The sequence below is a fragment of the Lagopus muta genome, chromosome 16, assembly GCF_023343835.1.
Source record: "Lagopus muta isolate bLagMut1 chromosome 16, bLagMut1 primary, whole genome shotgun sequence".
Taxonomy (NCBI): Eukaryota; Metazoa; Chordata; class Aves; order Galliformes; family Phasianidae; genus Lagopus; species Lagopus muta.
The window spans coordinates 1836443-1897390 of NC_064448.1; the positions used below are offsets into that span (position 1 = coordinate 1836443).

General features: G+C 41.3%; 3 protein-coding genes and 1 long non-coding RNA gene across 6 annotated transcripts in view; 1 reads left to right on the forward strand and 3 right to left on the reverse strand.

Moving 5' to 3' along the window:
- The window catches only part of CBLN4 (cerebellin 4 precursor), an 8016-nt gene extending 7620 nt beyond the window's left edge, over positions 1-396 (reverse strand). Inside the window, exon 1 of the mRNA XM_048962811.1 lies at positions 1-396. This exon is cut by the window's left edge and continues 1330 nt beyond it. The gene's annotated coding sequence lies outside the window, so the exon portion shown is untranslated.
- A 4128-nt stretch (positions 397-4524) lies between these two features.
- On the reverse strand, positions 4525-45317 carry LOC125701170 (formin-F-like). 3 transcript variants are annotated; one of them, XM_048962808.1, is made up of 18 exons: positions 32164-32398; positions 24906-25010; positions 23456-23542; positions 21397-21570; positions 19985-20133; positions 18687-18863; positions 17659-18085; positions 17307-17469; positions 15602-15713; positions 14172-14262; positions 13725-13811; positions 12811-12963; positions 11357-11486; positions 11202-11234; positions 9397-9500; positions 8500-8583; positions 7686-7779; positions 6429-6539 (listed from the first exon to the last, which is right to left on the reverse strand). In XM_048962808.1, exons 1-17 carry the CDS (start codon positions 32197-32199, stop codon positions 7714-7716), a joined length of 2178 nt encoding a protein of 725 aa, XP_048818765.1. In that variant the 5' UTR covers positions 32200-32398; the 3' UTR covers positions 6429-6539; positions 7686-7713. The 3 variants fall into 3 exon arrangements, with proteins under 3 accessions (XP_048818766.1, XP_048818764.1, XP_048818765.1); XM_048962809.1 differs by lacking the exons at positions 7686-7779; positions 32164-32398 and adding an exon at positions 45221-45317 and having other exon boundaries at positions 4525-6539; XM_048962807.1 differs by lacking the exon at positions 7686-7779 and having other exon boundaries at positions 4525-6539; positions 32164-32397.
- MC3R (melanocortin 3 receptor) lies at positions 39623-42939 on the forward strand. The gene has a single exon (XM_048962810.1). It carries the CDS (start codon positions 40051-40053, stop codon positions 41026-41028), a length of 978 nt encoding a protein of 325 aa, XP_048818767.1. The 5' UTR covers positions 39623-40050; the 3' UTR covers positions 41029-42939.
- Positions 45318-52533: 7216 nt separating the features above from the next.
- On the reverse strand, positions 52534-60265 carry LOC125701255 (uncharacterized). The gene is made up of 3 exons (XR_007380186.1): positions 60135-60265; positions 59932-60046; positions 52534-53203 (listed from the first exon to the last, which is right to left on the reverse strand). It is a non-coding gene; the product is annotated as an uncharacterized LOC125701255 (long non-coding RNA).
- Between the last annotated feature and the right edge of the window lie 683 nt (positions 60266-60948).

Consider the following 60948-nt stretch of genomic DNA (forward strand, 5'->3'; position numbering starts at 1 on the left):
CTGCCAAATTCTGAAAGCCAGACGCAAATTTTAAGGAATCCCTTAGCTCAGACAAGAGTTAAAAAAGAAACTGCACTGTTTTCTAGGAATGCATTGATATCCTTTTCTTCCAGTGACACCAACAGCGATGAAAAGTCAAACTGAGAAGAGGCACTTGCTGCAAACAAGGGAAGGAAATAAGAAAGGAAACAAAGATTTGCATCATAACATTATTTCTTTTGTAGAAGTTGGATCTGCAGATAAAAGGATTTATGCCCACACATAGGAACACCTGTCTGGAGAACCCTTGCAAAGCAGAACTGTGTGAAAACAGCAAGATTCTGCTTCACAATGTTTTGTAGATAAATACATATGTATAAATAATCCCACGCTGTTTCAACATCTCCCCCTTAACATCTCATCCTTACCTTATGCTGCTCCACAGCCTTTCAGCTGTGCACCAATCACAGCTAATATACATATGGCATAGATACACCTTCTGACTGGAATTTTAAACTTTTCACATTGTTGAAAGTTCCATCATTTGCCCAAAACTCAGAATTTTGCAGTCATTTCAGCCAGATTTGTTTCAGCATCTTTTTGCTGTGAACAATGACATCATCTCTATGTCAAATGGGTGCAGGCTGAATCAGATGTTCAGAAGAGGACTTCCCCATCTCCCTGCTTGCAGTTGCATGCACTAAGCCTGTTTGCCATCCCACCCCACTCCCTCGCATGCCATGGGGCTGATTGCACAGCACAGCCCCCCAGCTGAGCACTGCTCACTTCTGTGCTCTTATCCCAGTGCTGTGCACACGTTGCTGTACACACAGGTTACTTCAGCTGTGCGAACACATTAGTAATTAAGCATACAGCCAATTACTGCTAACTGCTCTCCTGCACAGCTGGCCCCAGGACCTGCAGTTAGCTTACTGGTTTGCTGGCTAAATGCAAAACCAGCTCACCTGGATAATGAGCTTAATGGGCCTTAAGAAGATTCAATAATTATTTTATAAAGTTCCCCCCAATTTGAACATTAAGTGTATGGCAACGTATACATGTACATGGCTGGAATGGCTAAAATAAACAAAAGCTTTTGCCCATGAAGTCTTCAGATGCAGAACCAAGCTGGTGTTTTCCTTGCTTCATTTTAATCTATTTCATAGACCTCTGTGTGTGTGTGTGTGTGTGTGTGTGTGTGTGTGTGTGTGTGTGCGCGCTCCATCTCTGGTGCCTTGCTTGGCTTACTAAGCTTCTTCCTTCTGTTCGTCTGTTTCGAACTTTGCTCTCATCACACCATCCCATCTTTGAGTATTTCTTTTTGAAAGGATACCAGGAAAAAATATTTGTCTGCTCCTATTTTTGGTACTTGTTTAATTTCCCTGGCATTCTGTTACAAAATAAGAATGAGAAATAAATAACAGTGCTTTGATGACTGGAAATGGAATTCAGAAATGGTGTGTGAATCTTAGAGGCGATTTAAAAACGAAGTCAGCAGGATGTCCGCCTGTGTGTGGGGGTACAAACGTTCAGCTCTGCTGACAGCATTGGCATTTCAGGTCTTTATTCAGCTTTCTCATCCAGCCAAACCCTCTGTTTGCTCAGTGCTGCAGACCTGAGCACACGCCAGACCTGAGCACAGAGTGCACATCAGGGCTGCAGATGCTCCTGGGCAGGAAATGCTGTCACGTCCAGCTGTTTGTTTCTGCTGCTACTGGATGGAGGTCTGCAAATAATCCACTGAGTCCAATACACTTAGTCCAGATTTACATCAGTAGCTGATACCCTGACAGTTCATTCTACTCCTTCATAGGTCAATTGTTCACAACATCAATATGTTGGTAAATTTCATTGTCAGTCGCAGCTGGGGACAGCCCACAAAGAGCTTGGCTTTTCTTGAGTGAATTGTTACTCAAAATCTATCCAGAACATCTCTTGTTAATTTATATGTATTCCCAAAACATTCATGAAAGAGTTTTTGTGGACTAAGACCAAAAAATGACCTTGTGCACGTACAGACATTTACACCTTTATAGCAGGTACTCAAAGCCCTATAACTCGTAACAAAGTAAATTAAATTCTTGGTTTATTATTACATTTCAGCTCATGTCTAGAAAAGAAAAAAAAAAAAAAAAGACCACCTCATTTTTGTGTTTTTAGCTAAGTTACCTGATACATTTTGTGCAGTTTTAGGAAATAAACAACTTTTGAGGCACTCTGTTGACCTATGCAATGGTCTCAGACTTTCAATTGTGTTTGAATGAAACAAGAAGTGTGCATTTTGCCAAGGTGGAATAAAATCAGATAGGGTCAGCAAATAAGGGAAACAAATAGCCTGGCAGGAAAATTGTTCTTTTTCAGTAGGAGGGAAGAGGAAGGAACTCGGTTTGCTGCCTGCTCTGATCTTCAGAACCTGTTCCCCCAAGCAATGCAGGCACAGAATGCACACGATGGAGTTTGCAAAGGATTCAATGATCTGCTGGCACTCAATTTAGCTTACACTGTTGAACACATATTGTTGATACAGTTTGCCAGCACCGTGTCAGGAAAACCACAGAAAATTAGATAGTGAAGTGGTGTAATTTAGTGCATCTCCTTTGACATCAACAGAAGCTCACAGATTACCTCCCCTCAGCAGAATTTGTCCCAGAGAAATTGCTCACAGAGTGGCTTTCATAGCAAAAGCCAATGAGGGAATAGTTTGCTTTAAAGGATGTGCCTAAGAGAGTGCATTAGGAGTCTGCCGATTGGCTGCACTGCCTGTTTGATCTTCAGAAGGGAGAGATTGTACTGGAAGACTCATGATGATGATGGAAGTCATGGAGAAGGGCTCAGCATTAGGATTTTTAGTGCCATCTATTGAAATGTGCCAACTCGAACAGAAGAGACAAGGCTGTCAAGAACAATAAATATCTCTCTGTGGTAGTGAATGCTTTAAAAAGATACAAGGAAGAAAGTAATGAGTTTATTTCACAGCTGAGGAGTCAAATCCATTGAACTCACCGATTTCTCTCCCTGGACTGTAGATGTCTTTTCCAGGAGACTGTTGTCTTATTTTTTATTTTTTTTTTAACTCTTGTTAAGGAGAAATGAGGCTCCTCAGCTCACGTTCTGTGTTTCTTTTTGTCCTCAGCTGATAACCCATGGAAACTGCTTCCTAGCAGTGTTTTGGGGAAGCAAAATACCCCAAGGACTACAAAAACCATGAGCAGCCACTGTCTCTCTAGGAATGAGCCCCTATGGGTGCACAGCTCTGTCCTGAACAGAAGCAGTGTGAACTCTGCCTTCCATATCAACGGCCTCTCTTTATATAAGCCAATGATTTTTCCACATAAAAAAATACACAAACATCTCTTGAAGTAGTGTCTGTCACTTCCATCTCCCCCTCCAGCCATCACGTTCCACGTGCAGCTCAGCAGCACTCGACTAATTTTGAAAGGCTGTAAGGGGAGAGACTGAAGAAGACAAAAAACAAAACAAAACAAAACAAAAGAAACCAGTAACTTTTCTAAATGTGTAAATTTCATTCCCCAAGATGTCTGTTCTGGTACAGCACAGAGAAGCACTGGTCAGCCCAGCACTCTGCAGCTCCGCAGGGCTGCTCCATTGACAGCAGTACTTCAGCTCGCACAGTGCAGGCGGCACAGGTGGCTTGCGTAGGGCAAGTCCAGTAAATCCAGAATCAAAATGGTTTTGTTTGTTTTTAATTTCCTTAATCAGCTTAATTCCTAACAGCAAAGGAAGACGTCAGATTGTTTTGGATGGCAGGATTCCCAAAAACAAAGTTTAATGTCAGCAGTACTGACAGCAGTAATACCCTAGCAGGGATATTAGCCAGGAAGTATTTACTGCCTGAGAAAAGTTTCTGCTTTGAAAAGAGTCAAGCAAATTTCTATCTATAATACCAAGCAGGACTGCATCCTCCTTCAGATTTCACATTTCATAATATGCCAAAGTAAGCTTGGTGCCTTTGTAGGGCAATAGTTAGCCCAAACTTACAAATACTACAGATCTGGAAGGCAGCTCCTTGTAGGAGTGCTCCATCTGGGTTCACTCCTGGAGCCTCACCTCACACATGGGCGTTTATGGCTGCAGGTTTGCAGGGTACTGCTGTCAGCTGCTAAGGAGGGGTTCCACAGAAATTGTCTGCAGAGACATTTAGAGCTTGTCTATATAAACACCGAGGTGTAACAACTATTGTTCTGTACAAACAAATACCATTAAAACGGAGTGAGAGAGTTGGCTCAAAGAGACCTAGAAAAAAAACACCAATATGATGCAAAATATTATTTGGGGGGGAAAAAGAATGCAGAAGGGAATGAGCTGTATTTGTTTCTTTTTACATATAAATCAGATGAGCTCTGACACTCACAGACACAGAAAAAATGCTCTGTTTGGGAAAATGGAAACGTGTCTCCTCTGTAAGCTCCCATTCCTTGGGAAAGCTTCATGTCCTCTGGAGGGGCAGAGCTTCTTGCCAAGAAGGTATTTGGTCATTAATTTTTCAAATGATTGCTGCAGGATATTCATGCAAAGACACAGATATCAACTACTGTGTAGAATATATTTTTAATTGGAAGAAGCCATGCCAGCTGAGCTATAAAACAAGTACAAGATGTTAGATATAATAAGAGAGAAAAGAGACTGAGGGGAAAAGTGAGTCAGGAGAAAAAAAAGAGAAAACAACTTAGTTAAGATAGACTTCCCAGGACTCCTGAGCTAAAGTAATGGCAGAAAAACATAAAAGTTATCATGGCCATCACGAATGCTGTTCAGGGATGCAGGGATCTGGATACCATGGAAATGGCACTGGTAGGCAGTGTTATCTTACACGATTCACATATAAATGAAGATGGTTCCGATTTTGGAGAGGGAATAACACACATCAGAAACTGCAAGGGTTGTTTATGATGTACACATGTGCTGGAAGAGGAACTGAATTTTCCTCTTCTAGCCAAAAAAGCAGTAATCTTCAGCTCCTGACACATACAGATGCTATAGATCCTGATATACAGACACTGCTGACTTCAGTGCCAGCCAAGTGTCACTATTCCAATGCTGACTTTGTAGAAAACAAGTTTGTTTACTCTAAAACAAAATTTGCCCTCCATTTGCTTCTTTCATTTTTCCGGTTGGCTGGGTGGTTTGGAGGTGTCTATTGAGTCCATTGAGCCTCTTCCTCAATTTTTAAAAATTCCCCTGAGATGAGAGGTGGATTTAAAGCAGATGAATTAAGAAGTGATGCCTGCTGGCATTCACAGGAGGCGCCAGGTTTGTCTCTTAACCAAACACAGCTGGAAGAACAGCTGCATCCTTGCTCATCAGCACACCTGCACAACACCTGGCATCTGGATAGGGAGAAATCTCTCATGGTACTGGAGAGAGCATTCTAATAGAGCAATTTTAGGCTTAGATGCTTCTAAGCATTTCAGATAGGATAGTTCTAATTTCTTGCAGCATTGAAGCCAAGGAGACTGCACAGCATTTCTACCTGTTAGGCTTTCTGTAAAAGCCAAAATGTTGAGAGAATTGGGCAGGCAGATGTAACATAAGCCAGAGAACACACATCACACATTTTATCAATCAATGCTGTAAGACTGGTAGAGAAAAATGCAATGTTTTATCAATGACTTCATAGGACGATTTTCTGCTTTCAATGTTCAACGCATCCCTTTTTGTTTATGCATTCACAGCCTTCCTTTTCTCCCTGTATTTTTTGAGCTGCAAGTAATTATTCTAATTGAAAATATGGAAAAGCCAACAAATGCAACAAAAGTATTTTCAGTTTTGAAAACCATCAATAATTACTTTCACTGTGCATTACTTAGATGCCTCATGTTTTTATTTCACTTCTCTGATATTGTTCTCTTCCTACCAATGCAAATTTCACACACTGATTGGCTTCCACAGTATTTTATGCAAAAAAAAAGCAATGCTTTATTGTACTACTTTGGGGGGAGCCACCTGCCAGGTCCTTTCTCCATTAAATACTGAAGCTGCAGTGCTTTAATGGCTGAAGACAATCAAGATTTTTTGCTAAATGTATTAAATAATAAAAAAAAAGAACTACAGAAAAAGAATAATTAAAAATTAGATCACCATATGTAAATTTATTCACTGTAAGTAACAGCTGAAACTCAGGCAGAAGACTGGATGTCAAAGACAAAAATAAAAAGAAAAATAAAAAACATCAAGAGTGTCTCCTTTCTAAATGTACAGGTATCTGTAGGGGCATACACAGAACAAAGTGAGTCTCATAAGAGACCTGCGATCCCACAGGTCTGAGACCAGTTGCAAAACTACACATCATAAATTGAATATATCTTTAAATCAAAATATACTGCTGTACAAACTGTATGGAATGTGCACCTTGTTAGCAGGGCAACTTTCAAAACAATTAACTTGAATGTAGTTTCCTACACTTCACTCTCCCCTTTTTATGAGTAGTGTTGTCCTTACTGCATGACTTCAGCACAGGCCTTCCTGAACTCACTGATGAATGTAGATATCCATCCAAACAGTTCCTGAGAGTCCAGGTCTTGTGGTTCCCCAAATTTTACCTTTAAATTTAAAAGAGAAATATATTTAAGATTGGTATCATCCAAATAAATTAATCCGTGTCCAAGATTGTAACGTAATGAGAAGAGCAGGAGAAAGGCTGAATACATTCATTATCATTATTGATCAATCAGAAAACTTAGAGCTGGACAAAACGTCCATTAAACTGAGATTCGAAACACCTGAAGCAGAAGTGGCCGTGGGAGTTGTAATTAAATTACTGCAGTAACTGGTTCCTGGTTCTCTGCACAAAGCAGCTTCTCTGGCTGGACTGCAGATCTACCACCAAAGAGCAGAAAACACCTACATTGCCAAGGTTGTTTGCAGTTTTTAGATGAACCCATCCATAAAAGAAAAGAAGCACATTAGGGAAATGGTTTCTATCCACTATGGAATCATGGTGGACGTGATAGCAGCAGATTTAAGCCCAAATGCTTTAATTCTTTGGCATTTTGTTTTGCAAACAAAAAATGTCATGTTTACATTATTACAGATATTTTGAAAGAAAAGTTAATCCACAGAGGAGACACCTTTGCCTGTTCTCTTCTTTTTACCAAAAAAAGCTGAAGAGATTGGAAGACTTTCAAAAGCAACTCGAATATTGGCATCATGTTTGCTCTGCTGCAAAACAAGAGGTGAAAGGCAATCATACTACAAAGTTAATTGCTAGGAGAGGGATTTCTGCATTAATTAAAATCACTTCCATGTGTATTTTCCAGTTCTAGGACATAAAAGTAATTTTAGTCTTAAAATTGTTGCTGAGGTTTAATTCAAAAGGTTTGTCGACATTTCCAAAGACCCTCCTTAATGGTATCAATGAGTTAAAGAACATAACTGCATTTAAAACGGTTTTCTAATTGAGCAGAAGACATAGAGAACGTGCTCCAAAGGTTTCCATGAAAGGTTTAAAAAAGATACCTTATGTTGCTGCAAGTTCTTGTCTTGCCTGTAATAGAGAGCTGCCAGATAACCAGGAGGTACAGCTCTCCCAAGGCTGAGCAGCAGTGTAGTTGTATTTCCACAGGGTTTGGACAGCTATCCATCATTACCTGCACAACTAAGATGCTCTTGGGAGCAAACCCTCTGCTGGGAACTTGGAAACTCACATATAATCCAACCACAAAAACTTGCACATTAACCAGCGATACCTGATTAATGGTTTGGCCTGTTGTGTTCCTAATTGCACCTCCTGGGGGCTCCAGTTCTTGATCCTTGGCACACCTCACACTCACCTATGGCGTACTGTCAATTAAACACCAATTAGAGAAGCATTTCCTGGAGCTAACGACCATCCATGAGAAGTTGATAGCCCACAGCTATTCCACAGGCAGTTACCTCCAATTTATTGTTAATTCCATAGAAGCATCACATGCCAAGGTCATTATTGATTTTATAAGCAGAATATGAAATCACAAAGGTAGGCCTGTGGATTTTGTTTCATGAGCAGTGTGATTTCCATGGCTACATGCAGCCCCTTTCCACATCAGATCCCAGGTGAGCAGGGCCGTTCCTTCCTGGCTCTGTTCAGCTGATGGTCTGGGCTTTGATCACCCATCCTGTTTTATATTTGCTTTACATTTGTGCTGCCTCATAAATATACAAAAGGATCTGCCCAGCAAGAGCATTATTTGGAAGAAATAAATCCATTCAAAGTGAGAGAAAATATATGAAATGCCTACCTTCAGAAAGCAAGGGGAAGTGAGTGAAAAAGCAGCTGGGAGAAAACTTGAGATTCTGAACATCTACTTTTTCACATTTGTACTTTTGGACAATCAACACTTTAAAAAGTGAATTATAAATCCTTAAGACTGAAAAAACAATGTCTTTCAAAACATTCTATCCACATCCACATCGTGTGGACAGTATTACTGCAAGGCACATGGGAGCATGGGAACTTCTGCATTTTTCTTCTTTTCTTAAGAAATTTAGATTTCTTTCACTGCATTTTACTATGAGACGTACCAGCACACTGCTATAAAGCTTCTTCATTTCTTCACATCTTTTTGACAGCTGGGATAGATCCCCTTCATATTTCTGAATCAAATCCTGTAATAAAGTAAAAATTCTTAATTTGGCAAAGGAGTGTAATATTAGAGCAGATATCAAATAGTGAAAATAAAAGAATTTAAGTCAAAATTTTCACATCAGAACAATTTCACGCTTCACAGAAGATAAGCACACATCAAGCACATATATTGCCTTGCAAATATGAAGGCATCAAAGACAAAAAACCAAAACCCATCAGGCACTGCCCAGTATTATTTTAAGCAAGGCAGCTACTCACCTGTTCTCACTGAGTGAAAAACAAAGCCTTAAGCTTCCAAAAAAAATAAAACAATTTCTTAATTGCTACTCCTTTGTATCACGTACATTTCAGATGTATATTTATTCAAGAAGCATATTGAGCAACCAGCACGTCCTCAGCTGCTTTCTGCAGTGCTCCCCTGCCCACCTCACTCTGCCATTAGCATGGGCAGAATCATCTTAGGCCAACCTATAATCACAGGTCAGTCTAGCTCCTGGATGCTGTTTCTCCATGCTATTTTCCCTGCTGTCTGAGGGCAGAAGGAGTTGCTACAAATCCATACATGCTCTGAAATTGCTGTTATTCCAAAGCGCTTATTGCAGCAGACTGGGAAGCTATCTGCTCCTCATCCATTCCAGCCTGTGAAGCAAAAGCAAGAGATACAGAAGCTCTGAAAAGGCATTCCCATGCCTCATCAAATGCTGTCAGAGAGAAATAAAAGTCTGCTTTTCCTCAGATGCTCCCAATCCACTTGTCAGGGCAGGATTCAGCACAAACCAAGGAGGCTACTTGTCTTTTATCTCCAGCCCACGATAAGGTTGGGGTAATGTTACCTTTAGTTCTCTGCAGAACTGTGACTCCTGGGGTGTTGCCTTGGTTGTCCTGGGTTTGATAAGACGCCTGTACTGAGTAACATTTTCCAGTTCCTTTTTTAGAACTAACAAAGGAGAAAGAAAATAAGAAATTTCATGAGCGTGCAGTTGTGTCCAAAGGAATGCAAATGTCTTATTTATAAGAGACATAAAAAGTAGGAGACTCTGGATCTATATAATATGTTCATCTAGGAATATTTAATTTCTGTTTTAAAATAGAAATCCTAAAGGAAGCATGGATTTTGTGGGAAAGAAATAGTATGTGATCACCCCACAAGCAACTGCAGAGTAATGAAGAGGTCAATAGTGTGGTTATGCAGCAACTGTAAATCTGATGTTCCTTAGGCTTTAGGAATTAGCTGTGAAAATAACATTCCTCCAACCTACCTTTTTGTACAGAAAATTCAGGCTTCCATTAAAGATAAAGGAACAAAAATTCTCTTTATAACGAATAAGAAATCTCAGATGGCAGAAAGTCCTACAGCAGATTGCCATCATGAGAGCTTTGGCTGTATGGAACGGGAGGAGAGAACACAGCTTTGGATGCAGTGACTCAGTCCTGAACTGACTCAGGCTGCTCATATACACTCTGCATGAGTCCCAGGACATGTCTTGAACAACATGGTTTGAAAGGCTGGATCAAAAGCATTTTGTCCAATCTCTTTCCCTGTCTGCTCTGGAGAACAGTACTTGGAAGATAAGAGAGTGCTCTACAGTGATCCCATCAGAAATCCAGGAGGAAAGAGGACTGTCAGCCTCCTCCAGGTCTCTTAACTCCTCTCCTTTAATAGCTCAGCTCCCAGCACCTACACCATAGCGCCCATGCCTGTTGCACTACTCAACTGTACCAACGTGGTCTCTGGAGAACACGAGTGACTGAAGGTAAACAGTGATTGTATGTACATATATCTAGTTATTTACATATTCCTAAAAACTCAATTGGTATTTCTCGGAACAAAGTAAAATACTGTCTTTGATAGCCTTGAGTTAGATGCCTGTCTGCTTCCCCAAGCCCAACAAAATGGGAACAAGAGTTTTTCAAGCCAAAAGCTGAGAGCAATGGTCATTAAATTATGTTACGAGAAGCTGAAATGGGAATTACTCATCTGTGGTGACATTTGGTCAATGTCCATGCCACATTTTCAAAAGACAGATTTTTATAAATGTTTAACACAATGTAAGTTATTTTTATCCATGCAGGCACCTTCTCTATCAGCTCTCAAAGAGCTCACTTTAAAATCCACTGGCTTTGCTGGTCACCTTACTGTGCTGTTCAAAGTTGTAAATGTCTCCCGAAATCTGTCTTACATTTGAGTGATTTTATTCTGTTCCCTCCTACTGACTTCAGTGGTGAAGGACTCCTTTCTGGAGATGGACTCCAGTTTGGTTCAAAGACATTCTTGAACTTCTCTGCTGAACCGTGCAAAGGTTCCTCCTGCTGCACCGGCTGCTCTGAGACAATCTTACTGCAGTAACTGGGACAGAGTGCTCATATTGCTAACATCTCTAGTTTAAAATAAGCTCTATTTACCACGAGCAGTATATATTTTTTGTATTTCTGAACCACCTGGGCACGCTTTATTATTTCTTTTTTAAAATTCTTCATAGTAAAATGACAGGCTAAATATCACCATAGCAACACCTTACCTCAATATTTGTATATTTACCTCTCTTTACAAACTACAGAAGTACAATGAAAACCTGTTCCAAACGACTGCACAAAGTATGAAAATCTCTCTCTGAGTTTAGAAACCACGTTTACATACCATCAACTTCAGCACTTAGGCCCTTCATGGAAGCTGGAAAGGAAGAGAGATGGAAAAACGTGCCACTAAATATCATTCGCACTTTAAGATGGAAGTTCCAACAGAAGTTGAGGGATTCCATTATTTGGTGGCTTTCTTCCCCTCCCTCCTCTTACCATCAGGAACAGCCTCAAATTCTGTCAGTTCCTGAGAAAATTTCACCAGATCAGGCTCATGTAAGGAGATCTGTTCCACAAGAGCATGAAGCAAGGTGAACGTCCTCTCCTTGCCCCGCAGCAGGGATAACTGCAAATAAAATGGAGCAGTAACTGCCAGACTGAGCTGTTACACTTCTTTAAAAAATTTAGGAGCAGCAGAGATGCTGAGAGCTTCTGGATAGATCTGACAAGAATAGAAAGTGCAGTGAAATCAAATATCTCCTTATCAATCTGCAGTTTCTCAGACATTCTTGATTAAGATCAAACTTTTTGCTTTCATATCCGTTCACCTTCATTGTGTTCTTTTGTGTTTTCTTATTCACACATTCATAATAACTTAAGGTATCCTAAGTGATTGCAACTCATTTTGGTCCTCCAAACAGAGTCATCATTCCTTTCCATGTAAAAGCAGTGTGCTGTGTTCATGAAGGCGGTAAACTTCCTTAATTGAATCTGGGAAGATGTGCTGTGGCAGAAAATGATTTCGTTGGCATTTTTCATTATGATTGATACAGCACTACAACTGTTATTAAAAAAGAAAAAAAAAGGTTGTGTCTCAGAATTGCCACTGGAGTTATAAATCACTCACTCATATATTAAAGTCTCCAGATGGAAAAGATACCTTACCAAAAATATATATATATATACACACACACATACATATAAATAAATAAATAAACAAAATCCTTCTCTTCTACTTACAGACCAGGCATAGATGATGACTGTTCACAGAGCATATCTCTGTCAGGAGAGACAAAAGATCACAGCAGCCACCTCCCTCCCCATCCATTCATCCAGAAGAGCACTGGTGGGGTGGGGGGGTGTCCGAACCATTAAACCAGGCAAAGTTCCCTCCCTCTGCATTTGTTCATTTATTTACACTCTACTTTAGGGACTTAAAATCACATGGGCCCACTTGCTGCAGAAGAGCTTTGCATTAGAGCAGAAAGCAGCACTAAGGAATTACTCCATTGCAGAAAGAATGCTGCAGCTACAGCCTATGGATAATGAAAGTCCCTATGACAGTGCACTGCACGAAGATGTAAAACACTCTGTAAGTCAAGGGCCTGCAGTTCAGATGTCTCTTCCAGCCAGAGGATCTCAATATCGAGGCCGTCAGCATTTTGATGTTCTCTCTCATTAGAAAAACAACACATCCAACACCGCAGTGCCCCCCACCCAGCCAGCACCACTGTCTGAAATGGGGAAATGCATCTTGTTACAGTGCACATTACAGAATACATTATTAAACAGGAGTTTGTTTCTGGTGTAACCAAGAGCAGATGTTAAAATGTTAGCTTCTCATTAAAAATGATTGCCTTTCTCCGCACTCAGGGCAAAACCGAGGTAATGCTAATGGTTAACATACATTGCAATATGATGACTTAATGAAAAGAAAAATATTTACTCACTTTGGCCAACGATGACAATCGAAATCCTTTTGCCTTTTCTTTTCCCGCATTTTCATTTAAATGGTTTCCAATGGCTAGAATGTACTCCAAGACAGCAATAAATTTCTGGCTGGAATGCAGCTGCTTACTTGCTTGGATTTTCTGGTTTATTAGCTGAAACACAAATATGCAAGTAGAACAATGGCACCTGTAATTGTTCTTTGCCATGCTTCATTGTCCCCACCCGAAGCAAGTCACATTGCTACTTTCCCATCCAGCTTCCTCTGGGAAAGGCCAGGGGCTGTCAGGTTCTGTTCCCCAGCAAGCAAAGCTGGTGTTGGCACAGCTGCCTGAGATGGAGGTCAGATCCTCCGTGGCTACCAAACTAGCCCTGCCAAAAGAACTTCAACCTCATCCTTCAAAATGCTTCAGAAGAAAAAGTGTTTTGTTGTTTGAATGCATCAGATTGCTCCAAATGCCAAGCATCGGGGGAAGCAGATAGCCCAAAGCGCAGCATAAGGTTCTCCGTCCTTCACCTCTCTCTTGTTTACACCAGCTGAAGATTAATCAAAATTCTTGGTACATTTTCCCTGCAATCAAATTCAGTATCAACTTTTGCTTTCGCCAGACCGTCACCTCCCTTCTGGGGCAACAGACACAGGAGGTGGATTTATTTCCATCAAAGATATGATCTATTTTTATGAAGTCTATGATCATTATGTTTTAGCCATTTTGCTCTTTACATCTGAAAAGTATCATGAAATCAGGCTGCCTGGGTCATTACACTATTAACTGTTCACATTATGAACAGTGAAATATCTTGCTATAGTGGAAAAAAAAAGATCCCCAGTCACACGGCATTGAAAGGCACACCGAAGCTTCTAATGTTTAATTGACAGATTATGTTAACGAATGATGAAGCTGTCATTACTTACAGGCTCCAGATCTCCCATGCTCACGGGGAGTTCACGTATGGCAAGCAGGAGATCCAACCTCTGGCCTAAGTGGGGGATTTTACACATCTGCACAGAATTGAACAGAGAAGGTATGTTGGGCCAGACACTATTAAAGTCAATGACAAGCATTTCTCATGAGCAAGAACAGTTAAATGTGTACAGTTTTACATCTAGAGATTTTGGAAACGTATTTCAGAGTAACTGGTTTTGGGGGGAGTGGAAGGCATGTTAGTAGGAGATACAAAATGGATTTTACAGATCTCTTTGTACATTTTTATTGTCTCAATTCTTTCTCTGATAAACCTTCTTATAATTATTCTTGGTAAGACTAAATTTCAGTGCCCAAGAACAGTTCTTTGTAGTGATTTATCCAGAAGAGGCTGTTAGAAATAGCATGTAATGTGTTTTAACACTGTGCCTTCCTACCTCCAACATAAACTGATCAACTATATGCAGCTCTGAGGGGCACCCCCTGAACGACTGGTACTTCTCTGCATCCTTTGGTGTTAGCATGTATCTGCAAAACAGCAAACGAAGAGCAGATGTCCTCATCCTTGAACATGCCACAATGCCAAACACTCATCCCACTCCACATGTCAGAACTTCTTCCAGTTCCTTGTATTACATATTGCACATTTGCATGTTATTATTGCACATTGCATTTATTCTTTAGCCAATTGTACTTTATTGATATGTGAGCCAGAGATGCAATAGAAATAATGGTCTGCAGGTAGATCTGTATTTCTGGAAACATTTTTACATGCACAAGGCTTGACAATAAGTCGGTAGTGTTCATCTGCAGATCTACAGACAATTTACAATGCCGTGGAGAAGGTACCTTTACCTTTTGAAGAAGGAAAAACTGTAGCAGAAAGGAATGAATGCTATACTTTCCAAGGAGGTTCATTAATTCTGTGTGTGATACATGTGTGCCTTCATTTCATATATTGGATGAACAACCACCAGACAACCTTTCAGAGGCACCTGGTGACAATGCAGATTTTTACGTAGTTTTGGCTGTGTTCAATCCAGCAATAACACTTTGGAAGAATGAGCAGGGAAGAGCAGGCTGTGTTATGTGTTATGGGGTGGCTTGCTCAAGGCAAGCTGTGCCCAAGCCATTGCACACAATGACATTAACTCTGTACGTTCACATCTGTTCTACTTGTTCTCATTACTAAGTGCAAACACGGTTCTGCAAACTTTAACACTACTGTACCAATGAGGATCAGGGCAGAACTGTGAGGCCAGAACTAAACTCACTCCACAACAAGTAGGCACATCAACAGTTAAAAAATACATATTTGCTTCTTCACTTTCTTTGCCAGTATCACCTTTTTTTTCTGAGATCCCTTTCAGCAAAACACTCAGTTTTCTTATTTTCACCCCATATTTTCATAACAATGCATGCAATGAAATGGCATAGCTATCGCATGCCTGGCAGGGGGACTTAAAAGTGCAATGGAAACCTCTCTGAGCTGCTCCTTTCTTGACTATTCAAACAGATACAAACCAAATTTCACATGCCTCTGAAACGGATTCCTTTCTGCATCATTATTATTTTGGCAGTGGTGGGGTTTTAAACTTCAAGTTTCCAAAATTTAATTTAATTAATTTTAATTGTGGCTTTAAACCTGCAAGCCTCTGTCACTCGGAAGTACTGATAGTCTACAGTGAAGTTTCTGTAACACGTGTTGGGCTTCCTTCTGTGTGCAGCCCTCACATTTTATCTATGGTCAGGATAGACCTGATGTCTCAATAGCATCTTTCTTGAATTTCCTGTTACTTGCAGAACAATTTGCTTTCTCCTAAGAAAAGCATTTGTTGTAAATAAACAACTGAAACCAGAAGATTACCTTCGTAGCGTCGTAATCTGTTCATCTGTAAGTCCACCACTCTCTTCATGTATGATGTACAGCTTTTCTTTCAGCTCCTTTGGTTTTATACGGAAACTTTTAAGAAAAATGCCTTGAGAAAAAAAGATCCTCGTATTACATGGAGGAATCATAGAATCACAAGGTTGGAACGACCTGCAAGATCATCAACTCCTCAATTTCTACTCATTTCTTTAATTTTTTCCCCCAAATTACCATGTCATCTTAAGTTTAAGGCATTTTCTTATGCAAAATAAGGATTTGACATGGAAAAATGGTTCTCACACAGAGAAACAAGCACCCATCAAGTCACAGGAGCTGATGTTTTGATCCCTAAGTCAGTCTTTCACCCACAAGGTTTCAGTTTTGGATTAATGCCCACCTCCCCAAATCTTTTCCTTTGTTAAAGGCAAGGTGTTTTTCTTGTTTCTGTTTCTGGTACATTGTTCTCTGTGTGAGATAACTTAGCTTTTATTTGCTTTCTCTTCTACACCAGGTTTGAACTTAGTGTGTAGATCTTTGCCCAGAGCTCTAATTTTTCTTTTGAGTTTGGACATCCACTCAAATTCTGCAGAGATTTTCTCCAGCCGGCATCTTGGAGCTTCATCTTTTTAGTCATTAGTTTAAGAACTGTGGTTTGCAGCTCTTGCAGGAAGATTAATCAGAGTTCTGAGAATAGGAATAACTTTTGATCTGAGAACTGTCCACGGAAATAAGGACATGTCAAAAATCTCATTGATGGGACTTTAAGGATAAGATTAAGAAATGGACATAGAATGTCTCAGTGAAAGAAGCTGTGAGAGCAGTTGGATCAAAAGGGAGAATGGTGCTATTTGCAAACCAAATGAAAGAAATTTCCTGAAAGAAACTGGAATAATTTTGCAGAGAGAAGTGCTATTACTGGATGCTTTTTATCTGAAACAGGACTTTTGTATCACTCACTTCCTTTTAATCCTTCAAGTCTGGCATTGCAATAATTCCAGCAAGTTACTTCCATTTACAGTTCCCAGTTAAAACTTTCCACAATCTCCAAATTCCTTCTTATCAATATTCATAAAGTTGAAATCAACATGACTTCAAAATGAACACATTTTTTACACATGTAACATTTCTTAAAACAGCACTATGTTATATAGTTTATTTTTTGAAAGCCATCTCTGCACAAAATCAAAGCAGTCATTGAAGACCAGTTACCAAGTTCTTAGAGGCCCTTCCTGTGGCAGAGGGGCCAGAACTCAATGATCCTTGGGGTCCCTTCCAACCCAAGCCATTCTATCATACTATGAGTCTGTCTTTCTACCCCTGCTTCTTTGGTATCTGTTACTTCTCATTAGAGTCACTGAAAGAACTTCACATCACGCCATCAGTAAGAGCAGAACTAGATGCTGAAGTCCCACTTCTAAGAGTGATTTCACAGGTGTCATCATGGTGATAAACGCCAGCCCTAAGACAGCAGCATCACAGCAGGAGGGCACACTCAGACGTTTCACACAGGAAGAGAGATGTGGTATTTCTACTCTGCATCATGAAGGATCACATTTAGAGAACTGAACCAAGGCTGCACTCGCAAATGAGTGGCACTGAGTCAAGCGGTGATTTCGACACAAGATTACCTCTTTTACCCACCAACTGGTAAAAATTATTAATAGAAAATGCATACAAATGGGAGTACACAGTTCTTACTTACTGAAGTTATGTGCAATTTTTCGATCCAACATGATGGGCTGATTCGCTGAAGGTTCATTGCCTGAAAACACTGCCACATCCTGGATCTGGAACTGCTCACAGAGTCTGGATGCATCTATCTTTTTCTTGCCTGGGTCACAAGAACCCCAAATGGATTTTTGAATCTAAGAACATAGGAGTGACAGGGAAAAGAAAAAGCCAGAAGAACAGGGTCACTTTGTTCTATTCCGAACGTACAAAGGGCATTCAGGTCCTTTTCTGGCATAGCTGAATTTTAACTATATGTATAATCCAGGCTACTACTACTACTACTATTATTATTATTAAGCAGTTACTGTTAGTTTCACCCTTACCTTATCACAAGGAACAACATCCCAGTGAAAGGCTTTCGTTCTCTTTGCCAAGGGAGAAAGGCTGCAGGACTGGAAGAATGCAGGTGGGGCTGGTGGCACCTCCACCTTACTTATGGGAACCGGAGTAGATGCTGATGCTGGGGCTACATCTCCCTTCGCAGGCTTTGTCTGTGAGCTTGAAGGCTTGTTCAGACTGATTTTTGCAGCATTCACATCAAAATGGAGGGCCTCCTCTTTCTGTTCATTCAGAGCTACAGTAACATTCTCATAATCAGCTTCAGAGGAGGTGTCTCCTTGGGATTCCTCCTGGGACAGAAAGCCACCCTTGCACAGCTGACAGTACCCTTCTATGAGAGACACCCATTCATTCTGGAGCTTGCCAACATCCTGTGTCCTGTAATTTTGGACAGTAAAGGGTATTCGAAACCTGAAATTGAAGAATGGCTTCTGTAAACACACGGAAGTCTAAATAACATGCTGACTAATACAGCCACAGACATTTCTTAAGCAGAATGATGTTCAGCACCTTTACTTGCCAAAGGAGCCCGGTGCTGCTGATTCTGACCTTTTCAGACAGAGTTAATTGCTTACATATCTGAGGTTACAGAGCTGAAGTTTTGTTATACATTGACTTTACGATGCAGTTATCTCCTAATTCCTCTTCTCCACCTTGGGGGAAGGTGAACAGTGTGTTCAGTCTTACCAAGCTTGCTGCACAAGCTGGTCAGAACCTGCTCACACATCTGTCTAATCAATCAAGCGATGTGGTTCTCCACTGGCTCCTGACAAGATGACTAGATGAGTCTGTGGACATTGTTTCAATGCATTTTCTCAATGTAGTACTCGTGATTCCTCATTAAAATATTTATCAAACCACTACAAGGCTATGGGAGGAGTTACCTATGAAAATCTGATGGTTTTATTTCTTCCCTGCTGTATTTTGTTCCAAGGCACTGAGGTTCTCTGTTGCCTGACATTGTTTTCAATTGTTCTGCTTTATCAAAGTATTAATTACCAACTATACTTACAAATAATTGTGTCCTTTGGTCTGGATGGAGAAGGTACCACATTCATTCTCCTTGCTGACACTCACGTTACCACCTGACAAATGAATTGTGTTCGTCGCAGGGCATGCATTCTTGCTCTCTGCTCCCAGCCCTATGCAATATAAAGTCAGTTCTCCTTCACGTAGTTGTACCAAGTACCTGAAGGGCAGGGAATGAATGTACAGTTCATTTGGTGCTGTCTACTTGTTTATACAATCATTGTCTTTGTTAAGGCCCTTTCTATCATCAGTAAGCCTCCACATTTTTCTATCATATTCCTCCATGAAGAACTGATCCTGCTCCCCCTCATTCCCACATCTCACTGAGTAGAAAGCAGGCACAATACTCTCCACTGAAATATTTCCAGCAGAAGTGACAGTGCCCAAGCATGGGCATTACCTGTTCTAATGCTAAGTTATTACCTGCAGAAGTGGCCAGACCACACACAGTTTCTTTTGCAGCAGAATCTCCTGCTTCAGTCTCTTCTAAGTTTCAGCTCTGCTGTTTATGGCAAAGGCCTCACACTCAGTAAGTGTGGGGCTTTACCATATATGTATTTTATTCTTATTTCAGAATTTGCATTCTTCTTTTCCCTGAGGTTTACTGCATCTCTTTATCATTCTGGCAGTTCCATCAGGCCTTCCTTTCCCTCCGCTCTCTCTAAGGTGTGGCTAGTTGGTTAAGGTTTATATGAGGAATTTAAATGAGTTTCACAGCACCAAAACAATTAAACATACAATATGAATTGCATCTACTCCCACACAAACAGTCAAAGTGATACGAACTGTTAACAGAGCTGGCCATTATATCGACCTCTCCTTCTTGGAAACAGGGACTTAAAGTTCAAACGCGTCTCCAAATGTTTCCACCATTATTTACTTTGCCAAAAAAAGAAAGAGAGGCTAAATACCAAGCGGAAAGCAGCAAGGACTTTGCTTCACGAGATAAATAAAAATCAGTTGTTCTTTGTTAATGAACTTACTAACTGTTGAAAGGTGACAAATCCCGTGACGCACTTGGAGGCAGTGCACACAAGACGTACAGCAGTAGCCTTTTAAAAACAATTAAATCATTATATGTGAACTGTGAATTTTTTTGTTTTTTTTTGGTAATAATTGCTCTGTGCAGATAATTACAAGGCCTTTTTTTTTTTTTAATTAGTTTTTTTTCCGGATGTGCTTTTTTTTCCTCCTCTCACTTGACAGTGTGAGCCATGTCAGACCACGGACAAACAGAGCAACTGTATTAGAAGGTGGCTGAGAAGAAGATATGGTTCATACTTCACCCATTCAGAGGACATAAAAGCGTTCTGCTGCAAATCCAGCACTCCTTCATGCACCACATCATACTCTGTAGCTCTCTCCAAGCAGGGCTCCCCTGGCCTCCTGCATGAGTTACTCTGCATCACTCTGCTCAACAGGTACATTATCTGTAGAACAGGAGGCAGAGAGAGTGTGTTTTCCATATTAACTCCCTCGAATCAGACATTAGCAGGTGGGTTTTTCTATTATAAAAATGATAGACAGTGTTATAACAAGCACCCAAATAGGCAAAATTCATTTATGTAGAATAAATAGGTATTTCTATGATGCTGAGCTGCTTAACTGCAAGTCGTTGTTTTGCCCTCAGCCCTATCAGTGCAAGGAGAACACATCTTGCTCTGGAGAGGCTCCTGTGAAACACAGTTTTACTTCTTGAACTTGTGTACAAAGCAATCTAAGGCAATCTAGACTGTTAAGCTCAGTGCCAGCCCAAGGGGTACCTGACTGATTTATTGTGGAATCTGGAATGAACCCAGCAGAAAAGTGAAAGCCTGCCTATGTCTGAAAGTTGCATGGATAAAAGCGAGTATGAATTTAAAGCACTCTGTGCCTTATCTGTGCACTTATAAGGCACTTATACAGTGCCTTATCTGAGTGCTACTGCTATGGAATAAGTGCACTTTTTAAGACCTTCTGCTAGATTTAATCTATTTTGAAAATTAATCTGATCAACAATAAGGTGCCATTCATCTGGAATGCAAGTTCCTGCCTGTGTTGAGCTCTGAGCTTCCCAAAGGACAAATCCCCCAGCAAAAAACTTCTTACAAGTGGGTTACATCAGCAGCTTGGGCACAAACTCTTTCATGTATTTAAGAGCCCTGACCAGAACCGTGCAGCTGACTTCAGTTCTTCAGCAGTGGGATGAAATGAACTCCAAGAGTTGCTCACCTCCAAGCACAGGCAACACCTGCACTTGGTGCAGAAGGCTGATGTTCATTTCACCCCTTCGTTTTCTCCAGTCTCAATTGAACTTAATTACACAAATTACTTGGAACATTTAAAGGAGTTGAAACCTCAAAATGAAACTTCTCAGAAAACATCAATTAAAATTCAACTGTGTATGGATCAGTTCTGTTTCCTCAATTTACTGCAGTCTCAAACCCACTGCAGCCAAAGTGTTGAAAAAAATGCATCCGTTTTCATCCCGCATCCTGGGCTGGCTGTACATCTGCAGTTTCAATGGCTAAACTTTATCCTGAGCTCACATTTCCTTTGTTCTATGTACCACCATCTATAGAATAAAGACATGCTACTTCTTTGATTGCACAATGCACAACACAATTCCCATTAATGTCTGGATCCTGCCAGGTGCTAGCATAATATTAGCTGTTATTTATAGCAATCTATCTCTGGCAGTGTAAAAACCTTACCTTCCTTTTGTCATCAAGAGACACTGCTTCCAGCTCATAGTCTTGTCTCCCATGAAACACAATGCTGAAACGTCTTCTTTCAGCATCTTCACAGGATTTGACTTGTGAGAAAGGGAACTGCTTCTTAATAATTCCTTTTTCAATGTTAAAAATTGTCTTTGTGTTGAAATCAATCTGGAATAGAAAGTTCTCATTACTTGATTCCATTGCTTCTCTTCACTGGAAAGAAAAGAGGTCATCCCAAGTATTATCACACAAGGGCATGCAAGCCATGGACTAGCCCAGCATACATAGCTGTTTTGCCAATGATTAGAATAAAAAATGGCATTGCCTCACCGAGATAATGTACTGTATTTCTTCTATTTACAAAACAGATACTCACTGTAACTGTGTTTCCCTATTTCATTTGATGAATATACAGTTCATCACTTTGAACTATTTATTTTTAAATTCTCCTTGCCTTATTAACCCCAGGGCAAAAGCTTCCCGACCGGTAGCATCTGAGCAGAGACTCACTTACTGACCCATTCAATGATGTGAAGGTGCTTATTTTTGTAACAACAGCTTCTGTGTCGAGCTGTTGTTACAAAAGCTGGCAAACAGGGCAATCTTTGGAGATTACCTTCTGACACAAACATTACTGTTATGAGATCTGATCTAACAAGATTTTTGCCTGTGCTTCTGTACATACACATGCATTCAGAGTTAGAACAATATTATTAGCCAATAAAGTGGGGGTTTTTTTTGCTGCCACAGCTATAACAATTAAAAATTGGTTGTTTAAATAAGATTATCATCACTCCATTGTGCAGCTTTGTTGATACAGATCCAGTATCTTTTCTGTGTGGTCATCTCTGCTGAGCAGAAACAGCTCTGTGCATCAATAAGATGTGACCATTATCTCTGTGCTTTGCACCAGCACATCTGGCCTACAGAGGAGAAATTCAGATCTTGCCCAGGTCAGACATTTACCTGTGGTCATGAATAATTTCCAGTATCTTTCATTCACATCATGCAGACCATGCTAACCCAATGCTAGTGCCTTGTCCTCATTTCCATTATCAATGGAAACCTCCAAAGCAGCACCATGCTCGTTGTTATCTCTGACTTTTCAAGGCTGCTGGTTAACTAAAGGACTGCAATTAAACTACTCCAAGTTTCCAAAACACCACGCTCCATGGCTATTATAGCTTCCTCCAGTTTTCCATCAGCTTACATCTAACCAAGTCATCTTCTAGCTCTGAACATTTGTAGATATTGCAAGAAATAATATTATGCTTTCAGAGCTGAGATGTAGTAAAAAAAAACACCACCATTTAGCACATTCATGTGAAGGTACATAATGTCAAAATAAACAAAAAGAAGAAGAAAGGAGCTCACAGGACAGAGCAACGAGAGATGAAATGCACAGTCTGCCAAATGAAACTTTCCCTGTAAAAATGCTTTACCATGCTTCACACAGCCTCAGTGAAGCAATAAAACAGAAAGTCTGCTTGTCAGAACCGTGGAAAGATAGTCATCAACACAGTAAAACTAAAAATCCTGATAGCAGAGTCAGTCAATAAGGTATTCACCTTCCCAGGTGTGTTTGCATTTGAGCAAACAGCCAGACCAGGGAATGCAGCGCTCCCCACACAGCCCAACTTGTCAGCTCTGAAAACTGCAGTCCTCTCTCCATACACCAGGGGGGTACGGATTTAGGATCAAAACTGCATGTTTCCTTAAAAGCCCTATCAGAACCTTTAAATGCAGACCCGAAGATCCTCCTTTTGCTAGTCTTGTCACATAACCCTGCTAGAAGAGAAGGGTGTAATTTGTGAAGTACGCGTACTATGCAGTCTGTGATGAGCAAATATCTACACCAAATTAAGTGCTATTTTAAAATTAAATCCTTTACACGATGCTTTGCATCTTCAACTGGAATGAAGTTAAGTGGATGACTGCACTGAAGTCGATGAACCCTCTCCAGTTCCCACCTGCAGAGGCCCTGGTGCAGGAGCACAAGATGGATGGCATCTTTTGGAGATATTTCTCCAGAAGTATGAATTATTTGCATTACCTGCAAAATTCGTTTCTGCCACCGATAGTGTTTGTATTTGTAGATACTGTAGTTAAACAGCGAGCCGGTTAGCAAATCCTGTGAGTCCTGAAAAAGCAGAACAGAAATCAGCACGAGGTCCATACTCGATTATTTTTGTCCACTCAAATACAATCATGTTGTCAGGTGAAATCTCCCTCAGTGAGCATTGCTCAAAGCAGGCTTTGTAGAAGTGCTCCACGTGGAGACTGATGGAAGCATCCTCCTGGTCTGATTTCACAAACACAAATACCCACAGCTCCTGCTGAACTAATGAAGACATCACAGATTTGGGTAAAAAATAAAAGAGAGAGCAGAGAAGAGGAAGATGAAGAAGAAAAGAGTGCATGCAGTTGCACTAGGGACATTTCCAAATACATGACTATAAGCCATTTATTGGATGCAGTAGCAAAGAAAGGCAGTCTGTGATTTAAAGAAACTTATTTACATGCCCTCAGATGTGGTGCACTGAAATGGCAGATCTTTGTTCCCTGCCGTTGTGTGAGGGTTACCCAGTTTGCTATCTGATCCCTTGCACTAGCTGTATAGTTTGCTTGGATGGGGACTACAATTCTAATCTTCAGGAAAACACAATGACAAGAGGGCTATGAGTCAGACACATAAAACTGCATTTATTTCTTATAATTAATCATCACAAAAACATCAAAGCAGCAGACATAGAAAAGGAACCCTTCCTCTTCTTATCCTGAGAAGATATGCCCACATAGTTCTACACCACTGAGCTTAACGTTTTTGTTGCCTTTTTGTAAAATGCAGCCACTTCTTCATCTGTATTTGGTTTTGCTTCTCTTTCTACTTCTTTCCAGCCAAGAAGTTAAAGAGCAGTTTAGAAATTTCCAAAAATTTCAAAAATCACTGAATTTATCTCAAAATCACCACTAATTTCTACTGTGCAAAAAAATCCTAAGATTTGACTCCTTGCAGGAGATGATCCCATAGGAGGGTGGCTCAGAAACACGGGCTAGAAAAGGAAATAATGAAAAGTTCTGCAAAGAGTTCTCAGCTGACCCTTCTGTGGTGTGATGATGGAGGGAGATTGCAACCAGAGAGATGCTGGACTGAGAATAAGTAGAGAAACAGAAGGCTGATTTATTAATGTACAGAACTATAATTCAGGGGATAATAAAGCTCCTGTGGACACATCTGGTGTAGATCCAAACTATTTCATCCACGTAATGACATGAATGCACCCACAGCACCTACAAAAGACATCCACAGGATAGAACACAGCTAACCTGACTTCAGCAGCAGATTTTAGCCAGACACATTTGGTCATAAACTGCAGTGTTTGCACAAAGGGAGACTGCAGCTTTGCAAGCAGGACAGACATGCTCCTAACATTCATCCAGGCTTTCCAGAACATGCTTGTACATCTGAATGGCTTACAAAATAAATATAAGAGTGACCTTACCTTATCGGTGTACACTTCTTTCTGTGCCAAATGCAAAGCTCCTTCAATGCTCACTTCTTTGTTTTTCACCATGTTCATGATTTTGAGGATTTTTTCCTGGCTTAACTGGAAAAAAGTCGATCAGATGTATTTAGAGACTGTTTTCATTTGGCTGTTGAGGACACAGACTGCTTGTGATAGTCACAGCTGCACCATCTGCCATAAAGTTACAATTTCGCTCGTGCTTTACATCCACAACCTACCCAGTAAATATAATCTTCCTTTGAAACCTAGTGAGAATCCACAAAATACCAAATACCCAGAGGCCTTTACGATTTTAGAGGATGGGTGGTAATATCTGGAGACAAAACTGCCAGGAGGAAATCTGAGTTAGAAAATGTGGGAAGAAGTGAAAACATCAATTTTGCATGCTTGCCAGTGTCTCACTGTCCTTAGCATAAAGGACTGTACGCAAAGAACACAAAATCAGACCATTAGAAATTCTAATTAGAAATTAGAAAGATGAAAAGAGGAGAAATTGATATCTACTACCAGGTACAGCCATCACATGAACTTATCTAAATACATTAACAAGCAGATGTTATGCTTCCCCTTTCTTTCTGAAGCAAGAACAGGGAAAAGGTCTTCCCTGCCCTCCTCCTGCCAGGATGAGGGGATGACTGAAATGGAGGCAGCTCTGTGGCACACAGCCCTGCCTGTCCTACACTTTGCCTCTATCTAGAGCTCCTCAAGCACAGAGCTCTCTGCCTCAGCCTTGGAGCCAAACAAGGTCCTCTGCACCCACCCAGGTACTGCCACAAGTCTGGTGGGTGATGTAAAAACCACCACTGCCATCAGTGACTCATCAGTCCACGTGCTGCTCTCTTTTTCCCAGCTGCACCACAACAAACACAGTTCAACTTACCCGATTTCCAGCACGTGAACCTGTTTCTGATCAATCTGAATGATTTTACAGCCTACAGATAAAACCAGGAGTCAAGGAGAAATATTTTGTTTTTAAAGCCTCGGAATTTTCACTGCTAATATCAAGGTAACTTATGGCATAGCTCCTGGCAGCAAATTGCAACGTGAACAGTTAGGAAAGCCAAAAAGCAGTTTGTTAATTCCTTCGTACATGCTGAGGGACACAAGGTTTCTACAATTATCTCCACATTCTGTATCTGAATTTTAACAGGCCATCTATTTGCTCCACACCTACACTGTATATGATTAAATCTTAACAAGATGTTTCCCTATTGGACAGGCTCTGTGTAAGCTAACAAGAATGTGGATATATGTGAATTGGAAAATATAGTTTCCTTAGGGCTAAATTCTGCCAGCTTCAAAGTGCAAGATCCTATTTATACAGGACTGCAATTCCTGGCAGGAAGGTGAATGGTATTTTCTGCCACCATTGGATTCTTTTGCAAGATAAAGCATTCAAAGACTTTGCATCACAATGAAAATGATAACACAAAGAGAACATCATAGCCCTGTGTCAAAAAAGACACAATCAGGTTCAACTAAACAAGAGAAGAATTCACCTCCTTCACTTCAGCACACAAGTACTGTAATGGAGGAGCACAGTTTTCACCTGAATTTCACTGTGATGCTCAACAACACAACGTATTGTGTGTATCTTTGGGAATGCTTCCTAAGAAGGACAAAAACACACAGCAATTTCAGTTTCCAAGCCGTCCTCTGGCAAGTAGGCTCCATTCTGCAGTGCACTGGGCACTGGGCACTTCAAGGCCCATCTTTCTGGCAAATATTCTATCCTGGACTAAGGAACCTTGCCATAACACGTCCCAAACACTGACATTCTCTCATGATGTCACTGTTTCTGCTTTGTGTTGTTGAAAATTCTCAAAAGGTTTTTCTTAGCACGTACAATTTGCTGAAATAAGCGCATTCTTAGCTCTACAAAATATTCATCTCTTCGTTCTGCTGCCGTTCACCAAGGTCTCCTTCACACTAGGATGAAGTTCTGCTTAACATCTTTTAATTTTGTTAATAATACATGAAGATAAATGCTTGCAAAAGTGAAGCAAGTCCTTTTGCATATAGCAGATTCAGGAAGGTGGGTTATTCAGTGTGACTGCTGGCAGTTAATGCACTCCCCAGAGAGCTCACAAAGCACAGTGGTTGGTACAGGCTATTTTCAACAGGACCTTGTGGTTTCACTGTCTCTGTTAGCTCCCTCTGCACATCTGTAAGTGATGGGGGGCAGCGGGGGGGACATCAAAAGATGACAGAGGTAAAAATAAAGGAGGCACATTTCAGCTTATGAGATCAGTCAGAATTGCTTGTCAGAGATCTGCCTGGCCTGCTCAGGGTTTTGGCAGCCACGTGTTAGCGCGGTATTTTACGTGTGGAGAGACTCGAGCAACAGATCCTGACCTTTACGGCTCTGTGCCTGCAGGGCTTTTCTTTCAGCTCATCGCAATTTTTATAATGCTCATTTTTGTGTTCATTTTCGATGGTTTTTTTTTTTTCTGTTGCAAAGAAATAAGTTTTGTCAAATTATCCACCAAAATGCCACCAAGTCAGATCGTGTTGTATTGCCTAATAGAAGGTGACTGGTGCAACCAAACAGAACGCTTTTATGCGAGGTTAGACTGAAAAAAACAAGGCTAAGAAAAGGAAAATTACTTCGTTGTCATAAAACATTCACGTTAAGGAAATACCTGAGATTGCACTGACAATATATTCTTTTGCCTGCCAGGTTAAAGAAGTTTGTTTAATATAGATTAAATTTTCATCACTCACCCAAAATTCAGTTTGGCCACTCAGCTGCTTCGAAAGAAAAATCAGTGCCCACAATTGCAGGAAGAGTGTGGGGCTCCAGGAATTGTTTGCACACCCATTACTCTGCAGGGTCAAGTGTTCATATTTTTGGCCCAGATACAGTATAAAATGTGTTCAGTGGCAAGATAAGAGATTTCTGGCTTATTCTTGGGCAGCTGCCCCTGCAGTACTTAACTGACCCCTTCTGGGGCTTACTGCCACTCCTCACCTCAGGGAGGCCCTAAGGGGAACGTGCTGCCGGTAGTCTGAATGCCACAGCATATATTTGTGTAAAGACTTCAGAAAGGTCTCCAAATCTCCCGAGCATCAGCCGAGAAAGTGGGGTTAAAGCCACGCGGTGAGGAGTCATTTACAGCTCATTGAACAGATCTGCAGAAGTCGTGCAGAGCATAGGAAACTCAGGCATAGGACAAGCTGATACCCTGCTGTGCACATACACACCTCCCCCAGCTGACCAGAGGGCCACTATGACTCCTGAGCAGCCAGCAGAGACCCCTGGACGCCTGTAGGTGGCAATTCAGCACATCGTAAGACCTACCTTTTTTCTCTGTTACCTATAGAGGAATGTGTGCTATGTGATTTTTGCTCAGCTTACTCTTATTCCATGGACCATACTACCTGAATCTCAATGATATGACAGTAGTAATCTAAGGAATTGCAGGAAGACTCAAACACCCATGGAGATGCGATGCTGTCAATCAGCTACATACACAAAGGACTTAGTGAGACCTTATTGTGGGTTTACTTAGGTGGAGGTCACACCTAACATGCACTGAGCTCTATCACTTCCCGTGACAGCACAGCCAAGTCATGCAGAAATCCTGCTCTCTGTACAAACAAGGAGATGTTTCCATTCTAACCCAGTGAAGCTTTTCATTGCTATTGCTTAGCAGTCATTACACTTGTCCCTATTAAACATTAACATTGTGAAACAGTCTGCTCTGGTTGTTACAAGGAGTAAGAGCCAAACCAGCTGTGGCTGCTGCTGCACTGAGGGCCCTTGTCTGCACTGCACAGAAGCAGCACTCCATCAGCACTGCCAACATCAGCCCTCCAAGAGCCAAGGGGACTCAATGAGGAGGGAGATCCAAGCCATGACTGTGTGTATTTCTTTACAAAGATTTCATGAATTTCTTGGCATTCATCTGACTGAAAGCCATTTGTCCACACAAGAAACATGCAGCTTCAACTCACATGCCTGATGTATTTTTGATCCAGCATAGTGATATTTTCATTCATTTTGAAGTTTAGGTTTTTAAACATAGAATTTAATAACAGATTTTGGTTTTCATCCACAAAAGCAGGTTGAAGAGGCTCAGAGGTAAAGCCTCTGAGGGCTTTCTGCTCACTTAGTGCCTTCCAGCTACAGCACACATCACTTTTGCAAACCAAATACAGTGGAGAAACTTAATAAGTGCCAGGATATGATGCAGTAATGGATCTCTTATGAAATTTCAAGTAGCAGTTTCCTTCTCTGAGATGTGATTCTAAAGAAAACAGGTTGCTTTTTTTTTTTTCTATTTAAATCACAGGCACTGGTTTACTTTATTGGGGACATTTTGCCTTCTTCACAGTCCCTTGTAGAACACTGCCTGCATGCTGAACACGTCACTTATATGATTGTACAGACAGCAGACGCAATCTAGGTTGCCTTAAGATTTCCAGCTCAGACTTTCATCTCCTTACAGATACACCACATTCGAACTTGGCCCAAAATGTACCATGTGGTCCCATGTGTTTGCAGGGGAGTGGCTGTCTCTTGCAACTGGAACAGGCCTCTTATTGCTGGCACAGCTGCCCAGAGAGGCTGTGGATGCCCCATCCATCCCTGGAGGTGTTCAAGGCCAGGTTGAATGGGGCAACCTGGTCTGGTATTAAATGTGGAGGTTGGTGGCCCTGCATGTAGCAGGGGGGTTGGAGATTCGTGATCCTTGAGGTCCCTTCCAACCAGGGCCGTTCTGTGATTCTATGATAACTGAGGTTATCCAAAAAACCTTCACTTGTAATTTCCACGCAATATCAATAAAGATGACTGATGTGACATTTATGTGTGGCAATACCTTCTTTTGTAGCCAGTCATAGCGACAGACTAATATTATTTGTCATACAGCGCTGCTATTCATCAAATAAATTATGCATCTGTAATAATGTTTTGCATTATTTGTTCAGATCTAGAGCTGTCTGAATAATATCTGTCAACATTTATTCAAGGAAGGTATTAATCAAATAGTAGCTTGATTTCCAGACAAAAATGGAAATTCTGCCACTTTCAGTAGGTTATAAAGGAGCTCAAACATACTTTAATTCAATATATTATATTATGCATTAGTGATTAAGTACCCTAACAAAAAAAAATCCTAAAGAGCTAGCCTCAAAAATGTGTAGGAATCTAGAATATGAATATATGGAGTGAAATGCATGCAGTACAGCATGCAATACAAACTAGCACATCTCAACCCGCAGTTCTGCAGAACCTGCAAACATTTAATTCAAAACAACAGCAGGACCAAGGAAGCTGAAGTGCCTTGCAAATCCTCTGCTCCAACCAATGCTGCCATGGCAAGGAGCGGATTTCAAGGACCTGCAAGGTCCAGAGAAAATCAGATTTCCTTTTTGTTGTCCAATAAAAATAGCCCATCCCCAAAGCTACAGGAGCACGTCCTGAGCCTGTGTACATGTCTATGAATAAATAGATCAGAAGATACAGAAGCCTTATCTAAATGGAATTGATCTGTTGACAAATATATATGTATATACCCAGTGAAAATCTGCTTTAAGCCACCTTAGAAAAGACCCAAAAAAGAAAACATCATCTAAGAGAGATGGCCCTTAATTAAAATTCTAACGCAAATTGGATGGAAAGCCATGGGGATGAAGAACTTTAAGGTGGTTGATAAAAACAAAGTGAGGAGGAAAATCTAAAGGGCTGACAACTGTTCCATGGAACTGTCAGCCCTCAGAAGACTTAGATGAAAAGTCTCAGGGGAGATGTATAATCAAATTTTAAAAAGATTTCACAAAAAAAAAAAAACTTCAAGATGTTTTTCTCAGGCTCAGTTCGGCTTTGCAAATATTTTGGTGAACGTAGAACCACTGCGGAGAGAAGGAAAGGAAAAAGTAGCAACACCTGGTTATGGTTTCCTGTTCTGTGATTCTCACTGATGTGAGCCCTTTCTGGTAGCAAATATTTGGTCATTTTTTGCCCTGATCTCCCCAGCAGTACCTGAAGTAAGAAACAAAAGCAATGATTTGTAAGCTGCACCTCAGACTGTGCTTAGCACATGAGTGCTAAAGGGTAAATAGTGGGTATGTAGACAGTGAGGAAAGGACTGGATCTGTGTCCTTTCAACCCCACTGTCACCAACAGCTTCTCCAGATAGACCCCAGTCCCTCTGCATGTCAGTATAACAAGCAGTGCAAGACAGGACATGCAATTCTATTGCATTTCAGTTGTTATTACTTCAGGTGAAACCACTAATATCTGTCAAGCTAGATGACTCAGTATTTGCAGGACCCATTGCACTGCCCTCCACAAAATCTTCCAAAGCCACGTTGATGCTGCAGGCAGGGAACCAAATGCAGAAACTTGGCCTGTGCCCTTTTTCCTCTGCGAGAGCCCCGGGAGCAATAATAAGGCTTTGTTCTCATTTATGCCGTTTATGCCCTGGGTTCTTCTCAAGCCTCATCTCACAAATCTTTCCCTGAACATCTCACACTTCTCAGTGAAAAGTAGGATTGTGCAAACAGGACAGGATTCTCTTCAGCTTTCCCATTCTTCTCAAAGCACACAGGAACTTGCTCAGAACCAAGCACTCCATCACCTTCAGCCTTCACGTAACACATTCCTTCCACCAATTGCTCTTTACCCCAGGGACTTTCCACCAGTATGTGCTATCAGTTTTCCCAGTGAAAGGGGAACTTTCCACCACTTATTTCACCAGGTAGCAGACTTTCATACATACAAGTATTGCAACAAGCAGAATGCTACAGAGACTATAAATCATGCAGGAACACTGTGACAAATTCAGCAGTGCTGCAAGCTGATGTATTTTCAGTACTAGCATATCAATCTTATCAAATACCAATATGATTATCAAAAACTGCTTTTACCTACAATGCAAAACACTTTTTTCCCACTCACCAATTATCTTATGGAAATTCTTAGTGCAGAGAATATACAGTATTAATAAATCCTCTCTAACTGCAGCAGAGAGACTGGTTTTCTCCCTTTGTCCCCTTTTCATATCAGAAAACCCTTGCATGTTTCACACGTGCCCAGTCCAAAAGCACACTGTTTTGTACCCACCATCCACAAACACTTTCCGAGCTATTAAACCAGCCTAAGCTCAAACCACATCACAATCAGTTACACTGAACAATCACTACAGATTTCCTACCAACAAAATACAAATCTCATCCATTATGCACAAGAGAGCACTTCCACACGAGCCATCACCGCTTCTGCCTTTACCTGTGAAAAAGCATCTTGTGTTCTGGTGTTATCCATGGCTGTGGAGATTCTCTTTGTTTCACCAGCATCCCATTGGGTTACAAACTGTTCATTAACCACACCTGCTTTTCCCCAGCACCGCTCTCCTCTGTTTTCTCTGCCTCTCTCATGAAATCTTGCAGCCCACAGTTTTTATTAAGCCTTACTTCCTTTTGTGCTGAGAACTGAAAGAAACATTACTTCCTTACGGCAGCTCTGTGAAAGGGCAAAAAAGTAGAAGTTGTTTGCTTTTCTTGAACTGATATTTACGTTCCAGAGGCTTCCTGAAGTTGCTGAGCCATGAAAGCCAACGTTCTGATCTACTGCTGCATGGTGCATCTCTCTGAACAACCAACACATTCCTTACCAAAGCAAATTCCACACTCAGTGTAAAAAAGTCTGCCCAAGGAACTGCAAACACAAACCTTGATCTTCACAGCCATATCTCTGTGCACAGCAGTCACCATCAGCACACACCTTCAAACTCCAGCACAAACACATGCGTGTTGGATCCAAGCACAAACACACCTGCAGGTTCTCTCACAAGATTGCTGTAAAAATCAGCAGCACTTTAACCTATGCCTTTGTGATCTGTATTGGAGGGGAAAACCTAGCAATTGGAAGAGTGAATTATCAGGAAGGCATTCCTGGCACCTTACCACACGTCCAACAGACACTGTTTAGCAGGTACAGACAAAATGCACATTGGTTTCCCCACCTCTATGTGGTGACTTCTATCCAGACACAAGAAATATGAAAATTAATTCAGAGGCTAAAAGGTCTGAGTAGATACAGCAGAGAGACATTCACCACAGTTTGGAATTGCTTGTGCTCTAACAGCAGGCAAAAAGGAAAATCAAATATCTGTATCTATCTATATATATATAACAAATTATATGTTGAAAATTGTGCCAGCAACCGAAAAAAGAAGTTTTGTTCTGATGATGGGTCTCATTTCACTTTTCTGCACTGAGCTAGAAATAACCTCACAAGCAGGAAGAGAGGAAGTTGAGATGCTCTGTTCAGAATGGGCTGCCAAGAGATTGCTTGTGAATCCAGGCTGTCCCAGCACTTGCATCACTGCATGAATTAATTAAAGAATTAATTAAAAGAAAGGTCAATATGCCGTAATAAAAACAATTTTTTAACATTTGAACTAATTAAAAAATACGTCCTACTCTCTGAAAGAACGTTAGCTTAATGAAGGGCAAAAAAAGTAGCACAGCTCAACTACATCCAGGCCTTCCAAAGAAATATTCCGAAAAGGACTGTGAGTCCTTTGATGCTTTCAGTTCTGACTGGTTTGTGCCATGCATGGCAGATTGGAAATTTTCCACTAAACTGGAAAGTGAAATGATGGGAAGCACGTTTCTTTGACAGCCATCTGAGGCCATTTGGTTAAAATAAAATAGCAACTAATTCATCCAAAAAGAAATTTGTAATATCAGCCTATCCCCCCTTAGAGACTTCAGTCCTTGAGGAACGACCATTTTCTTTTGAAATGAAAGAATTGAGGAACTTGTTTTATATGATGGGATGATGGCAGTGCAGAATACTTTAGAATGGGAAAATGACAGGTTTCTTTCGGGAGGTTCTGCAGAGATACCAGGCAGTCTTGCTCTCCCTGCTCTCTGCTGAACAGCACTTTCTGTGTGGTTACAAAGTACCAGATCAGAGCCCAGTGCCACTTTCAGAGCAAACATTTTTAATTAACCTGAAGTCATTAATTACACCTTTCTTTAATAAAGGATCTGGAGTAACTTTCTTTCTTCTAAGTTAATTGATTTGAACATGCCAGGATCGTGTTTTGCAGCAAACACATGGGAACATCCTTCACGTTTATGTTTAACCACTCTCCAGTGAGGAGGAATACAGTACAGAAAAGGGCTTTGAACCAACAGGGATGAGCAAACCAGCCTAAAATTATCTTTTTTAAGTGGTTCTTTCTTTTTGTTTTTCCTGTGGAATAGTGTTTCTCCTCTTGATTTGATGTGATGGAGAGACTGTGCCAGAAAGCACTGAATTAAACTGGAAAACCAACCCACCATTTCAGAAGGAAACCATTTTTTTAAGCTTTTTTGTCCTTTCCTCTTTCCCCGGTGAGCACCCAGCACAGAAATTGATGCTGTGACAAGCTTTAGGTATTTCTATTTGACCCAATTCTGATCCTGCTTTAAGGCAAGAAAAATATTTATGCACACAGATGATGCTCCCCTGATCCAAGAGATCCCCTGCGCGTTACGTGCAAGAAAATAAAGGAGGTGGGGAGATGAATGGAAGATTAATGATTTTAAATGAAAACTGACAAGCGTGCGAGACCACAAAGCTAAATTCAACTCGAGGGTGACACCTAGGGATGCTCAGCACGCAGCCCTCACACAAGTGCTGCTGCTGCAGTATTATCCCCCATCCAGCCGGAAGCAGAGCCCACAATGCTGGACTGCTTCGTTTCTCCTGGGTCTGCGTACATTTCTTAAGCTGGAAGTTGAAATAATGTATTTCTGTACAGAAAAAAGAATAAATAAGTAAATAAATAATAAAAAAAAAGAGCCTTGTGCTGTTCACTTCACAGCTGTGACTTGGAAACCAAGCCCAAGAAACAGGTGCTTTTTGGAGAAGTTAATTGGATTATGAGCACAACAAACTCCACAACTTTCCTGTACTCTTCTGTGGCAGCAACCTAGGAACTGGGAGACAGGTGATGTGCTCACCATTAAACTGAAGAGGTGACACCTGGTGCCTGACTGGAGCCTTCCTGGCTTTCTAGGGGATTTTCTGTCATATTTTGTAAAGGCAAATATTCTCTTCACATTCGTCACAATTTTGCCTCTGATAGCAGACCACTGTCATCATCAAGAAAAGAAGAAGGAAGGAGGAAAAGGGAAAAAAAGAATCTGCATATTTCTGAAAACAACAGATCTTCACCTGAGGTCACAGTAACAAGAGCTGCCCACACCTCCTTGTTATCTGACCTTGGTGACACTACACACATCCCTGCTGTAATGCATTTTTCAACTGCCCGCAATGTACTTTGCATTACATCCCCAGGGTCACCTTGTGCCTTGCCTTGTCGATGCTGGGGCAGCAGCCAGTGACAAACCCTAAAGCTAAGCGAGTTAAAAACACTTTGGATTCCAAATTAAGAAACTTTTAGTCGACAGCTCTATGTTACTCCTCTGCGACACAAGATGGCACCAGACACTTCCCTAATCTCAGGCTGATAAGAAAAGCGGAGCAGCAACGAAGTTTAAAACAAAAAGCCCTAAAGATGGGTTTAATTAACCCAAGACGTAAAGCATTATAGTCTGTGTGCAGAACGGCTGCAGCACAGCAGGGACAAGGGCTGAAGCTGCACATGCAGCTGACCACGGCTGTGCACACAAACCTGCTGCAGGCTTTAGACAGGGAGGTCACAAAAACCAAACATTCATTGAAGCCTACAGCTCTCTCTATGCGTGCAAGTATATTCCATATGCATGGACCCTGTTCACACATCGTGATATACAGCTTATACTGCAAATCCCAGAGAAGGGAAATGTTCTAATCCTCTCTTCTAAATCTCATCTTGCTTTTGAAGGGCACCAGCATGATTGTGCCTGTGGTGTTGGTTAAATAAACGGGCACATAAGCTTTTACTAGTCCAACTTACAGCTAAATCATAAGTACTAAGTAAAGGTTGTGCCACTCTGTTCTAGAAATTATTTACAAAGAGCAAAGCAGATAAAAACGCTGAAGATGGGTTTCTATTTACAGCCATACGATGGTATTGAGGTCACATCTGCTGAACACCAAAAGAACAGAATAGGAAAGACTGCACCAAATTAACAAGGCAAAAGTTAGGTTTAATTGGTAGTTCAAATTAGGGGATATGTTCTTGGTGAGACACACAGTCTGGGAGCTCCCATCCAGAGTCAGAAAGAGGAAACTACCTGTGGTAGTTTCCCACCGATTTTAGGAAAGTCCCATACTCTGAAATGAGAATTTATTGAAAAAACACATACAAAATTTTTTACTGCTACTGTTTTCCCCCCCGTTTTCTTTTTCCTCTTTTTTTTTTCTTTTTTGTCCGTCAAGGATGTTTCTTTTGTAGTCTTGTAGACAGGCAGCCACACATGTAGACATGATGTTAAGCAGCCCACAGCTGGTACTTCAGCAGGCCTGGGAGCAGCTGAGAACAGGTCCAGCATGCAGTGCATTCCTGGGGCATAATGACTAGTAGTAGCAGAAAAAAATATATATGATTTCCTGATTATTTTTTTTCTCCTGTCCTTATAAGTGCATTTAATCTGGATGGAAACAATGCAGGACTCCAAGCACAGCAACAAATGGAGGCTCTGCTGCTTCATCTGCCCACGGCACCTGACACCTCAGTAAAATCCTCATCGAGCTGTGACAGTATCCAAAGTCTTCTGGTCACCTGCAGGGTCTGGAAAGGGAGCAGCCAGCTGTGTTAGCTGGACAGACAAACCTACACAGTGCTCAGCCCCAGCACAGCAGGACAAGGAGGCTTATGAACACAAAGGCTGCAATGTTTTGCAGAGAGACAACGGAAATACTCCGAGATTCTTGGCACCAATGAAGCTGAATGCAGCTGGCTCAATCAGGTCTGCTTGTCTTTCAACCTGTACATGAGAGGACAAAACCGACGCTCAGTGTTATCAGTCTGAAGCACTTAAAGTCCATTGAACATGACATAGCACCTGCAGGTGCTGCTAAGTGTCTTGCAATCAGGTCTGCTTTGTCTCCTTTTCTACCTGGATGAGAAAGAAAATTGCTCATAATGTCCAAAAGTTGAGTCTGGTTAAATAAACCTGCTAACGAGCTGAAATGATAAAATACTCATCTGAATGCCACTTCACTGCAATCACTACCAGACAGTCCCTTCTCCTCACTGAGCACAAAGGCCAGCAGACAGGGCTGAATGGAAGCTGAGTGAGCCCACTCCAAAAGGATGCAAACACTCTCCTGTAGCAGCATCTCCAGAAGATGTTATTGTGGATATTAGAGCAGCCTGTCCATTTTGCACAGCAATGGACGTGATCAGTAATCATCTCTCTTCAAGAGCAGCAGAATTGGAAAGCTGAGCAGAACAGCCCCCTCCTATCTACGTAGAGGGAGGCCTTAGGAGTCTCTGCATTGTGCAAACAGCTTCTGCCAGTCTTTGCAAAGACTTTTTGAGCCTGCAATCAGGTCCACGATGCTCAAGCCAACACTTTTTAGTGTTTAATGGCCAAGCTAATAGTGCCATTAATCCATTCTGATATAAAACATCCAATTTCTGCTTTAAATTGCATCTCGGTGCAAATGGCAGCTTGATCCCTGCTGACAGATGGCATTCACAAAATTATGATGAAATGTATTTAATTACTTCTTATTGCCAGGTTCAGCTGAAAGATGGGGAAATCTGTAGCAGCCCTTTAAAACAGTGTGGTGGGGCATTCCGGAGTTGATATTTACAGAGCAAAAACTGAACATTAATGTTTGGCCAAGGCTGAAGCACTATGAAACAAAGAAGAGAGGCATGCCTCAGAGACCCATGTTCAGTCAATCTGGATATGCCCAGTACATCTCAGCCCTTGTGTTGGGACTCCCAGGACTGGATCTGGCTGAGCATCCTTCACTCTTCTGCAATTATGCAATACAATTCATGTATTCTCCCTCCTGCATGTATCTGAACTCCTTTTAAGCAAAAGTTCTGTTGGTTTCTTTGTGTGCTTGCTTTATTATTAAACAAGACAAAGCAGTAGGTCTTTCTAGAAAAAAGAAGTCCCTGTCAAAAATGTCTGCAAGGTTCTCCTTGAAGAAAGATTCAGCTGCAAGCTCTGCTGTTTTGTTTTTTTTTTTCCTGCCCTTGAGTCATTTCTCCAGCTAATGGCTATTTATGGATCAAACCATGATGTTCAAAACAATGCATCATATATGATGATTCATACATGCTTTATATTAATCATGACTCAAATTTGGTTGTGCATTATAACTGAAGTTAAACAGCTTTATTTGATTTTGGATTTCTAACACAAGTAGTGCATTCATTGCTGTGTCCAACCAGATGGGGAAAACAGGACTCGAGTTGAAATTGCAGAACACGTCTGGGAATCGATTTACTTGTGAGTGCCTATAGCATAAGCACCCCTACATCAGCAGGTGACCCAGAGCCGAGCCCAGGAGGACTCTGCCCCAATGATGGCTGCTTTTCACCAAAAATGGGAGCTGTGCCTCCCGTCCTGCCCTCAGCCCAGGAACAACAGCCTCCAACTGCCACTGCACAAGACACGAATTCACCTCAAGCTCAGTCCTTAGCAGTGTCCCATCCTGCTTTGCAGCAGTAGCACTGTATCTCAAAAACGCTTTCTCCAGCCTAATCCATCAGTTCAAGAGAGTTGAGCAGAAACAACTGAGGTTCACCACGCAAAATAAAAACAGCTGCTGGAGGCATAAATCTGCAACTGCTGTAATCTACAGAGGGAATATTTTCCCCCTACCACAGGATTAAGGGAGAGATTTTCTTGTTTTAAATTAGCTTCTTTGAAACATACCTCTGTGAATTTAGGGAGAGACTTTGACACATGGAAACAGAATTTCTTTTTCCTGTAGAAGTACCTACCTGGGGAGCTCTTCCGGAGCAGGAGCCCAAGGTGCAAAGAGCTGGAACACTGGAGGCAGTCCCAGAACAGCACTGGCCCAGACCTATCCATCTCATAGCTCTGTGCTCAGCTGAACTGCCCATGAGCGTTACTAGAAGAATCTTTGTTTAAAAGTGCCTGATATCAGAGCAACCCCACATAGCCATGTACTCTGAGTTAAAAAAAAAGACTTTGCAGATAGTCAGGGGATGACAACAAAGCTCAAGTGCATTGAAGTCAGAAGGCAGGAATACTCGAGGTCATTGGACACGCTTCCAGGGAAACCAGACCAACATTAAATTTCCATTCTCATGAACGGAACAATAGGTTAATATAGACGAAAAAGAAGAGGCAACTGAACTTGAAGAACCCTGTCCTTGAACATAGGACTGCCAGAGATTGTTTGAGAAGTGAATTCAGCTACAAATTAACTGCCAGATAACTTGCTCAGTAAGCAGCTGGGGCTCCGACCCACCTGGAATAACCCTTTGCTGCCTACACAACATGCTTCCAAGCTGAGGGGGGGGAGGGGAAAAAAGCCCCACAGGATCAACTAGCAAGAGCCGCACATCTGCGATTTGCTTTATTTCTGAGCAAATTCAGGAAAATAAATAAACCCAAACCATCAGGAGGCGCCTCCGCCTCCCCCGGGACGAACGGAACGCGCACCGCGGCGGCGGCTGCCAGCAGGGGGCGCTACGCGGACCGCGCCGCGCTGTCACTCAGCGAGCCGCCCGCTCGGCAGTGGCCGCTGCTCGGCGCGGAGGACCGAGTAGGAGTTGGTTTTCCTCTCACACGTGTATAAAGCCCTGCGAGTGTTTTGGTCGGTTTTTCGTTGTTTTACCTTTCTTGCCATCGAAGTCTCGAGCTGCAGCAGACCGGCCGGCAGCACAGAGGGGGCTTTCGGCTGCAGCCGCAGTGCCGGCATCGGTCTGCTGCTGGCTTCTCTCTTCAGAAAAAGCAGCTTGATGCCCGATTTTAAGCTCACTTCCTTGCAAGGCAGAGCAGCAGCCTGGGACTGACACGAGACGCACTGTAAAGGAAGATTCTTCTTTTTAAGTTTCTACTTGCAGAAGTGACTAACACGAACTCCTGCTTGGTTGCACCCTGTGTGCATTGCAGCAACTTGGAAGGAATTATTTTTCCCTTTTGCTTTTTTCTTTGCCTTCTTCCCCCTCTTTTTCTTTTCTTCTTCTTTTAACCTTTGCTCTGTCAGCTCTGTTATCTCCTGCAAACCTGGCTGACCATGAACGGCACACACTTTGCCTTTTCATTTCAGCCTGTGCTGCTTAATGTCACCGAAGATGTCAATGACTCAATTCTCAACAACAGAAGCAGTGATGGATTTTGTGAGCAGGTCTTCATAAAAGCCGAGGTCTTCTTGGCTTTAGGGATCATCAGCCTGCTGGAAAACATCCTCGTCATTCTCGCAGTGCTGAAGAATGGAAACCTACATTCTCCCATGTACTTCTTCCTCTGTAGCTTGGCTGTGGCAGATATGTTGGTGAGCATGTCAAACGCCTTGGAGACCATCATGATTGCAATCCTGAGCAGCGGCTATTTGATCATCGATGACCACTTCATCCAGCACATGGACAATGTTTTCGACTCAATGATATGCATTTCTTTGGTAGCGTCAATTTGCAACCTCTTGGTTATAGCCATTGACAGGTACATCACTATTTTCTATGCTCTCCGTTACCACAGTATCATGACTGTGAAGAAAGCTTTAACCCTAATTGTGCTCATCTGGATCGCCTGCATCATCTGCGGCATCATATTCATTGCCTACTCAGAAAGCAAAACTGTCATTGTCTGTCTCATCACCATGTTCTTTACCATGCTCTTCCTCATGGCCTCCCTTTACGTTCACATGTTCCTGTTTGCACGCCTGCACATGAAGCGGATCGCAGCCCTGCCTGTGGACGGGGTGCCCTCCCAGCGGACCTGCATGAAGGGCGCCGTCACCATCACAATACTGCTGGGTGTCTTCATTGTTTGCTGGGCGCCTTTCTTCCTTCACCTCATTCTCATCATTTCTTGCCCTATGAATTCATACTGTGTCTGCTACACTTCACACTTCAATACTTATCTGGTTCTGATAATGTGCAACTCGGTAATCGATCCGCTCATTTACGCCTTCCGGAGCCTGGAGATGAGAAAGACTTTCAAAGAAATAGTATGTTGCTGCTATGGTGTGAGCGTGGGACAGTGCATGCTGTGAGCTCCCGGCTTTGTGTGGGAGCAGAGGAAGCATACAGTAGGTGTATGAACGTGTATGTAGATACATAGCAGCTTCATTTTAAGAGAACTTCTTGAAGAAAGGGCACAGGAAAAAAGCTCCTATTTAATGCCTTGATTTATGCTTTTCAAAAGGAAAGGATTCAACTAAACAATTCGAAGCTATTTAAATAGCCATAACAAAGCAAAGTCCAAAGCAGCTTGCAAAATAGATGAAACAAATGTGAAATGAGGAAAAAAGAATCCTGAGAGTGAATGTTACCCTACTGAGAATGGAATAATATTCTGTCTCTCTCCTCCATCTGCACCTGTTGCTTTATCTCTGTGCCTCTAGCAGTGAAGTCAGTGTTTCCCAAAAGATTCCCTTAAGAACTTCTCTGGAAAGCTATTCACTCATAGTCAAATCAAACCACTGACAGTGACAGCTTTGCTCTGATGTCTCCACCTTTTAATAAAGGAACAGGCTGACATTTGTGCTGCTTGATATAAAGCAAATCAAGAAAAGTCTTAAAAGGATGAAAGCAAACCATCCATCCCCGGCACTGAACTATTCCTCCTGTAAAGTCAGCTCAGTGAGAATGAACGACTGTGCGAGCAACAGTGTGATTTACACAGCTGATGGGTAGAAGTGAACTCATTTGAAGATGCCAGTTACTTTCCTTATTGTGGGATAACAGTACTGTATCCTCTGAAGTTTTTCAAAGAGTGGATTGCACTGATTAATGTATTTGGTATGTTGACAAATCAGGTGTCTCATTTTGATAATTATTATCCAGCGAGATTCATCCCTTGAGAATTTCGAAGACCGAGGATCTGAAGACAGAGCTGAACATAATGAATAGCTAAGATGCCAAATCATTTAACACAAAGCTGCGTTAAATCTACACAGACTCTTCAGAAACAGCCATTTGGCTGAGTGAGGTACCTGCTAGCAGGCAGATGTGGCTCTATGCACCGATTACTGTATGTCCTGGATCAGACTGGTTTTACTTAGAGAGCTTTAACCTGACAACAGTGGATGAACACTCCTGCACTGAAATCAAGAAAGCAACACATTCTTTGCAGTCATTTTTATGTGCAAGTCGGTGGCATATAAAGCACGTGACTTCAGCTACAGTAGTTCAGTCTTTTCCTCTGCTTCTTGTAGGAACAAACCACATGAGAAGCCCTCAAGTAGCATCTCGTAACCAAGCGAAGGCAGACATGAGTTGTGTATATTACAATGTATAGGCTGTATTGCTGCCATCACAGTGCCACACTAAAAAACTCTAAGCCATGGTAAAAATCTGCTTAGCAGCCTTCTGGTATCTTGCTTCTAGTAAGGGCAGTCGCCTGAAACCCTCAGGAAAACAAAGTCTATTGCTTTCGAGCAACTAAAAGCTCTCATTTGATTTAAGTCTCTCTCTCATTTCTTCCTTTCAGTGTAATTGCTATGTTATTATTTCTGGGGCTCTCACTATCAGTCCTGTGGTAGACCAGAGCCTCCCAGTCCCTCCTGCCTCCATTTCTGCACTCACACATCATGGCCTGGCTCAGCTCCCAGCTGAAGCGATTTTACTGCTGGCTCTGGAACACGGCTCTTACTGTCTGTGGGAAATATATGCCTCACTGACTCCAAACACTGGCATACAATGTTCCTATGAATGTGTTTTATTCTCAGCATCCTACAGCATACATAGAAGGCATGTTAGCTTTCTAATGCTGTGGAGGATTAGATCACATTCACAGATTCAAGAACCATCTCTCCCTGTGCTCCAACCCCATTCCGCTCATCAGCCAAACCAACCTCACGTTCACCATTTCCCTTGCACTATCATCACACCTGAAGTTCCCTTATCAAGTTCTCATCTCCTCCCATGAACCCATTCCCTTCCACTTCCCCAACATTCCCACTGTTCCACCATTCACGTAACTTCATGAATCCATTTAAAATGAAATAATTTATTTAAATTAAAAAAAAAAAAAAACAAAAAAAAAACACCAAGGTCCTTTGGGCACATAGCAGAACAGACATAGATGGATGGCATTTCTGCCATGGTTCAGGTGGTGACCAGAAAAAATCCCAACAGCCAGCAGTAAGCTCAAGCTGAGTGCTCTCAGCCCATACCTGCATCTCACAAATCACAGTTGGGCAGTAGTAAAACCTGTTTTTTGGCTCTGGCTTTTGCAACAGCAGATGTGGTACATTAAGATGAACTGAAATCAGCATAGGATATCTCATAACAGACCTTATTTTGCTGTGCAAAACTGTACCTACTTGTAAAAATCCCTACCCGGTGTCAGTGATATGTACCTTAATTCTACAGAGCATGATTTGCCACAATTCCCTGCCTCAGGTTATTGTGTATTTAGCTCTTATTGTACCTTATGTCTTATTTTTCATTTTAAACACAATTTTAGGTGAGACTACAATTCATACTGTGCTGCACATTTAAGCAAAAAAATAAAAATAAAAAAATAAAAAAAGATCTGTTGAATAAAGCAATCTGAAGACATCGCTCAGAATCGTGTTTGCTTTTCCCGGAGCACCACCCCATGTCAAATCACAGTCTGTGTGGTCTGGTTCACAAGACTAGAAAGAAAAAGCCACCTCAGTGTGCATAGCAGCCACAGAGAAAGGAGAGAGAGCAAATCCCTGCAGCACCTCTCCCACTGCTTCCAGCACTGAGCACCAAAGGTGCAGCTCTCCTCCACAAAGGTGGATTTGGGGTTCACAGGGTGTCTGCCTGTTCCCCTTGAGAAGGGCAAGAAATAGCAGAGATGACATCCTTTTCATTTGAAGGTGCCGTTAGTTGGACTTATTGATTCCACCTTTGTGCACAACAATCAGTTTGCTCAAAGATTTAAAAAAACAAACAAACAAAAAAAAAAAACATACATTCAGACAAATAGCTGAATTCTCAGGAGCACCAGTAATTCACTAAGTCAACTCTGCACAGCATGTTCTGCAAATTATAACCAACCTCACCTCTCTGATGTAGTGTTAGCACAGTGCATGCACTTTTTCTATCAATAACTGTCTAAATATTTTACAATTGAAAGTATTTGCCCTAATGGATAAATAACAAAGCCCAGGCACAGAATTCTGCAGTAAGCCAAGGTCATTGCTGGTCCACGGGTACAAATATCTTGACTGTTAGAGTTAAGGCATTAAAACATGGCCCTGCTGTTTAAATTTTATAAAGCACACTAATAACCAGAAGCATGGAGCAAGGAAGATAGATTCTCTAGGCTGGAGTTATAAGTGAAGCCCTTTTTGCACAGGGTAAACTCATTACCCAAAGAGCTACACAGCATCAAAGCTGCACGTGTCACTGTGGTTATTGGCTGGGCTGGAAGGGAACGGGGTGACAACTCAAGTCAGACTTCAAAGGATGGATGAAAAAAAGTTGCATTGGATTTTCTGCAAAGTCAGTAACATAGTTTTGATGTTTTAATTCTTCTTGGAAAACAATTCTTTTTAATTCTTCCTACTGGCTTAAGATGCTTCTTTTCTGGGAATTAAAAAACACAAGCATAGGAAAACCCGCTACAAATCTCATTGCCATAACCATCCACTGCAACTTCACAGCCATATATGTTTATTTGCAGTTTAAATTGTAATTCAAGACTGTGCTTATTCATCACTCTCATAGGATACACCCAGTTTAGAGTCAGACCTGAGCAAGGTGCCAGCACAGGACATTTCTGTTGGCACCAGCACAGATTTGAGCAAAAGGTGCATTTCCATCACACTCACTAATGCAGTGATGTATAAAGTAGACCTGAATTCCCATAACGTGCAGAGGTTTGTATCTCACAAGCAGGTTGTAAGAAAATGGAACCCAATAGACTTGGTGTTTGTACAACACTGTATTAGTCAATGGGGCAGAACGTAAGTCCAAGTATATATATATAATCAGGATGACTTATCACAAGGGCTTTGAAGGATTAAGGCAGATTCCTATGATATTCACAACATTCTGAAAACACTGATGACAAAAGTAGATCTACTTATTGGTTACTCAATCATACAACTTTGCTTGCACCAGAAAAGAGCACACCTCCACATTCTGCAGTGTAACACCAAGGAAAGCACAGCAATAACAGCAGAGCAGCAAAGTCCTAGACAGCAGCAAGTGAAGATTTGCCCAAATACAACAGCCAGAGAAATAAAGGCAAAAAAAGCTGCTTACCTTCAGAAGAATACAGGTCCATAAGGATCTCTAATAAGAACCCCGTGCCTTCACTACCAACTCTCAAATGAGGGCTGGAAGGGGTGGATCCTGGCTCCAGCCCTTCCATCACTCAGATGCACTGCTCACACCTGTGCTCCCTTGGGTTGGCCCTGCCTTCCCACCAGGTGCTCCATCATTGCTTCAGGCTGTGACTCAGCGTTGCTGGTGATCAAAGTTTACTTAATATCATCTGTTGTTTTAGATGTTGTTCACTGTGCCAAAGCTAGCTGTCTGCTGTAAACAGTTCTAAATTTCTGAGGGTTTTTTAACTACAAAATTTAAAACAGATGTGGAACATGTATTTCCTTTCTCTGTTTGTGAAAAACAAATAGAATTTGTTTGAAAGTATTTCTTTCTCTTATGATTATGAATAAAGAAGACATTTGTAAAGTGAGATTTACTCCAAAGAGCCTTCCATGGTTCTTCCATTTCAACTGTCTGTATAAATCATAAATAGTCAGTATTCATCTTCAAGCATTAACTGCTGCTATTTCTGGTTTGTTCTATACTCTTCTGTTGAGTCAATGTCAAAAATAAATATTCTAGGAAAAGTAAAATGCACTGAACAGTTCTCTTTCACTGTAATGGCTATAATAAGCAGCATGATACTTTCAACCCATTACTGATGTAATTACCACAATTGTGAGGATGCACTCTGGGGGTAAGCTGCAAGAATCATAAAGCCAGAGGCCAAGCGTAATGGACTTGGGGCTGCATTCAAATACTAACTTGAATTAAATGGGGGCAAATTCACATATATCATAAGGAACAAACATTTCTTTAGACCTGCAGCTTCTTAAAGGCACCAAGAGCTGCAGGCAAGGCCAAACCATTGCAGACCCTCAGCCTTGTGCACCTGCTGTTACACTTTCCCATCCACGCTAACTCTCTCATCGCAGTCCCAATTTGCACAAGCAGTTGGGCAGCAGTTTCAGTGCCTCTCTGCCTTCAAAAAGCTGCGCTGCTGAAACAACAAACCCGAAGGGGCCCTTACACTGTGTGAGCGAGCAGATAATCAAAGCAGTGAAAAGGTGCAGCTGGGAGCATTGTTCTGAATGGCTGTTTCCTGTGATGAGGAAAGGCAGTGAGGGTCTATTAGCACTCATTTTCTTAGGGGTTCGTGTTTTTCCTTAACAGAGTTTTGCACAACTGTCAGCACACGTAGCTTAAAGCAGCCGGAGTGCGTGCTGAGAAAAGCATCCAAGCATGATTCAGAATAAAAGCATTAACAGAGTGCTTCTGCTTCAGCGTGTGCTCCCATCCAAGGCTTCGTTAGCTGCAATTAACTCCTGTGCTCCTTGCATGATGGTGGCTGCTTCCGAAAGCTAATGACACAAGCAAGGCGGTTATTTTCCTGTCTTCTGCACTCACTGAAGACTTCTGCACGCTTTATAGAAAATTCAAGTTAGATCACTTTCATCAGTGACTTGCATTACAGACATGCCAGGAGCTGCTCTCCTCTTTGACTACAGAGAGAGCTGGCAGGGCCTGCTAGAATCCAGCACTGGAATGCTTTCATCTAATAGCTGGTTTTGCTGGGGTGAGTGGTTACACTGTTCTGTGTTCAGGGACCCAAAAAAAAGCAGGGCAGAGTTTTTGGAAATAACTTGATTTTGATCTCTGCCCCAAGTAAGTAAAGTGAATCCGTATGCAACTCTGCAGATCTTGACCTTCCCAAATTAGACATTCAATAGTGAATAAAATTCTCAAGTTGTTTGTAGGTTTTCTGTGGGGTTTTGTGTTTTTTTTCCCCTGGAATAGCTATGGAATGGAAAGGGTCAAGCAGAGGCAGCTCTGTCTCTTCTAGTTGTGCTATCCCCTCTGAGATCACAGAAATCTACTTCCAGAACTGCCCAAAGAGTGGGGATCCCAGAGCTCCAGCACTGCCAGCACACAGCTGTCCTAAAGTGTGTGAGCAATCCCCATTTTCATGGGAAGAAGAGATCTGAGAATGGATGTCTTTCGTGCCTATAAGCAGACGAGAGCTATTATCTGTGAAATCCAAGCATCTGCAGTTAATTGGTGCGGACTTTGAATCATCGTTAACTGCTTTATTTCACAAAGCCCCAGTGCTACTCCTGTGGTCAGCTGGTAAGAGCAAAGCAGCTCTTCCCAACAGCCCTGTCTTTCATATTGTTGCAGAACGCATTCTTTGTTTGGGCAGAGTAGCAGAGCACTCCTCGTAGCCTTTTATTGCTTACCTCTCCACTGCAGTCAGTTACCTGATACCTATGAACAAGGTGACTTGGGTCATCTTAAAATCACACAAGCTTGTACTTGAAGATGAGCTCTAAACCAAGGTCTCATTGTTTGAAGTTCTTGAGTGGTTTATGAACAGTAAACAAAGATTTGCTATCTCTTTTTTAGATTTCCCTGTACAAAATCAGCTTAAAGGAGACTTGAGAATTCAAACCTTCCGGTGAGAAAATAAAGATACATTTAGGAAGCAAGACCAAACACAAAGCATGATGTACATTTTTCCTCTTACAAAATAGTTTCATGGGTTTGCTCATAGAATATCTTACTAGTGCCATGATAAAGTGCATTGCATTGTATTTTCTGTAATATATCATGTTTTCAATCTGGAAGGCTTATCGTATACCAAAAAGTTGCTTCTCTGACATACAGAAGATACTCCAAAATGTGAAATAATATGGACCCTGTTGCTACATTTCCAGGTTTGCAGAGCAGTGTGGATGAGGATGGGGAAGCTGCTTCATTTTCCCACTTCATGACTACACAGCTTTTTATTTCCTTCTGAGCCGTGGATGTGTAATCAGTGACTGTGATCATGTGCTCCACAAAAGCTATCACAGCACTGCTAACCACCTTCATAACCCTCATTTGAGAAATCTGCAATAACAATTCCAGTAATGAAAGGCATTTGCATACAGTTAATGTAAGCCTAATGCTTAAACAAGCTCTACAGAATATTAATCATCCTGATTTTCTGAGAGGTCATAGGAAAAAGTAAATCAAGACATGATTTAATTTATGGTGATGAGCCACTTAAATTGCATATTTGGAGAGGAAGGAGGCAAAGAGGGAAATCTGGGTAGGTTTGGAAGAAGCTTTGAAATGTCCAAACAAACATTTAAAAACAACTTAGGTAAATACAATTAGTAAGACACCAAAATGAGTTTCATGATCCAAAGAAGTTCCCACTGATCAAAATTGGACTGAAAGGAACAGACAAAAGAGAATGAGAATATGCACTGAAAACGTTACCTTTGGAAACATGAGTATATTTGTGCACAAAGTGGCAGATGCATATTTCTATGGTAAAAAGCTTTTTGGTAAGGAACAGTTGCTCTCTTATGATAAATTCCTTTCTATGAGAAAGCATGGGCCCTTTTCTTTCTGCTAAGCAAGCTGTTGAAACTGAGAGCATATACGAGTGGTTGACTTGTGGGAGTAATAACAACGTGAACACTGTTTCTGTAACTGATTTGTATAATTTAACTTTATTACGGATGACCTGGCATTTGATTTAATAATTCTATCACACTGTTATTATCCAAAATGCATTCATTCTTTTGTTATTTGAAAAAACGTACCTGAAAGTCATAAACCAGATTTGTCATGAATTCCATTTCAAAGTTAATAATGAAAACAAAAATCTAAATTTTAAGTCAAAAATTAGGAGAAATAGAATGATACTGAAGGTAATTTCCAGAAGGTTACACGTTCTCAAGAGAAAAGTAACCATTTCTCTTTTTTTTTTTCCTTTTTTTTTCCTTTTCCTAAATTTCTATGGGCAGGCAGTATAGTTATAAACTCTTGTGAAATGGAATCATCCATGCATGGAATCAGTGCACGCATCTGTTGCTAAACACTGTCATTAAAAATGAATTCACCCAGTGGAAAAACACTGTTCTCACAGTTTCAATTCATTGCTTTCTTCTCTCATCTCATATAACATTTATTTGAACAGTTACAGGTACATTTCTACTACTTCTGATTATTGTGCACCAGGACTTCACGTTGTAAAGACCTTTTTTGCATTAGGCCTTCTTTGCTGGGTGACAAAACAACTGTCCTGGATGCAGCTGGAAGGCTCGTGTGCTTGCAAAGGCCATGGTTTTTGGAGAGAAGGGAAAGCACATCTGCCTGCCCCAAGTGGAAACCACTGCACTGCATTGTGCAGACAGGGCTCCCAGCTGGCTCAGTGTGGCAGGAAGGGAAAAACCCCCAAAGCATATCTGCAAGGTGTGCCCTATAGCTTTGGCCTCTATATTTAGGTATCCTTACTTCGTGTGAGTAAGAACACTTCGTACTTGTAAGGAATGCATGAAAGTGAAGTCCAACATAAGCTTACAACTTCAATCCTTAAGGTAATAAAGACCAAAGAAAAATATTACTTGGAGAGAAATAGCCACCAATACAAATCCTGCACGACAATGAGTGTGCAGTGGAAAGCAGTGTGCTCTCTCTTAATGAAAAAGTAATCAAAAAGAAACCAATTATCTCAGATATGAAGGATTTAAAATACTACATTTTGATCTCAGTGCAGCTCCTGGAGCTGAAGAGTAGTGAAAATACTGACAGTCCCAATGTGGGAGAGATGTTCAAAGCCAGATAATTATCTGAAGAACAATCTGTGAAGAGGCAATCAGTTTTACTCAACACTTTCAGTTTGCTTTAGGAATGCAGACCAGAGGCTGAGGCGTTCTTTTCCTTCTTTTTGGCTTGCAAACCAGAAGAACTCTTAATTGGTAGCATGGGAAGAAGAATACTTTGAGTACTTCCCTGCTGTTGCCCACTCCTAGACAAACAGAATTTCTCACTTAAACACTAGTATGGACCTGAAGTTTCCATCTTTGAAGGTTCTATAAGGCTCAGGGAAAGATGGGGGAGGGGGGGGAAATCTGAATTAATGTGAAATAGTGAAAGTAGCAGAGCTGGCAGGGAGGATATTTTGCTCAGGAGTTGTATTTTCCAAATTCAAACAGCCCAGAGACACTCAGGGAAAAGCATTTCCTAGGAAATGTGTGTGACAGCTGTGTGGTTTGTTTTCTTAAATACAGTCCCTGTGGTAGTTCTCCTTAATTAAAAATTATTCCAATACAGTGAAGTAATACTTTACTTCTAATGTGACAATTACTCCCAATTTGCCATATAATTGCTCATCAGGAAAGGCAAACAGTTCCCAAGGCATCTACACAAATATTGCTATTTAGAAAATTACTTCACTAATATCCCACCCACTGTTTTGTCTTTCTGGAATCTGGTAAGGGCTCGTGTCACCAAAAGTTATTGCATTTCTCTTCCTGAAGAGATGGGTAACTGAGAGAGCTGTGTCAACAGCCAGTGGAATCTTCTCATGATCAAAACCACCACTTGAAAGAACAGTGAGCCATCAGATTTCTGAATAAAGGAGGAGATGGACCTGACAGAACTAAGAATGCAGCTTCCTCATTTATACAGCAGTGTATATCGGGCCATTAATCCATCTGCATAATTAGAAGATATGTGTTTAAAAATAAAAAGGCATTTCTTCAGCAGGGGTTGGAATTTGAACAAGTCTTATCTTCATGAGTCTCTGTCATTACAAAACAGGTAGTTTTTCTGAAAAATATTGTTTAGCACTGTTATCTGATCAGGGTAATACTGCAATGAGGTCATTTTCAGAAATGTTTTTGCTCATACTGTGAGCCCACAGCCTTTCTGTCAGTCCCAATGAAGCCAGACCTGCACGAGATGGATGCTCCCAGTGTTTCAGCAGCTGAAATCAGCTGCTCGCTGTAAGAAAAAAGAAAGTACTTTGGTAGGAACTTTCCTGCCATCATGAGTTATGTGATGTGCATGTATTTACATACATGTGTGCATTCACACACAGGTCTACAGGGCCATACATTCGTTTTCCTTATGAAGACGTAGTTTGAACCACTCAGGTTCAAACTCACAATCCATAGGAAAGCAATAAGGTTTGTTCTTTGCATGTATGAAAGTGGAACTTGTTTGTGTTACTTTAGCAAGAATTCAAACATCCTCTGTTCTTTTGCCTTACATCTGTCTGGATTGAATGAGAACGTGAAAAATGAATGAGATCCATGGATGTACAATGGTCATTCTAAGACGAAGTGGAACCTGGCAAACTACAACGTACTTAGATGAACACTGCCTGGCTTTTCTGTGAAGCTCAAATTTCAACCGTTCTTTTCAGAGCCTCTGTTAATCCAACTATTTGGATTAACAGTTTTTTTATCATCTTATTTTGTGGAGCTACAAAATACAACTGTTATAGTGGAGAGATCAGAATACCAAAGCAATTCCTCCTTTGATTTTTCTCTACTTGAGTTCCTCTGTGTATTTAAAGGCATACAGGGGCAAAATTTCTTCAGATTGCTGGGAACAATGAGTCCTGAAATCACTGAGTAAGTTGACCACGAGCAACACCAAACTGGCCCTGCTGAGCATCTCCAGGCAGTTTGATTGCAAACCTAACCCAGCAGGTCAGCAGTTCTGATGAGCTCAACATCTTATTTTGTAATAATAAAGAGTGAAAGGCCTTTCAAGCAGCTTGGCACAGCTCCACAGCAGAGCACAAACTTGCAGTTTGAGCTCCCAGTGCTGCTTGTGTAAGCCTGGCAAGGATGACAGCTTTCAGAATACACTGCATTTTTTGGCTTGCATGGTTTCCCAAAGCTCAGCCGTGCGCAGCCACCACAGCGCAGCACAGCGATGCCACAAGGAGCACAGCAGGGCCAGAGGCACTCAGCAAAATCATCACCTTGCAGATGGGCTGTGTTCAAGCAGGTCTGATCAGGCAGACTGCCTTCTCCACCTGGCCAGGAGAGCTTAGAGACAAAACCACTCTGCTAGTGTTTCCCTGTCATTCATGCTGATAAACTCTGGAAGCAAATCAGCATTAGGAAGCAAAACAACATATAATTGCCGTAGACGTGTACTGTGAAACAGCCAATTTGGCTGCAATTCAAATGAAAAATTACTATTGCTTTGCCTTCATTTGCTATCTTCTGTATCAGAGCTTGTTATTAGTCATATTTCTGGTGCACAGTCCAGGAATAATGCAGTTTAATACTCAGCAGGAAATGGGTATGTTGACATAATAACAGAAGTGTGTATATTTGGGTTGAATAATTACTTCTTTTCAAGGCAGGAAGGCTATGGAGCCATCCTGAAGCTGGATGTGACAAAAAGCTCAGGTTCAGACAGAATCTACCACCAGATAGTCACTTCAGTGATTAGGATAATAATCATTGGATACCACACTGTACACTAAATGACAATTAGACAAGTTTCTTATTACAAAAAATACAGATCAATTCCCTCTTACAGACATGCAGATGAAAATTAAGGGTTTCTTGGCACCATACTGTGAAATACAGGGCTTTTTCATATGCTGTGTGAATAGAATGTAGTTCCCTTTACTACAGTGGCCAGTTTCAGACCTTCACGTAACTCCCAATAACAGTAAAAAAAAGCCGGAGAACATCACTCAATCCCAAAAGAAATAATTATTAGTAGAAGTGAAAATCCTACCCATTAAAAACCCTCTCCTGAAAAGCTGTTGTGCTCAGGGCTCCTGTACCTCGCTGCCAATGGCCTCTCCATCCCACTGCCGAAAAATCTTGCTCTTCAACAACACATTTCTGAAAATTCATTCAGAAGCAAACAAAACTGACTGATTGCCAAATACCTTAGGAGAGATGTCCATGAGGAATGGAGGAGAGCAAAGACATTTTTAAGGCATCAGGATGTCCTTTCTGCACAACATTTATTGTGTTGGTAGATACCAGCTGTACTTTTCCCATACTTTCTTCATGAAGCATAGATCTGCGTGTTGTTTTGTGCTCCAGCTGCTCTCATTTATAATATGCTGCCATAATTCCAGATTCGTGCTTTTAATCCTAATGTTCTTGTTAGAAAAGGTGCTACTTTTTGACAACAGATGATCATCTTCTCTCCGGGACACTCCTGCAAAGCAGAGAAAAAGCAAACATGCTGCGAGGCTCACAGTGTTATTTCTGAACAGTAGAAGGAGGTCATCCAAACTCACTCCAGTTTTCACACACTGTGCCACCCTGCTAACAGGCTCATCTCAGAGATGCTGTCACTTAAGGTATGCTATGATGCTCTTGAAATGTTTTGTTTTGTTACGTTTTTCTCCAGATAACTAAAAGAAGACAAGGAAGATAACTGCCATGTCCATAAATGAAAGCAGCTTTCCTACAGTGTCTCCCACATCTCCCACACTGCATGACATTTCATTAATAAGGAGGAACAGGAGGACTTTGTGATTACTGCTACCAAACAGCAACATCTGAGAGCAGTGCAGAATGGGGAGCCCAGCAAGTGAATGTGCAGGATGTCACCTTCAGGACATTGGTAATATGAAAGAGAAATGTGTGATAAACGGTCAGTATATCGTGCTGAAAGTACTGCAAGAGATCAGTTTAAGACCAGCACAATTTGATTATTCCATTTTCCAAGAGTTCCAGGTAGGTCACGTCACTGTGGTGAAAGAAGACTCTTTATGGCACCTTCAAGCTAAACACTTCATCAGTAACTACAACAAACTGCAGATGGGGAAATATCTGCAGCCATTTAGTTCTGTGGTACAACTTTTTGGCTTCGCTTGCACCAACAGACGCCTTCCCTCAGCAGGAAGCAGCTTTGTGTCCCTCTCCCTTCATGGATCCCCTCCTTTGAGGAGGAGCCCTCACTCCCTCCCAGTGACAAGACCCTCCACCACTGAGTGTTACTCTCCTAAGCTGTATTTCAAGGCATGCTACTTAAAAAGTTAGCCACGAAAACTGAGTTATCTCTGTTATTTTTCTCCGTGTTTTTACTCACTAATCTGCAGAGTGCTTCTGTGTAGCTTTCCAAGGTCTTTCAGAATCATTAAAGAATTCTAAGGAAAAAAAACCAACCTCTTTTTCTATTTTGTAGCATTCAAAGATAAACAATTTTTCATGTGAAATTCAAGTGGTAGGCCTTCCTGATATCTTGTAGGTGAATGGAAATGTCCCAGACAATAACATTTTTGTTTCCTGTGCATGTGACGTAAGAGATGTTATGGCAGGCTGCAATCTCAGCCACTTGCAGTAACCATTTAATGCTTTAATTTTTTCCATTATATGTAATTTGGGACTCCTGGGCAGAGAAGTAAGGAGTGCATGGACAACCAACATAGCTAAAAGCTCTGCAATTAGCTGAGCGTGTAGTTCAGTGCAATTGACATTAGAATGAGTTTGGATTTGTAGTTTTTTAAGGCAGCTCTTGAAGCAGCATGTAGCAGTTCTCTTTTACAATAGTCTAAGCCTTACAACTGTCTCCAGATTCCTATTGCAATGGGGAAGCTCTGAAGCAGACTTCTTTCCACCAGTATCATTGCAGTGATTGTTGCCCTGATGTTGTCAAGAAATTGTGAGGAGAAAAATGGGGATTTTGATTTTCTGTCTTTTTTTGAAACCAAGATCATAGTGAGACCCTTTCTTTCTCTGAAATCCCCATCCCTGTGGATGACAAAGCTTTACTAGAGAAGTGACAAAAAGAAGTGGTGTCATGTTAATCTTCTGACCCAATATTCTGTGCCATATACATACAGAAAAGTCTTAAGAAAAGAGATCCATATGTGCACATCTGGGCACTGCAAAGGGATGGGGAACTAGAAGTAGCACACAGCATGCATCCAAGTAGGGTGGAAGCCAAAAACAAAGACTGGCTGGAGAACAGTGCAACCCCATGCTTTAGGCACAGGTCTTCCTGTGGGAAAAGAAAGCCTCCAAGCACAGAGCACCTGGCTGTAACCAGCCACTGACAGTGCTGGGAGCAGGACTGGGCTCAAGATACCCAACCACAATCAAAAGGCTCATTGCTTATCTGAAGGGCTTTGTTTCATTTTGTTTTCACATAGGGGAAATGCATTCATTAATCTGTTTATTGGTTCATTTAACCTGTGATTGCTGCTGGTAGCAAGCCTTTAGGACAGCAGTGAATGTTGAACAAAGAAGTTAATTGCTGAACACATTTCCCTTCCCTTTTTCCTATCAGCTGTGCAAAGCTCAGAGGGGCAGTGAGGAAAGGCACTCAGGGCAGCCACTTCCCTACGGTTGTTGGTGCTCTGGACTTCACAGACAGAAAGAATCTTTGGCAAAGCTCAGAGGCAACAAATGTTTAAGGCATTTTGTTGGTGTTACAAGGTATGGCTATGCAGAGTAGCACCAACTCAGCACAAAACGGGTAATGTAGAGCCAGCATCCTTTAAATCCACAGTACTTTCTTGGGTAACCCACCAGCACCACCTCTGTTAACCTGCCCCAGCTACAGCACAGTATTGGAAGTATAATACAGGAGGCCCTGTATGGTCCAAACAGCAATTCAGTACACAAGCTGTCCTTTACCTGTGACAAGGTCTGCAAAGCTTCTGGTTAATAAGCGCAGTCATAGTCCCTGCAGCCTAACTAGATGGAGGCCACTGAGTACAGTCCATGCAAGTGACAAAAGTGGGTTCTGGAGCTCAGCCACAATTGCCATGATTCCTAATTTTTTCTTTTTTTTGATTGCTGAACTTTTATTTTTATTATGATTTAGTTGACAAAGTGTTAATGAGTCGTACAGATGGATCTGAAAATGAAGGGCTGAGTCACTTCCTTAGACAAGAGATGCACGCTGTGTGTCAGATTGGAGAGCCTCATGGCTCCCAGCTGCTCGCCCTGCTCCCTGTCTCCATGTGAAGCCCTGCTTACATGACTGGCAAAGGAAAAAAGAAACTGGAGTGCCTTGTCAGCCTCCCTGCTGCTGTGTGCGAAAGGAGTCCACCCTGAGAACTGCAGGTAATTCTGAAAGATCTCGTGCAATCTTTCCCGTTATTTAGGCAATGGCTAGTTGATATGTCAGGAGCCTCCTTCAGGAGACAGAGCACTCACCAACCAGCAAAGCAGCAGCCTCAGGAAATGACACATACACTGCAAAATAAAAATCCTTCGGGAAAAAAAATAACTGACTTGCTGAGGACCTGCCAGAAGGTGCAGCCCATCAGAGTGATGGTTAACACAAGCAAGGTTGAGCTGCCAGTTCAACCCATCTATTGGACCTCTGGATGCCAAGCTGAAATGATTCACACTGATCTGCATTAACATAGACTTCTTAGGTAATTCCCAAATCCTCTTCAAAAGTTCAGCCCCATGGCTTAAAATATTCTTTCCTATTCCCTTCCTTCTCCCTGTTCCTCATAACTCTGCTCTCATGAAGAACAGCACTGTATCACCACTGCTCAGAGTGGGACAGTGATGCACATTTATGTTCTTTTCTGAATGAAGTCAGAATGAAGGAGATAAAGGCAGATAAATGAGAGTGAACTCAACTTAATCAAAATAATAATTTAGCCACTTTGCAGTTCTGACAGAAATAATACCCAATATGTGATGCAGTGTGTAATTAGATCTGCTTTCAAATAATACTGACGTTTCTAACGACCTAGCTAACTTAAGTGCTTAGTCATTGATTTATGCAAATATAATGGTTTTATTCTTGTTAATGAATTTTGAGAGGAAATGGCAAAATATGTTAAAATTAATTACATACAAGGAAAAAATGCATGTCAGTGACTGCACCAGCCTGAGTCAGAGCAAGCACACAGACTGAAGGCAAATCAGCCAACTCTGGCACACCTCAGCCGTAGAGCTTTAGGACTCTTGGGAAAAGTTAACGGGGTTTGACCCCTGCTGTGCTGAGTGTGGGATCTGAACTGCCTGATCTTGGGTCAAATTCCTGCTGAGCCCTGAACATGGCCAGGATTTCACAGCAAACACCTGTTGCTGGTTTTGCAGGCTTTACTGCTTTTGGCGAAGATGGGATTGGTTCTACAGAATATGAAGCTTAAGAGTGAGCTTGTAAAAAAAAAAAACAGCAAAAGGAATCCGGCGTGTTTTTAAGAGCAGGAGAGAACAGAGGAGAAATGAGTTCATCAAATCTAAGATAAATATACATAAAATCAGTTTCACAATCTGATCAGCACATAGGGATTATCAGCGGGGAAATAAAAATTTAGCCCATGTGCACATCAGATTCTTAATCAATCAATTTTGCCAGGCTCAGCCTAGAATTGAAATGATCTTGTCTGTGTACGACTAAAGGTTACACTTCCACCATTCAAATGGAAAAATGTATTCATAAAAAACACATCCATTAGCTTCACAATAGTAAGCACTCTATGCACCCAAAGAAGTTTCTTAAGAACAGGTAATACTGAGCCTCTTACCTGCAAACTGACAATTTTCAAAGCAGTTACTCAATTTGCTAGCAAACATTTCTTCCTGCAGTGCCTAGGAAGGAGAGGCTGGATGGTACTTAGGCACTAACGTCGATGTTTGCTGCTCTGTATATTTTGGTCTTCTTAATTTTCTGGTAACTTTTCTGGATATAAATTTAGGGAGCCCATTAACTCTATAACTATGTTATTTAGCACAACATTGTGAACAGTCTCCAGCATGATGTACTATCATTTCATATAGAACTTTTTATTCAGCCCCAAAGCATTTCAATAAAGCTCTAACAGCACTAGCAGTGACAATACTCTGGCTGTGCATCACCATGGTAATGGTTCAGAAAATAGCTTTCATTTGGGGTCAGAGACATCAACTGTTTTAATAGAATGAAAGTACAGAGTTCATCTTGATACAGCCTAAAACACTCATGAGCTAACTATTGCATCCCCAGCTCCTAAGCTTTGCACAGGAGGCAATGTTTAGGCCTCCATGTAAACCTGTGTGAGATTATGATTTATTTTATCCGTTTTTTCTGCACTGGTGTTTCTGTTCTCATTAGCTGTAACTTGAGGTTGGGTGATTCACTGTCTTCATTACATAGTAGTAGTAGGATCCTATGTGAGGATATTAAGCGCTGGCAATGAGCAATGTTACTTCAGAAGGAGGCTGTGAAAAGGTGAGTTATCTTCCTCAGAAAACAACATGTTATATTTGCAATTTTTGTGCAGTGATTCAGTTTTCTAAAAAAAAACCAAACTGGACACATGTTTGGGCTCACAGTGAATCAAAGGATTTCTTGATAAGGAGCAGTTTTGTTTGCATGCTTTGCTTTGTATCCCCTCTCATCTCAGTCACACTGCTGAGATTCCCTGCCTGCTGGAACACCAGACTGATGTCCATTTCTGGCTGCAGTATGAGAAAGTGGTTGGATTTTTTTTCCCTTTTCAATATCCAGGATTTGCCAGAGAATAACTACACCATTATTATCACACACTGTTTATCTTACATATTGATTGAAGGATCCACAGTGTCAAAGACTGGTGTAACTTGCAGACTGCCATTCTTACGTATTAATTCAGTCCTGCTCCCACAGTAGCACTGCCATTATGTGGTAGCACATTGTACCATTACAAAATTGCAGTTATCCAAATGATGAAATAACATCACACGCAGTGTCTGAATCCTGTAGCAGCTCTGCTTTTCATTCTCTTCACCCACTCAGCACTCAGGATAGTCACTGGCTGTTGCCAATGGTTTCTAGCACTTCAGGTACACTTTCCAAAGCAGGATCCTGTCTGAATGCTCCTGCAGTTCAGTGCTGTGGGCTCTCAGACACACACAGACCGCCCCTAAGTATTCACCTGCACAGTTAATCTCAGCTGTAGAAAGCATGACAAGAAGGTATGCGCTTAAGCAGTGGGCATTGCTTGAGAAGTTTTGTATTTTTTTTAAACGGAGATACTTTCCAAAGAGGAAAGTACAAAAAAAAAAAAAAGAAAAAAAAAAAGAAAGAAAAAGAAAAAGTCTGCTGGTGGGGTCAGGGTCAATGGAAGAAGTCCAGAGATTATTCCTTTCCTCCTTCCTTTTCCTCTCTTAGGGTAATTTCACCCCTTGAATCAGAGGAACAGTAATCACTTAAAGCCAGTGAAGCTCCTTTGTGCCTCTCTGTCCACGGCTGTGGTCTCTATTCATGGGAAGAGTCTCTCTTCAAAACCTCCTCTGATTCTTCTCTGCCTGTCCAGGCTCCAAATCTCAATGCCCTCCAGCACCAAGAGGCTGTTGTTCTGTGCAGACAGGCCCATAATCAAGGACTCAGGGGCATACATTTCTCTCTAGTCAGTCATGCAAGTAATTGTTAAGCTCTTTACAAATGCTGGCAACATGCTGAGGTCAGTTTTGTCATCACAGGGTGCAAAAGTGCAGGTAGCACAGGAAATGGAAGAAAAGTACAAGAAATGGATGCGGAGGAGGCAGGGAGTTATCATTTGACGATTATATCCCACATCTATGTTCTTTCATTGCTACTCAAATTAAAAAAAAAATTAAAAAAAGACAGATATGTGAAGGAAGAATCCTCTGCCTCTGTTTGGTACAGCAGTAGCCACACAAAGAGCTAGTGCAAGATGTCATCAGTGGGAGAATTAGAGATGAAGAGGAAAATGAACTGCGAGTGATATGAAGGGGAACTCTTCATTAATATTAAACTTCAGATTGAAATTGATTCAGATCCAGTACATACATATATTTGGGGGTTGGACTCGATGATCTCTGGAGGTCCCTTCCAACCCCTATGATTCTGTGATATATATATATATATAACATAGATGTCAAGTTACTGAAAAAAAAACCCACTTTGTTACAGTTATCGCTGGTTCTCTCCAAAGCATGCCATGTTTCTCATCAATGTGCTCTTTTTAAGATTATGGAATTTACCTTCAGCATATGTAAAGCCAGGAAACAGAAGCCATTTTGCAGGCGATTTCCAGACTGCATTCTTATCCGGATACATGAAGTGAGACACGAAACTTCTCTTCTATTACTGGCAGCTCTGTCAGAGGGAAATGTGATTTATTCAGTAATGCTCTGCAAAACTCTGACATCTTCATGGAAAACTTGGGACTAAATATGAGCTCTACCATAAAGAGGTGAGGATCTGAAGCTCAGCTTGTTTCTTCCCTCGAGATATTGTAGATGCACAGAATATCAATACATGAAGCACTTTTTCTCCTTACTTATCTCATTGTTGGAGGATTGGCCTTTTTTTTTTGATTGCTGACAGGATGAAAAAAGCAAAATACAAAAATAATTAAACACAACATTTCTATTTAAAGACAAAAGCACTGCAAATTCTTCCTGATTTGTTTTCACAGCCCAAAGCCGACAGATTTTCATCAACAAATTTGACTTGGTGTTTGCTTAGGACAAATTCTATTCAAACTTATTTATCACGTTAGTAAGACTGGCCAAGTGAGGCAAACAAAGCATTACCTGAGAGCATATTGGAATTTTACACTATGGCTAATGAAAGAAAGAGAAGAATTCTGAATCTTTTGGAAATCATTGGCAGATCTCCTGTAGTCACACACGTGCACACAAACCCAGCCACTGCAGACTGCTGGTCTACTTTTCAAATTACCAAGGACCTTACCCTTTGAGCACAGAAATGTGCAGACTTTAAGACCTTTCGTATTAAGAAAGATAGAGGGATGGTAATGTTACCATTTCTGTAATATTGATTAAATTTACAACTACCATTGATTTTTAGAAGAGAAAAATATTCAGTTCTGTTCCGTGGTCCTCAACAAATTCCCAGGGAGCCACAGAGTTTCTCTGAAGAACATTCTCGTGCCCTTCTGATAACAAGCAGCTCATCAAGCCGGGTGCCTGGCAGCCTACAGTAGGCAACAGCAAGTTGGACAAGGTCATTTTTTCAATTATCATCAGTTTTCC

What these genes read in the sequence shown, in the direction of transcription:
- MC3R (XM_048962810.1), top strand. Translation starts at nt 40,051, where the DNA reads ATGAACGGCACACACTTTGCCTTTTCATTTCAGCCTGTGCTGCTTAAT.
- LOC125701170 (XM_048962807.1), bottom strand. Translation starts at nt 32,199, where the DNA reads ATGGATAACACCAGAACACAAGATGCTTTTTCACAG. An exon ending in CTCTTGATGACAAAAGGAAG is followed by an intron (nt 20,134 to 21,396) that starts GTAAGGTTTTTA and finishes CCTGTTCTACAG; the next exon opens with ATAATGTACCTGTTGAGCAG. An exon ending in ATGTCCTCTGAATGGGTGAA is followed by an intron (nt 18,864 to 19,984) that starts GTATGAACCATA and finishes CCTGCCCTTCAG; the next exon opens with GTACTTGGTACAACTACGTG.